This window comes from Mustela putorius, unplaced genomic scaffold (genome assembly GCF_011764305.1).
Source record: "Mustela putorius furo isolate JIRA1106 unplaced genomic scaffold, ASM1176430v1.1 tig00000095_pilon_pilon_pilon, whole genome shotgun sequence".
Taxonomy (NCBI): Eukaryota; Metazoa; Chordata; class Mammalia; order Carnivora; family Mustelidae; genus Mustela; species Mustela putorius.
This window is the reverse complement of record NW_025421280.1, coordinates 40067704-40134828: the sequence shown is the minus strand read 5'-3', so window position 1 is coordinate 40134828 and position 67125 is coordinate 40067704. Positions and strand designations below refer to the sequence as shown.

Here is a 67125-nt window from a genome sequence, read left to right as displayed (position 1 = left end):
GCCAGATCTCCCACTACCAGCTGACCTGCCCAACAATAACCTGGGGCGTCATGTACAAGAGCCCCCAGTTTTGGGAGGGGCCGGGGCTTTCAGGCATGTGTGCAGGTCCTGGGAGGGACACGGCCATGGGAGCACAAAGAGGACAGGTGATGGAGTAGGCAGGGAAAAGGGGGCAGTCGTGGGGGGAAGCCCAATGCTGGCAGGCCACACCGCTCAGGTCGCCTAGCCCAGGGTCTCGCCCAGAGTGGGCTCCATGCTGCAGAAAGTTCAGGCCTGTCCCGGGGTCAGCGGACAGCCTGTCCTCATGCCTGTCATTATGAAATCTAGTGACAGAAGGAACTTGCAAATGAGATTAAGGACCCCGAGGTCGGGATTCCTGGGGGCCCTGTGTCCTCCTGAGGTTCTCAGGGGAGGGAGGCGGTGGGTGGGCGTCCCAGAGATGGGCAGACCCACACTGCTGGTGGGGAGGATGGAGCCCAGCCCTGCCCACGCTAGGGTTTTATTTTTCCTGTATTTCTTTTTTAAGGTTTTATTTATTTATTTGACAGAGATCACAAGTAGGCAGGGGGAGGGGACGAGGGTCCCTGCGAGCAAAGAGCCCAATGCGGGGCTCCATCCCAGGACCCTGAGACCATGACTCGAGCCCCCGGGCGCCCCGCACGCCAGGGCTTTAGCCTGCGAGTCCTGCGTGGGATTCCCGACCTCGGCAAGGGTCACAGACTCGACTTCCGTCATCTGAAGGCCCCGAATCTGCTGATGCCCACAGCGGCCGCGGGGCTCTCCCAGGCACGGACGCCTCGCCGGCCACTCTGGGCCCAGCCGGGGGAGGCAGGTGCAGCCGGGCGCAGGGCCGCGGGCACCAAGTGCGGCAGCGGCCGCGGCGGGGGCCCCCGGACGCCGGAGCGGGGGCCCCTCCCCCAGGGCGGGATCAGGTCGCGCGGCCCAACGCTCCGGCGGACCCGCCGCCTCCGAGCGCCCCCGCCCTCGGCAGCCGCACGCCCGCGGCGCTCAGCCCGTTCCCACGCCGCCCCCGCGGCCCCTCCTCCTCGACCGCACGGCGGGGCCTCGCCCGGGGCTGGCGGGCGACGAGCGCGCCGGCGGAGGGCAGAGGGGACGCCGGGGTCCCGGCCCCGCGCCCTGGGGACTCGCGGCCGCCGCGCCTGCGCCCTGGACCCGGCGCCGGGCCCCGCGGCCCCCCGGCGAGAGCGGTTGCCGGGCAACGCATTTGCATCACCGAACCTGGCGCGGCGCCGGGCTCGCGAGCTGTGGACGAGGAGGCCCCGGAGCTGGGCCAATAGGATTGCAGGGACTGAGCGCGAGGGGCGTGGCGAGGCGCAGAGTCCAGCCAATGGGATTGTTGGCCTCAGGGCCAAGCAAGGAGGGCCGCGCCCCTTGTAAACCGACCGCGCTCCTCCCTCGGCGCCCGAGGTCAGGACCCGGGGCGCGGCCGGCCACCCCGGGGCTCCTTCGTGACGCGGCGCGCGAGGGGCGATCCGCAGCCCGCCGCTTCCCTGCAGGGGAACCCTGCATTTATGCGGCGCCACGGTGTGCACTGAGCCGTCAGACCGCGGGGGGGCAGGACCGCCCGGGCCTGGGCCCCGCGCCCGCCGCGCTCACCCCGGGCCGGGAGACGGCCTTTGCCAGGACTCCGCCACCTGCAGGTCAGGGAGGTCGTCCCTGGGCCTCGGGCCCCAGTGCTCGGGCCCCAGCGGGAAGCAGAGGGTCCCTGCGGGCTCTGACGGCCGGAGCCCGCGGCCACCGTGTTCCTCCACCCGCACTGCCCCCCGCCAACGGAAGCACAAACCAGGGGCAAGAAGGGGCGCTGGCCGACCAGGGGCGCAGGCAGCAGCAGAAGCGACCCCCAGCTCCTCACCGCGTCCCGCGATCTGAGCCTGCAGTGCAGCCCGCGGTGGCCCGCAAGGGCAAGGACGGGAGGGATCTGAGGCCAGCGCCCCTGCCCGGCTGCCCTAAAGAATAGGACTGGCGTCAGAGGGGTGGCAGGACCCAGAGATTTGGGGAGGAGGGGACACCGAGCAGGGCAGGGGCCCCTGGCCATGTCAGACTTTGGCCTGTGGACGCAGCTTCCCCCAGTGTCCTTCCTTCCTGTCCCTCCATCCCCCACCCCAGCCTCCTTGGACTGCGCTCCCTAGACTGTCCTGCGGTGGTCCTGTTCCCTGGCCTCCAGGACGCTGGCTTGAGGGGAAAATGGGTGGGGGCACCTGAAAACCCTCAGTTCAAGTTCTGCAACTCGTTCAAAATGACGTAAAATGGAAAGAAGCCCACCAGGGCGCCTGGGTGGCTCGGGGTGGGGGGGGTTCGGCTCAGGCTGTGGCCCTGGGGCCTTGGGGTCGAGCCCTGCATTGGGGTCCCTGTTGATCAGAATCGGCTTCTGCCTCGGCTGCTCCCCCTGGTCGTGCTCTCCCTCTGTGAAATACATGAAATCTCTTTAAAAATTACTAAATGGAAAGGCACACCACTATCAAGGTATTGAAGACCTATTTTTGTACTGGGGAGAGCGTGCAGGGGAGGGGCAGCAGCCGAGCGAGAGTGAGAATCTCAAGCGGACACTGCACTGTCATTGAAGCCCAATGTGGGGCTCTGTCTCGCCACCACGAGGTCACAACCTGAGCCCAAACAGAGTCAGCCGCCCATCCGGCCACGCCACCCAGACACCCCTGTTGTTAAGAATTTCTAAATATTGTTGTCCATACCCCTTGCTGACTGGTAAAAGATGACCCGGTCAGTGCAGCTGGACGTGTCCCTGAGGTTCCGTCCACCGGTTCTAGAAGCTGTCCCTGCTTCTGGGCCGGCTGTGGCTGGGGAGTGCTGTGGGGCACCTGGCCCACCAAGGCCCGCCTGCTCCGCTGGTCATGGTCTCCATGCTCCCCCAGGGTCCCCAGCCCGGGGGGAGCTCCTCCACCTGCCCAGGATTCTGAAGGGCCCGTGGAGGTGCCCCTACAGCGGGCTCGCTGTCCCCTGGGGTCCAGCCTGCATGCTGAGGATCGTGAAAGTGGAGGTAGGGGCAGGACCTCTGGGAGCTGGCCAAGCCCGGAAAATGATTCTTTGCTGGAGCGTCCAGAAACCAGAGGCCCTGCCTGCAGCTGGAGACCTGAGTGGGATTTCGAACCCCAGTACATGTGCAGCCCCAGCAAAACACGAGGCCCTCAGCCCAGGCTGACCCCGAGGGATGAGGTTTGCCCGGCCGTCCGCAGCCGCTGGGACACACCAGCACAACCCCCGGGCAGCCCGGCGCACAGAGTGGGCCGTGGGGTCCTCCAGGACCCCCGTCAGAATGCTTGTTCTTGCCTTGGCCTGGCTGCCGGCAGGTGGTCCCGGCTGATCCCGGAGCTGAGCTGGATCTGCTCCCGCGAGGGCAGGAAAAGGCCAGCGGGTCCCACAGAGTACAGGGACCCAGGGCTGGGGCTGCCCCTGGTGCCGCGAGAGACCGGGGCCTTGCTGGGGGCACCCAGCCATGCCATCCCTCACGGAGGCCGGGACTGGGGCCCGGGGCCTGGTGAGGGGGAGAACCAGCAGTGTGGTAAGTTGGCCCTGGGGGTCCATGGGCGGGGGGACAGGGACCTGACCTTCTCCGTGTCCCTGTAAAGTGCTAGAACAGGCCGCATATCACCAGTGTGAGATTCAGGCCAACCCAGCGGCTGCTGGGAGCTCGGACAGACCCGGGGCTGGCAGCAAATGCGGGGGGAGGGGGCCCGCCTCCCCCAGGGTCTGCTCAGGACAGAAAGAGCTGTTGCCCCGGGGGGCCTTCCTGGGAGCGGGATTCCCATGCAGGGACGGGGCCCTCAGCAGGGTCAGCATAGCCGAGCAGCTGCGTTTGTTTTTCACCCGCTGTCTTTGGTTTGGAAAGAAGTGCCCATGGCTCCAGAAATATCTAGGAACGCACCCCCACCCCCAACCGGGTGGTGACCGGCAGGGGCAGCAGAGGTCAGCAGACTGTAAACAGTGGCTTCAAAACAGCAGACCGCACAGAACTCTGCCCGTGGCTCCGGACGGCACAGGTGGCGGCAGCCCCGAACTCTGACAGTCACAGGCACATAGCGTGTCCCCCACGCACGGGAACGACCGCGGACCGGAGCGGGGCCCCCACATGCCGCTCCGGGAACAGACCCCGAGCCCACGAAGCCCAGGGAGGGAACCAGACACAGGAGGCCCCACGGGGTGTGAGTCCACGCGGGCCACACGTCCCGACCAGGCTCCTCCACAGACGGGAAGGGGGCTCGCGGGGGGCCGGGGGCCAGGAGGTGACAGCTGATGGGGACAGGGTTGCTTTTAGGATGGTGAGAATGTTCGGGAACTGGACAGATGATTGCACAATTTTGCCAGTGGACAGTTCCCTTTGGAGGGGGGCCGTGGGGCCACGCGGCCGTGTCTCAGCAATGATGTCGAGCAACCACGGAAGCCTGCGCGTTCGAGTTCGGCCGCTGCGCGGGACCCGCCACGGAAGCCCGCAGTGCTGCGGGTGCCGGGAGCCGCCGGCCTCGGAGGCGTGGAAGCAGGTGCCTCCGGGCCCAGCCCCTGCAGACCCCGGGTTAGGGCGGCTGAGCGGGGACGGCCAGGCCAGGCCGGACCCCGACCGCGCGGCCGCGGGGGGCGCGGGGCGCCGAGGGACGCGGCTCCGCACACCCGCCCCGCCCTGGACGGAGCAGCCCTGCCGCGGCCTGAAGACACTCGTGGGCAGCCGTCGAGTGGCCCGGCCGGCCCCGCGGCTCTTCTCCAAGCCCGGCGGCGGGTTCCCGCGCCACGGTCGCACGACATCTGGCCATTCGCTTCGGGTGTCACTGCTGCAGGCTGGCCCTGACCGTGGTTCTCTGGTTATTTCATTTATTTTCTTGAGAAAGAGCGAGCATGAGCAGGGGGAGGGGCAGAGGGCAAAGCAGGCCCCCCCGCCGAGCAGGGAGCCCGATGCGGGGCTCGACCCTGCGACCCCGGGACCATGACCCGAGCCGGAGGCAGACCCTCAAGGACGGAGCCCCCCCAGTGCTCCTGCTCTTGTGTTTTAAGGTCACCGACAAGGAGTGAGTCTGAGAAACCCTGGGTCCCCACTCTCGACCCCATTAGAAGCAGAACCCCAGGCCCCGTGGTGTGTCACCTCCGTGTGTGGCCGCAGCTGTGCCGTGGGATTCCCAGGTCCCGAGAGGAGGACGTGTTACAGACTTTCCCAGAGGTTATTGCTGAAGGCCGTTTTGTAATCCTAACAGGAACCGTAAGGACCGGTCTAGCGGCGACGCTGGTCACGGAGGCGTTGGAACCCGCATGTCAGCGAGCCTTGTGGCAGAGGCAACAGCACGTAGGCTTTTGGTATTGTTTCACGGCTTTTTTTGGAGTTTGATGTAATAAAATTAAAAAGCGCAAACCGACGTTCACAAACGCTTTTATGGTCATCTAGCAAAACAGACTGGCGGTTGTCCGCTACAAAGCCGAAAAATTTGCCAGTGAGTAAACTTTCGTAAATAACACGTATGTAAAATATTATTTTAATTATATTGAATTAGTACGTTAACTTATAAAGGAATTGCATGACGTCAGTTAATAAGTTAATTGTGCTTTTATAGTTTCTATCTTTATATATCAATATGCCAGGTTATTAGTCCTTTCTGTCGCCTGCAAGAAAATTAACTTCACGTGCTTCTCAAACCATTTTGTTACGTTTCCTTAGCTTTCTAATTCATTTACTGTACTTCAGTACATTAAGTTATTTCCTCTATGGATATTTGAATCAGAAAACCCGGGGGCGCCTGGGTGGCTCGGTGGGTTGAGCGTCTGCTTTTGGCTCTGGTCAGGGTCCCAGAGTCGGGGGATCGAGCCCCACATCGGGCTCCCTGCTCAGCAGAGAGTCTGCTTTCCCTGCCCCTCCTGTTTGTGTGCTCTATCAAATAAATAAATAAAATCTTTAAAAGAAAACCTGACCCAGAGAAGCACACCGTTGGCCTTGGAGCGGCACAGGCTCCCAACTGTGTGGGTCCGTTTATAAGCGGAGTTTTTAAGTACAGCACAGTTAATGTATTTTCTCTTCCTTGTGATGTTTATTATTTTTTAAAGATTTTATTTATTTGTTTGACAGACAGAGAGATCACAAGTAGGCAGAGACAGGCGGAGAGAGAGAGGAGGAAGCAGGCTCCCCACCAAGCAGAGAGCCCGATGCGGGGCTCGATCCCAGGACCCTGGGATCATGACCTGAGCCAAAGGCAGAGGCTTAACCCACTGAGCCACCCAGTGGCTCATAAAAATCATATGATTTTTATGATAAAATCATAAAAAAAATATACTCACCCTCAGGGTGCCTGGTTGGCTCCGTCAGCTGAGCGTCCGACTCTGGATTTCGGCTCAGGTCGTGATCTGGGTGGTGGGTTCGAGGCCTGTGTCTGGCTCCAGCACCGGGAGGGGAGTCTGCCTGAGCTTTTCCCGCTCCTTCTGCCCCTCCCCCCGCTTGCACATGTGCACGCGCAATCTCTAAATAAATGTTTCATAAAATAAAACATTCTGCTGTTTTCTGAATTTTCGATCTTTCGCCGATGCTGTTTTCCCTGTGTTTGTCTCTAGTTGATCTGCAAGCATTACGTTTCACTAGTGATTCACTGTGTGCGCGTACACATATATAAACGTACGCGCTCGCGTATATATATAGAACCATATCGAACTTAATTTTGCCAGTATGATCAGCTATGACATGGTATCTATAGATTCTGCCCTTAAAAAATGAATATGGGGGTGCCTGGGGGGCTCAGTGGGTTGAGCGTCTGCCTTCAGCTCAGGTCATGACCCCGGGTCCTGGGATCGAGCCCCGCGTTGGGCTCCCTGCTCTGTAGGGAGCCTGCGTCTCCCTCTCCCTCTGTCCCTGCCCCTGTCTGTGCTCTGTCTCTCTCTTTCTCTCTGAAATAAATGAGTAAAATCTTTTTAAAAAAGACTATATTCGGGGCATCTGACTGGTTCAGTTGGTGGAGTGTGTAACTCTTAATTTTGGGGTTGCAAGTTCAAGTTCCATGCTGAGTATGGAAATGACATAAAAATCAATCTTTAAAAAATTCCTTTTTTGAAAAGATTTTATGTATTTATTTCAGAGAGAGAAAGAGGGAGAGTGTGAGCGAGCACTAGCATGAGGGGGGAAGGTCGGAGGGGGAAGCGGACCCCGGCTGAGCAGGGAGCCTGACATGGGACTCGATCCCAGGATCCCGGGATCATGACCTGAGCGCCAGGCCAATGTTTAACCAACAGAGCCACCTAGGAGCCCCTTAAAAATTTTCTTAAAAACAATGAATACATTCCATTAACATCTTCGGCAAGTGTGAATCTCTGTCTAGAAAACACAAGATAATCCACTTAAAATTCAGAAAAGGGGCGCCTGGGTGGCTCAGTGGCTTAAGCTGCTGCCTTCGGCTCAGGTCATGATCTCAGGGTGCTGGGATCGAGTCCCACATCGGGCTCTCTGCTCAGCGGGGAGCCTGCTTCCCCCTCTCTCTCTGCCTGCCTCTCTGCCTACTTGTGATCTCTGTCTGTCAAATAAATAAATAAAATCTTTAAAAAAAAAAATTCAGAAAAGAAGCCAGTTACTAAACCAACTAGAAAATCAAGAGACTTCCGATTATCTCAGACACAATCATTTATAAAGTACAGTGGGAAAAAAAAAAGACATCTCGGAAGAACACCTCACGTGTAGTAATAACCCCAAATAACTAAGAATTAACTTAAAAGAAATGTGCAGATATGAAATATCCAGATTAAGACGAAAAGTGGGGGCACCTGGGTGGCTCAGTGGGTTAAAGCCTCTGCTTTCGGCTCAGGTCATGGTCTCAGGGTCCCGGATCGAGCCCCGCATCGGACTCTCTGCTCAGCGGGGAGCCTGCTTCCCCCTCTCTCTCTGCCTGCCTCTCTGCCTACTTGTGATCTCTGTCTGTCAAATAAATAAATAAATCTCAAAAAAAAAAAAAAAAAGACGAAAAGTGGATTTGTGGCTGCCAGGGGCTAGGGGTAGGATGGGGAGTCACAGCTAACGGAGGCGGGTCTCTTTTTTTAAGGCTGACGGAATGTTCTCGAATTTGATGGTGATGGCCAATTTTTACGGCATGTCACATATATCCATTTAATTTATTTTTTAAAGATTTCATTTATTTGACAGAGAGAGACACAGCAAGAGAGGGAACACAAGCAGGGGAGAGCCGGAGGGAGAAACAGGCTTCCTGCCGAGCAGAGCGCCCGACGTGGGACTCGATCCTAGGACCCTGGGGCCATGACCCGAGCCGGAGGCAGACACCCAAGGACTGACCGACTGACCGGCCGCCCCACCTATATCCATTTAAAAAAATCACAGGAAGACAAAAGAAAGGGAAACGCAGTGAGCAGAGCTGCCAGGTGCTGGGAATGACGAAGGGACGTTGTGGCCGGGGTAAAGGGAGAGGTGTGCGGGCCACAGGGACTGACTGACCTTCCAGAAGGAAACTGGACACCCACACTGTTTTGCAAATTTACTATTTTTACCAAAATCACAGAAGCAGTTTTTGGGGGAACTTTATGTAATTCTGGAGTCCATCTGGACTATGTGCGTAGAATGATCTAGAAAATACTAAAAAGCCAGCGTGGTGAGGAACCGGTACTGCCAGAAGCTGTAATTCCTCTAGTTTATACGTCGAACCCAGAGGCAGGGGAGCCGGAGCAGGAGGAGCGAACCGCTAGGAAATGCAGAAACAGCAGCACTTGTGAGCTGCGGGGAAGGGTCACACTGTGCTGGGTCAGGGGCTTCCTTGTTATTTAAAAAACATTTTAAAATATATAAATATTTAATATATAAATATATAAATATATATTTTAAAAAATATTTAAAATATGAACATTTCTGGGGCGCCTGAGGCGGTCCAGTTGGTGGAGTGTCCGACTCTTAGTTTCGGCTGGGGCATGGGGTCGTGGGGTCAAGCCCCACAGCGGGCCGAGCACTCAGTGTGCTCACGATCTCTCTTCCTTTCCTTCGGCCTCTCCTCTGCTCGTGCTCTGTTTCTCTCTCTGTGTCAGATAAATGGGTTGGGGTGCCTGGGTGGCTCCGTGGGTTAAGCCTCTGCCTTCAGCTCAGGTCATGGTCTCAAGGTCCTGGGATCGAGTCCCGCATCGGACTCTCTGCTCAGCGGGGAGCCTGCTTCCCCCTCCCTCTCTGCCTGCCTCTCTGCCTACTTGTGATCTCTCTGTCAAATAAATAAGTAGAATCTTTAAAAAAAAAAAAAAAAGATATACTAGAGCCCAGGAGAAATTGTGTAACATATGACAAATTATATATAAAGTTTTTTTTTTTTATAAATGACTATATTAAAAGTATGTAACGAGTTTTTTAGAAATCAGTAAGACAAGGACACTTCCCAGTGGAAACGCGGACAAAGGCCGTCAACCGGCAGCATGAATGGGACGCGCAGCGGAGCGGCTTTCCGGCCCGACGGGAAGGCAGGCACGCGTGGCTACCATCAGCGCTGGGAGGGGTGCAGGGAGCCGGGCCCACACACCGTGTGGACGGAAGCGGGGACCGGAGCCCCCTTCTGCAGGGACCGCCGCAGCTCACCGGAACGGCTCACGACCCGACGCCCTCTGACCCGGACACCGACGCCGGCGTTTACCTACATCCAGAGTCCGGGGTATGGGTAAAGATCTGACTAGAGGAGAAGTGACGGTCCCAATCATTACTGCCAACAGCCAGTACTGTGTCCCCCGCTGGGCTCCCATATGGGACGGGCCTGCGGGGAGACGCGTGGGGGGGGCTTGTCTGCGGGGCCCTCCCCACCCCGCCGTGTGTCCCCAGGCTCCCTCTCCGCTCGGCGCTCGAGACGGGAACAGCACCATCCGTTTTTATGAACCGGGGACGATCCCAACCATCCCCGCCTTGACCTTGCTTCCGACCAGGAGTGGCGACAAGGTCTAGGAACGCCGCTGACCGGGGCCCACGTGACTGAGAAGCTGAGCGGCTCTCACCGGCCTCGGCGGCTCGTGGCTGCCGTGCTGGCCAGCGTGGGTCTGGGGATAATGCAGCCCCAGGGTGGAAGTTTTCAGGCCGGGGGCGCCTGATCTCAGCCGGCCTCAGCAAGCAGCTGCTGAGCTACAAGGGGACAGGGCTGGCCCAGGCACCAGAGGCAGCCTGCTGGGTCCCATCCGCCGGCAGGACAGACATTCACGCCGCTGAGAGGACAGTCCCCTGTGTGTCGGCCAGGAGGCCGCTCAGCCAGCCGCCTGGTCCCAGCCACACTGCCACTTCCCAGTCCGGCCAGATTTCCCGACGCCAGCACTTGAACCCCATCACCTCTCTGGGTGGGACAAGTTCTGGGGCGGCTCTCTGGGCACGGCGGGAGGAGGCCCTTGGGAGCCGGCCTCTGATTCTGGCGTTCCCAGTAGCCCAGGGCAAGAGATACCGGCCATTCTGTGGGTAAAACTTTTCCTTCTAACAGGGGTCTGAGCCTGCCGAGGCCACGGGTGACAGGTCACCACCAACTTAGGGCTTAAAACCACATGGACTGATTCTCAGAGTTCTGGGCTCGGAAGTCCTAAAACCCTGGCGCAGGCAAGGTTGGTCTCCCCGGGGCCCAGGGAGACCCGGCTCCTGCCCTTTCCTGGCCACGGCCCCCTCCACCCTCCCCGCCGGCAGCGCGGGGTCTGCCCGTCTCCGGGACCCCCGCCCTCTGCCTCCCTCTCCTGAGGACCTGGTGAAGACGCAGGGTTCCCCGGGAACCTACCTCAGGGCCCTGACAAGATCCCCTCTGCTGCGGGAGGGGACACGTCCCAGCTCCCAGGGGCCCAGGAGGGGACGTGTTTGGGGGACATTACAAATAACAGCTCCCAAATTCTTAGCGGGTTCTGGAAATTGTTGTGGTGTTTTGCACACTCAGCAGTGTCTTGAGGTCTTTCCAAATAGCGTGTGATTGCGGAGATGGGGCGCCCCCTGGGGGTGAACAGCCAGCCCAGCCCCGGGGCTCCGGCCCCATCGGTGCCCATTTTGCCAAAGGCCCCAGGCCGGACCCCCACGAGGGCGCGATCGGACCCCGTTTCCCACATCGAAGAAAGGGCTCCCCGGCTCTGCTCTCCTGATCTCTTTGGCGCAAGGCTCCCCGAGGCCTGGCTCCCTCTTGCGCCCCGCGGAAAGGCAGAGCTAACACCATGTTTAAGGGCAATGAAATGGGCAAGGGAGCAGGAACCCGCCCCAGGGGCACCCCAGGGGACACTTTGGCGGGTGCGAGCCCTCAGCACGTGGGGACAAGGGCACCCCGGGGACAAAGGTGGTGGCAGGGCCCAAAACCAGGCCCTCGGGCCAGGGAAGAGGAAATGACAGGCAGCAGCCAAGGTATGAAGACGGCACAGTGTATTGTGGCTGGCGCAGGGACACCCGCCGCCCCGGGGGACACAGTGGTTTCGGTGCTGGCCGAGGCCTGGCGTCCAGAGGGAGCTCCATTCCAGGGAAAGGGCCTCCTCGAGCCGGACCCCGGGCTGAGGCCGCGTTAATTGCACTTGCTGGCGCTGGGGGATGGCCTTGCTCCTGCAAGCGCCCCAGGCGCCCAGAGGTACTCGGAGTCGGTGCGGTCTACGCTGGGAGTGCTGCCATGGAAAAGGCCACTGAGGCCGCCGCGCAGGGTCGGGGGTTGGAGGCACAGACAGGGTGGCGCTCCTGCGGTCACTTCGGCGTGGCCCAGACGGGGCCCCTGATGTCCACGGCAGCCGGAGCTGGGATTCGGGTCCCGGGGCCGCAGGGGGCCACGCAGAGGCAGGGTTTCCGCACAGCGCCGGTGCACACTGCAGAAGGGCTCGGCCCAGCCACACGTTTGGCAAAATTCAACAGGTTCCAGCCCGGGACACGGAAGATCCGTCCCGTGTTATTCGTAAGAGAGCGGGGCCGTCTCTCTAACAGGGAGAGGAGTCCCATCATTCACGATCCATGGAGGGGCCCGGCTGGGGAGCAGGGGTGGGGTTCCCGTCGTGCGAGTCGCGAAGCAGACACGGGGTCACGAGGGCAAGTGCTAGGGGTTCACCAGTGGGTTTTCCCTGGTGCTCAACACGCAGAGCCACGGAGTTCGAGTTTGATGCCTGCCAAGGAGATGGGCTCAGGTGGCCACATGGAGACCCACGGTGGCTGCCCACCAGGATGGCGGAGGACCCCACCCCCACAGTCAGTGCAGCCGCCCCAGGACCGAGCTCGCTCACTGGGTGCGCTTTCTACAAAGCACAAGTCCGTGGTCTGGAGACGTGGCCGTAAGTGCGAGGGTCCCCTGGCACCGCCTCGGTGACTGTAGGGCCCAGGGGTCAGTGGCACATCCGCGCGGTCATTTCTTTCTGTGAAGAACAAGCCGGACGTCAGGCACTGACGCGAGGGGGCGGGGGGCACGCGCAAACGGAGAAGCAGGGGAGCCGGCCTCCAGGGGGCACGGGCCTCACTTAACGGCAAACGCAACAGACGACAGCACGCTGTCAGCCGGGGTGGTGCGCTCTTCGTGAAGGGCGAGAGGCCATGTCCTGGCCCCTGTGGGGGACGCAGGCCCCTCAACACGGAAACGACTAGCTCCCTGTGTGCCAATAAAACCTTATTTCCAGGGGCGCCTGGGTGGCTCAGTGGGTTAAAGCCTCTACCTTCGGCTCAGGTCATGATCCCAGGGTCCTGGGATCGAGCCCCGCATTGGGCTTTCTGCTCAGCAGGGAGCCTGCTTCCTCCTCTCTCTCTCTGCCTACCTCTCTGCCTACTTGTGATTTCTGTCTGTCAAATAAATGAATAAAATCTTAAAAAAAAAAAACAAAACAAAAACCTTATTTCCAAAACCAGGCAGTCATCCTGGGCCATGGTGTACTGATCTGTGCCTTCTATAGGGGACTGAACGCTGCAGAGAAACTTCTGGAAAACAGCCAGGAAATAAAGACAAGTATTATGAGACAGCCTTTAGACCCGGTGAGGGCAGCCTCGAGGGTCGTCCCAACAGATGAAGGCCAAATGCAAAAAGACGAGGTATGAAGGCCATCCGCCACGTTCTACGACAGGCCCCGGGAGCCTCGGTGCACAGGGTGGCCGGGCAGATCACCACCTGCTTCCTTGCCACACAGCCTGGGGAAGTCCGAGCTTACACGTGTTATCCTCTGTCCGGCGCCACAAAGAACTCTAAGCACTGGGCGCCTGAGTGGTGGGTGAAGCATCTGGCTTCGCTCAGGTCACAATCTTGGGGTCCTGGGATCAGGTCCCGCACTAGGCTCAGCTGGGGGTCTGCTTCTCCCTCTTCCCTGGCCACTCCCCCACCCGCTGGTGCTCGTGTGCATGCGACTCTCTCTCAAATAAATCTTAAAAAACAGAAAATTCTCAGCATTGATGTGGGAGAAATGATGAGGGGACCAAGACGCACAGTTGAGAAAACCACCACCAAACAGATGACGGCACGGCAGGCTCCAGCTGCCGGCACTCTGAAATACGACATGGATGGAGGGGACTGTCACGTAAGGGCACCCATCGTGAGGTGAACAGTCAGCAGCATTCACGTCCACAACGGCGTGGACCCTTCCTCTACCCAGTTCCAGAACTTTCCATCAGCTCAGAGTAAACCCTCCCCCCCGTTAGGCAGAGCCCACAAGGACACAGAGGCACTGGGAACGGTCACGTGAGGAGGAGTTGAATAGTCGTTGAAAGCTGGACAAAAACAGTCCAGCTCAAAGAGGGGCGCCTGGGTGGCTCAGTGGGTTAAAGCCTCTGCCTTCGGCTCAGGTCATGATCTCAGGGTCCTGGGATCGAGTCCCGCATCGGGCTCTCTGCTCAGTGGGGAGCCTGCTTCCCCCCCTCTTTCTGCCTGCCTCTGCGTACTTGTGATCTCTCTGTCAAATGAATAAATAGAATCTTAAAACAAGCAAACAAACAAACCTAGTTCAAAGACCTGAATCCATGCAGAATTCAGTAAAAAAGAAAAGGAAAAAACAAAATGCCCACATGGGGGTCCTGGGGCCATGCAAGGGAAGCTGTGGGACCGAAGAGTATGATTTCAGTCCCGCAGCCGCTGCCCAGCAAGGCCAGGGCCCGCTAGCCCCTGGAACATTCTAGCTTCTCTGCACTTCAGGGGATGCCCCCACTCCCTGGAATGGCCCTTTGGGGCTCTGGCCACTGGCCTCACCGGGACCCCTTGCGAGCAGGGGTGGTGGTGGCTGGTGGGGCTCTGGAGAGCGGTCCTGCCACGCTCTGGCCTCCCGGTTCCTGCTAAAAGCCCCCCGGAATGTGGGAGAGCAGTGGGTGAGGGCCCATCCCCAGGCTGGGACCCACAGGTTTTGGGTCTGCAAAGCCCCAGTCGGAGGGCGGTTCGAGGGAGCTGTGGGCTGGGGAGTGCCGGCCAGCGGGGCTGGGGTTTCTTGGGACGGAATGCTCTGGAAACCAGCCGGTGACGGCGGAGCACCTTGGGAATGTGTCACACACGGCGGACAGCTTGCACGTGTGTGAAGTCTACCTCAATGAGGAATCAGTCACTACCGGCGTCTGGACAGGGGACACCGAGGGCCCCCGAAGCAGCCCCCCAGGCCGCTGTTGCCCGTGCTCTGGAGACCCCCCCCCCCACCCGGCGTCTCCCACAGGGAAAGGGCGGCAGCACGGGAGGGACCGGCCTCCTCCAGGCATCCCGCCCCCACGATGGCTCTGGGTTGCGCGACAGGAGTGACCTCGTTGGGGGGGGGGGGACCGAGTGTACCTGGGCAGCCGCATCCCCGCTTGCCCGCCAGTGGGGCAGGGACCAAAGAAAACCCCAAAGCACCCCAGCGGCTGGGTGTCGGGCGCCGGGGATCCAAGCGGCCCCCATGTGGAGAACCAAGCTGGGCGGGCTGTGCCGGCTGTCCCTGGCTTCCGGCCCCCCCCACCCCTACCCCCACCCCACACCCCCCACCCAAGCCTGGCTGGAACGCCCCGCCCCGCCCCCAGCGGCCCCGCCCTTCCGCCGCGGCCCCGCCCCCTCCCGCCGCGGCCCCGCCCGCCCGCGCCCACCAGCGGCTCCAGCTCCTTGGTGTCGATGAGGCCGAACTCGCGCACGAAGTAGTAGAAGTGCTTGTAGCACGTGTTGACGTGCGCCTCGGAGCCCAGCTGCGCGATGCGGTCGAAGTGGTGGATGTAGACGTGCACGAACACGCGGAACAGCCGCGACAGGATCTTCTTCACCGCCTGCAGGAAGTTCTTGGGAAACGGCGTCCCTGCGCGGGGCCGGGGGTCAGCCGGGCTGCCGGGAGCCCCCGCCGCGCCCCGCCGCGCCCCCGCCGCGCCCCTGGGCCACCCTCCCCCGGCCTCCCCTAGCGACGGCCGGAGCCCTCCGTCTGCGAGCCCTCCTCGCCCGGTCCTGGGCGTGATTCCGCTCCGTCCGTTTTACTGAATCAAATGGGACAGCGCGTCCACACGCTGCCGGACGCTGACGGCCGAGCCCCGAGGGTTCCCTCCCCACCTCCGCTCTGTCTACACGTGGACACAACCTGCCTGCCGCCGTGCCCCAGGCCCGAACTCGGACGACAGAGTTCAGTGCCTCTCGTCTCCCCTTTTCTCCATGGTGCTGCCGTGCCCCTGCTGGGGGGTCCCAGTCTGTGCACTGGGCGCCCCCGCGTGCTCCTTCTGCCCCCCACCCATTCCCGGGTCTGCAGTGGCACCGGCGGGCGGCGGCCCAGACCAGAGAGAACACATGGGCCCCCACCCTTGTCACAGGGACCCTGCTGGCTAACGGTGGGTGGGGGGCGGACCAGAGACGGCAGCGAGCTCATGCGGTGCCGGGCCAGGCCCCCACACAGCGGAGCCCACACAACTGCCCTCCAGCGGGGAGATGGGCGCAGAGCCGAGGGCAGGCAGGAAAGAAAAAGCTCTCCGGGAGCTGTGTGTGACAGGTCCAGCCTGACCCCGCGCTGGGACGGCTGGGGAGTGACCGCTCTAGGGAAAGGGATTCCTTGCAGGTGATGGAGGGTTCTGGAATTAGGCAGTAGTGACGGTTGCACAACTCGGCAAACATACTGACAACTGAGCGAATGGATCTGAGGACACGGGGCTCAGTGAGAGCGGCCAGACCCAGAAGGACGCGTCCCACAGGACCCCACTCCCAGGAGGGCCCCAGAGGAGTCCTGTCCATGCAGACAGTGAGGAGGGGGTGGGAGCCGGGGCTGGGGCAGGGGTGGGGATGACGGCTGATGGGTACCAGGCTGCTCTCGCAGTGGTGAAATGTTCTAGCACTAAACAGCACTGAACTGCACACTTTAAACGGGCAGACGTGTGAACGCAGACTCCCCCGGTCGGGGAGGGCACTGGGCCTGGCCCGCCCCCGCGCCCCGTGGCTCACCGACGTGGGTGGGGAAGAGCCCTTCGTCGTTGATCTGCACCTCGACCCAGTCCATGAGCAGGTCCATGTAGCGGGGGGCCGACAGCGCCGTGGGCTTGCGGAACTGGTGCTCGTCCTGCCAGCGGTACTCGTACTTGGGGCCGCCCGACATGACCGGGCACGACTGCTCCGTGCACCCATCGCCGATGGTGCCGTAGATGAGGTTGATGCGGTTGAAGAAGTCCACCACGTGCACGGCCACCCAGTCACTGAGCTCCTCGCCGGGGGGCAGCTGCACGGCCAGCTTCAGGTCCAGCCCCGCGTTCAGCGACGCTTGTGCCTTCTTGTGCAGCTCGAAGCGCTGGGTGCCCGGCTCGAACTTGCGCTTGGGACGGAAGGTCTTGTCCTTGTTGAACACTTGCTTCAGGAAGGGGTTGGACATGTCGGCCCCGGCCCGGTCGGCACACTCGCCGGTGACGCTTCCGCAGACGGGCCCAGGCGGGACGCTGGTGTCGGGCGGCCGCCGTGGGGACGGGAGATCCGCTGCACCCCGGGCCTTCCCTGAGACCTGCAACACGGGTGGGGGACAGTCAGCTGGTTCTGGAAATGCCGCTCTGGCGCTGGAAAGCATGATTTCTGCTTCTGCACTGCCTCCGACCCCTCGCTGCACTGGATGCCCTCCTTTCGCACCTGAGGACGTGTGCAAAGACCCCATTCCCAATGGTGGACGTGAATTCTGGGGGGACACTCTCCACCGCAGTGCCCATCTCAGAGGCCTGGACGAGCCTTGCTGGGTCCGGCCTGCCCAACACGGGACCGTGACGCATGCCCGCTGGTTCCCCAGGATGAGGCCCCGCCGAGAGAGCCCACCTCCCCTGGTGCCCCCTGCAGCCTTCTCTGGGCCCGGCGTCCTCCTCGGTTACATGTGGACAGCACGGACCCCCCTTCAGAGAGCACAAGGGCATGCGATCGAGCACATGAAGGCGGCGAGCAGGCTCGTACTGGGGGCGCAGTCACCAGGCTGTGCCCGGGGCCGTCCCCACCCTGCACCACCCAGCATGGTCCCGGGGCACGGCCAGGCTAAGACAGCGGGGGCTGGGGTGGGGAAGCCTGGCGCCCAGTGGAGCCAGCGGGGTGGAGGTCTCCGGAGTTCACCAGGCGGAAGGCGCAGAAGGGGAAGTCTGGGGAGAACCGGGAAGCGGAAGGACCGGCGGGTGGCCCCACCCCACCCCGCACACACCGCGCCCAAGTTGCCGACCCGTTCCAGTCCACGCCCCCCCGCCTTCTCTCTGCTTAAATCGTGGGGTTCAGTCCCCTGGCTCGGAACTGGCTGGTCGTCAAGCAGCCTGTCCCTCCAGACCTGGCATGTTGCTGTAGCAAATTACCACACACCTAGGGCTCCTAACAGCCCAACTCCAGAAAGTTCTGGAGGTCCCACATCTGGAATGGGATTCCTGGGAGCTCCTGCCTTTCCCGGCTTCTGGAGGAACCCCATACTCTCTGGCCTCTGTTTCCCTCAGACCTGCTTCTATGGAGATGCCCCTCAGCCCCCCAGGACCCAGGGCAGCCCCGGCAGAGTGCCGCAGTGTCACCAGTACCACAGACAGCGGAGCCAAAGAGAGGAGCACCGGCATCCCGGGCCCAGACTCCTGCGGGGCCCAGTGGGTGGACACAGTGTCCCCAGGACGACGATGTCGGGCTGACAGGGACGCCTGGCTACTAGCAAACATGCAGTTAGGGCTTCCCCGTGACTCCTGCAGGCGCGGCCCCCGAGAAGATCCCCGAGAGCCGGTGGCCCTCCCGTGGGGCCCGCGCCCCTCCACCTGCTCGCCCAGACCCTGCGACCAAAGGCCAGGCTCCTCGAGCCGGCGATGGATGTCAGACGCTGCGTGTCACGCGCCGACGGCCTAAACCAGCGCTGGGGCCGGGACACCTGTGTCCCCACGGCTGTCGGGTGGCCGGGACCGAGCCGACCTGCAGGCACCTGGAGCGGAGGGGCTGTGGTGCTCACGCGGAGCCTGGAGAGCTGGTCCTCCCGCGGTTAGCGAGGGGTGTGGGGGCCGAGTGGGAGGCGGCAGCAGAGGTGGAGCGACCCACCTCCACAGCTGTCCAACCCGGCCAGCGTGGCCTCATCCTTGGTGTGAACCCGGGACCCCACGCTCAGGGCTCAGGCGGCGCCTGATGTGCCCTGGTCAGGGGAGAGGATGTGGTAGGAGGAATAAAGGCCGCAGAGACATCCCCGTCCTGGCCCGAGACCTGTGGACGTGTTTCCTCCCGTGGCAGAGGGGCCCGTCAGGGCCCCGAGCTGGGGGCTGCATTCCAGGGGGGGGGGCCTGGCATCCCCACGAGGTCGTCACGAGAGGGAGGCAGAGGGCGGGGTCCCGGAGACGGGCAGACCCCACGCTGCCGGCGGGGAGGATGGGGGGGCCGCAGGCCAGGAAAGGGCAGGAGCCGGGTCTCCCTGAGCCCCGGGGGGACCAGCCCTGACTGCACCGTTCTGAACTCCTGACCTTCAGAACTGTGAGATGATAGATCCAGGTTTCTTTAGGCCACGAAATCTGTGGTCACTCGCTACAGCAGCCCTAGGCCACGCATGGCGTCCCCGAGTGCTGGCTGGGGTAACTGCTGACGACGCCGGCCAGGCCCTGGTCGCACAAGGGCTCAGGGCTCCCTTCCCTGCACTGACCCGCAAAGCCCGACCATCTTGTGGGCCCAGCTCTGCAGTGTGGGCGCCGGAAGGTCTGCTCGAGGCAGGATAAACCGTGCGGAACACCGGAGGGGAGCATCCGGGACGGAAGAGCTGGCCACGGACGACCGGGCTAGGGGGACGAGAGAAGCCCCAGTGGGAGGAGGAGGGGACCACTGCTCCCCAGGAGAACGGCCGTCACCACGAAGGACAATCATGGTGTCAGTGAGGACATGCAGAAACGGGACTCCTCATGCGTGGCCGCTGCTGTGGCAAGAGCCCGGCAGTCAGACGGAGCCTCTGCCAGGTCCACGCCCAAGACAAGGGACAATAAACATCCACATGGAAACGTCACGTGCAAACGTGTATTCGGGGCAGCACGATCTGGGATAATCACCAAAAGGGTGGAAACAACCCAAAGGTCCCTCAACAGGTGAACGCGTGATCAAGCTGTGTCCCTCACGTGGGAGCGCCCCAGGGCGTGGACAGGAGCGAGGCCCCACGTGCAGGCCCTGGGACGGACCCCGAGCCCACGATGCACAGGGAGGGACCCAGACACAGGAGGCCCCACGGGGTGTGAGTCCACGCAGATGACACACCAGACCAGGCCCCTCCACGGACGGGAAGGGGCTTGTGTCGGGTATCTGGAGGCCATGGAAGTGGCCAGTGGCGGTGGCTGTGCGTGGCCTCGATGAACTGAAAACACGAAGCCCCGTGCGGGCGTGCGGGGGGCTCGGCCCGCGGACCGTCTCTAACGGCTCTGACTCCCTGCTGGGGAAAGAGGCCCGAGGGGAGCCCAACCTGGCCCCCGACAGAACTGGTCAGCAGCCCCACGGCCACACTGCAGCCGCTCCGGAGTTGCTCACGGAGCAGAGGCGCAGGTGACGGTCCGTCCGAGGGAACGACCTCTGGCGGCAGCTCTGAAGCGGGAGGGAGTGGGCCATCGACCCAGCCCAAGGGCTTCCCCTCGCTCGCCGCCGGCTCTGGTTGTCCCCCCCCTTCTTGCGGCTGTGCTGACTCCTGGCTGGGCACATCCCGGTCACTGTCTGAGGACGGGGTGGCTACCCGAGCAAATGGGAAAATGGGCCCAAATTAGATCAGCACCCTGGGCCCTGCTAACATTGGGGTATCCCGGGCGCTGAGCAGCACCCCCAGGTATGAGGACCCCAGATGTCCCCAGACACCGCCCCGTGTCCCTTGGGGGGGGGGTCATCTGGCCGAGAGCCTGCCTTAGAGGACAGTGACTCCCTGCTACCTGGTTAACCAGTAGTCAGGATGCCTGGATAGGGAGGAACCAGAGCTCAAACCCCAGGCTGTGGGGGTGAAGCCACCATCTGTCCCGCCAGGCCACGTGCCTCCACGGCAAACCCCCTGTCATTATTCAGGCGTCCATCGGTCTCACCCCAGGCCAGGGCGCCCCCGGGACCAGGGCACCCCCAGGCCAGGGCGCCCCCGGGACCAGGGCACCCCCGGGACCAGGGCACCCCCCAGGCCAGGGCGCCCCGGGACCAGGGCGCCCCCGGGACCAGGGCACCCCCCAGGCCAGGGCGCCCCCAGGACCAGGGCGCCCCCCCGGGACCAGGGCACCCCCCCAGGGACCAGGGCACCCCCAGGCCAGGGCGCCCCCGGGACCAGGGCACCCCCGGGCCAGGGCGCCCCCGGGACCAGGGCACCCCCGGGACCAGGGCACCCCCAGGCCAGGGCCCCCCGGGACCAGGGCACCCCCGGGACCAGGGCACCCCCGGGACCAGGGCACCCCCGGGCCAGGGCGCCCCCGGGACCAGGGCACCCCCAGGCCAGGGCGCAGGGCAGGGCACCCCCGGCCAGGGCGCCCCCCCCCCAGGGCACCCCCAGGCCAGGGCGCCACCGGGACCAGGGCACCCCCAGGCCAGGGCGCCCCGGGACCAGGGCACCCCCAGGCCAGGGCCCCCGGGACCAGGGCACCCCCCGGGACCAGGGCACCCCCGGGACCAGGGCACCCCCGGGACCAGGGCACCCCCAGGCCAGGGCGCCCCGGGACCAGGGCGCCCCCGGGACCAGGGCGCCCCCAGGCCAGGGCACCCCCGGGACCAGGGCACCCCCGGGACCAGGGCACCCCCAGGCCAGGGCGCCCCGGGACCAGGGCACCCCCGGGACCAGGGCGCCCCGGGACCAGGGCACCCCCAGGCCAGGGCGCCCCCGGGACCAGGGCACCCCCAGGCCAGGGCGCCCCCGGGACCAGGGCACCCCCAGGCCAGGGCGCCCCGGGACCAGGGCACCCCCAGGCCAGGGCGCCCCGGGACCAGGGCTGTCCCCACCACAGCTCTGCTCACGACCCGTGTGCGCTTTCCATGCCCCAGGCCCGGGCAGCAGACCCTCCTGGTCTCGGGAGGCAGGCACAGTCCCGGGTGCCCAGGACCTGGATGGAGGGAGGTGGTGCCCCAGAGCGCGCAGCCCCACTCACCCACCTGTAGCCCAGGCCTCTCTACACTGTGGACGGGTGCACCGGACAGGCCGGCGGGGACCCCCGGGCCTCACCGGAGACTGCTGATGCCCAAGCGGCCTGCCTCCCTGTCCCGCTGGCTGATCGCACACCTGGCCACTCTCGGGCCACCCTGGGCACAGGTCACGGGGGAGCGATGCCCTGCAGGCCAACTGGAGGAGCGAATCACCCGCTCCCGCCGCCCAAGAGCAGAGTCACCCGCTCCCGCCACCCGAGAGCAGGGCCCCCTGCTTCCTCACTCACGGCCACGCTTCAACCTGCAAACTCCCTTCCGCTTGAGAACGCCGGCCGAACTGGGGCCACTGTCGCTCCTGCTGGGCCTAGCCTGGCTTCCGGGCCTCTCGTGCACCTCGCCAGCACCCCGTTGTTGCCTCTTTGGGGCCTCTGGGGGTGGCTCTGGGAGCTTAGCTTGTGACCATGTCACTGTGGACTTGTGACCGGCACAGATGGAAGCGGGTCGTGTGAGATGGCAGGGCCTCAGGGGCACGGCAGGGTCTGCCCACGGGCCTCCAGGCCTGGGGCCAGACGCGCGCCAGGCCGGTTCTGGAAGACGGGGCGGCGGGCAGCTCTCGGGGCTCCTGCCTGCTCTGTGTCTTCTCAGAATGGAGGAATTTTTTAAGCGGAACCAATGATTTTCTAAAAACCTTCCCTGAAGGGAAGAATTCCCCTCCGAAACAAAGGACTTTCCATGGGAAACACAGGCGCCCCGTGGCCGAGGGGTGGCCGGCCACCTCAATGTGCCTTTGCCTTGAGAAGTGCTGCAGGGGGCGACCCCCATTGCCACCCGCAGCCCAGGTGACCGGCTCTTCCCAGACACCCCCGAGGACAGCGCGGGGGAAGGTGGACAGGCTTCTCACGGGCGGCCCGGGATCTCGCCTCAAAGGAGACGCGGCAGTACTCAGCAGCCTCCAGGCTGAGGAAGGTGAGCCACAAAACTCCCCACCCCACCCCCTCCTCCCCTCTTTTCTTCTGAAAACCAAACAAAACACAGTTCCTCCAAGCAGCTGCCTTGCACGACCCTGCCGGGGAGAAGCCGCGGCCCCTGCCACTTCCTTCCGGTGCCTCTGTGTCCTGCTTGGGCGGCAGCCACGTCCCCACTGCAGGGACACTGCTGGAGCAGGGCAGGGCCTAGACCGACAGGCCACAACCGCCAAGGTCAGCCCTGTGTGTCCTCGATCAGCTGACCCTGGCTCCCGGCCGGGCACCCAAGAGTTTGGCTGGAAGATGCTCGAAGCCCGGGATCGGTCCTGTCCAAGAAGACCGCACCCCAGAGCTGTCTTCCACTGTCGAAATGTAGATTTTTAAAAAACCAGCACAGCTTCCCGGGTGGGGAGCCACCAGGCGGGGAGCCACCCACCTGCAGGACCCCCAGGATGGTGGCTCCAGCCCCTCCCCCCAACCTCACAGGGCGTGGCATTCTACCCGCATTTGGCCCTCCTGTCTTTGCTTCTGGGGTGAAGTTCCCCAATTTGTTTTGTAGGAAGGCAGGAAGTGGTTTGCGGAGACCACAGCAGGCCAGGTGCTACCACGGGGCTCTGCATACTCAGTCCCCCCGATAAGCCTTTTATAGTCCACTGTGATGTAATTCATGTACTACAGATAACTTTTAAAGTAGACAATCCAGTGGTTTGTAGTACAATCAGAGGGAGTGCAACATCACAATTCTAGAACATTCTCAGCACCTAAAAAAAAACCCTGTGCCCAGCCACAGTCACTCCCCATCGGTCCGTTATGGGTCGAATCCCTTCCCCCAAAACATACCCGGCACCTGTGAATGGGATCTTCTCTGGAAATAAGGTCTTTGCAGATATAAAGATGAGGTCACGCTGGGCAGGGGAGCCCCAAGCCCAATGACAAGGGTCTTTAGAAGAACACGGAAATCTGGACGCAGACACACGGAGAAGTGGGCCATGGGACCAGGGCGGCAGAGAGGGGGCACAGGTCTACAAGCCGAAGGACGCCTGAGATTGCCTGGAACCCCCAGAAGCCGGGAGAGGCAGGAAGGGCCTCAGAGTCAGAACAGTCGCAAATAGAAGGGGGGCCTGGATGCGAGCCCGGGTGTCCTGAGCCTCCCACATGGGCTGCCCCAGGCAGGAGGGGGCGCCGGGCACACATGGGGCTGCGAGGCCCCTGCCCCTCCCCCTCCCCCTGCGCCTTCCCCACCCGGAGACAAATGCTGAAATACTGTTTGGCCCCTGTCCCCTGGGGCAGAGAAAGCAGAGCGTGAAAGCCAGTCCGAGGCCTGCTGGTTGGCCTGGGTGCTGCCTCACCGCTCGCTGGATCTGCCCTTTCCGCCGAAACTATCTGAATCTCGAGATTCTAGGAAATCAGGAACGGGGCTCTCCTGCTGGGGCACGTCTGAAACTTCCCTGAGGAGAAGCCCAAGGTCTGAGCCAGCTGCTCGGGGAGTCTGGGTTCAAGCTCCATTTCGCCATGCGCTGGACAAGGCAGACCCACTCCTGGGACCAGGCTCGCCGCGGACTTGGCGCCGAGTGCCCCTGGCTGGGCAGCGCCTGTGCAGACGGACAAGCCCACAGAAGGTGGCTTAGGAAACAGCTCAGGAACTGAACGAGCATTTCCGAGGAACCCCCCCCCCCCCAGGAGGGCAAAGAACCGCCGCTGCTCCTGCTCAGAGAGGAGCGAGGCGCACCCGGAACTCCCTCCTGGGTTACCGGGGATGTCTGGCGCACAGACTCCGGCCCTCAGCCTCCGCGATGGAGACGGGGACGTGCCCTGCCTTCAGGGAGGTTCAGACAAGAACTCCGCAGCCCGGCAGAGAACAGAGGAAGCTCAGTGGTGTGTCCCTGAGCCAGAGCAGCCAGGCTGCGTGCGGCACCGACCGGGAGGCCCGGTGTCACCTCCCGCCTGTGTTCATCATGTCTCGGTGGTGTTCCGCCACCGGTCGCAAACATCGGGCTCTGGCGGGGAGGCTGGTCATGGGGGAGGCCGAGCAGTTATGGGGAGAGGGAGCCTGGGGAGCCCCACCTTCTACTCTGGCTCAGAACCTGAAACTGCTCTTAAAAATAAGCCCGATTTAGGGCGCCTGGGTGTCTCAGTGGGTTAAGCCTCTGCCTCCAGCTCAGATCATGATCCCGGGGTGCTGGGATCGAGCCCCACATCGGGCTCTCTGCTCCGCGGGGAGCCTGCTTCCCCCCGCACCTGCCTGCTGCTCTGCCTCCTTGTGATCTCTCTCTCTCTGTGTCAAATAAGTAAATAAATAAATAATCTTTAAAAAATAAGCCCGATTTAAACAAGATTATAACCAACACTAACTCACTTACCCACACCCAGCACCTGGTTACCAGCTTGTGCCGCTAGCCCCGTTCAAGGACTCAAGCCCGCCGTGGAGAGCAGTGAGGCCGGTGGAAGCAGGAGCCGGATGGGCGTTGGCGTTAGGACCGCGACATGAGCCAGGGCAGAATCTCGCACTGTCCGGGGGCCTTGCTGAAAAGTGGAAAAGTGGAGTCACTACTAAGACCGCACCCGTTTTACCCAGGAATGCCAGATTTGCACACCAGCAGGTGCGGCAAATCTCACGGTCACCTTATCTTTTATTTTTTTTTGTCAAACATGCTGTGTCTGGGACTCGGCGAGTATGGGGCACCCACCCCTCAGCTGAGACTCTGCAGGGGTGAGGGAGACCGGAAGCCACGTGCGCAGATGGCCCCGACCAGGGTGTTGCAGGGTGCGTGCCTGCAGGGGGGGGGGGGGGACGTCCACTTGCTCTGTTCTCATCCACAGGCAGGACACGGCTCAGTGGCTTCTGAGAACGGACCCAACAGGTGGCCACGGACACCCGGGGACACACTGGACGGAGGACTTCGGGGGAGGCCGCAGTGCGCGGCCCTAGCGTGGGCCGGGGGTGTGGCCCCTCCTGTCACTCCCGCCGAGCCTGTAACCCGGGCTAGTAAGAGCCCAGGCTGTCCGCGGTAGAGCAGGAGCGAAGCCGCGGGGCACCTGTCGCAGAACCGAGCGCAAGCCGGAGAGCAAAGCGTCGGGCCGCGCCCGCTCCGGCATCCTCCCCTCCGGAGGGATCCCCCGTCCCGCCGCCCGCGTTCGCCGCCTCCACCCGGCCTCCCCGCCGCCCGCGTTCGCCCCTCCGGAGGGATCGCCCCGTCCCGCCGCCCGCGTTCGCCGCCTCCACCCGGCCTCCCCGCCGCCCGCGTTCGCCCCTCGGGAGGGATCGCCCCCGTCCCGCCGCCCGCGTTCGCCGCCCCCATCCGGCCTCCCCGCCGCCCGCGCCCGTCCCTCAGGGGACCCACCTGCAGGCTCACGTCCAACCGGCCGCGGCTGTCCGGCGTCCAGCGACCGCCGCCCCGGAGCCACAGAGCGCAGCGCCCGCCCCGCCACCCCGCCCAGACAGATGTACTTCCGCTACCGGCCTGGGCCTCCCCGGAAGCGGAGCGGAAGTGGGGGCGCGGTCTAGAACAAGGGGGGGCGCTCCCCGCCGCCGCGCTCTGTTGCCTGGCAACCGGAAACGGGCCGGGACGGCATTGGCTGGTGCTGGGGCGTGGGCGGAGCTTGCGCAGCGCCGGGAGCGCGGAGCGGGTCTTCCAGCCCGGGAGGAGGAGCTTGTGCGTGTCCTGGGCGCATGCGTGGGGCGCGGCCGACCCCTCCCCTCGGAGGGGCGATCCGGGCGGAGCCCGGGGGCGGGGCCGGCAGTTGTCCGTTGCGGGGCGGGGCCGGCGTCGGGGGCGTGGCGCGGGAGGCGCCGTTGGTTGGCGGGCGGCGGGCGGGGGCGGGCCATGGCCCTGCTACTGTGCCTGGGCCTGACTGCGGCGCTGGCCCGCGGCTGCCTGCACTGCCACAGCAACTTCTCGGAGAAGTTCTCCTTCTACCGCCATCACGTGAACCTCAAGTCCTGGTGGGTGGGCGACATCCCCGTGTCGGGCTCGCTGCTCACCGACTGGGGCCAGGACACGATGAAGGAGCTGCACCTGGCCATCCCCGCGGAGATCAGTGAGTGCGCGCAGGGGAGGCGGGGCCCGCCTGGGGGCGCCCCCGACCCCGCCAGACCCCGGCCCCGCCTGACCCCCAGCGCTGCCGGACACCCGGCCTGGGCCGCTCACCTGCCGCCCCCTCCCGCCCGCAGCCCGGGAGAAGCTGAACCAGGTGGCGAACGCCGTGTACCAGAAGATGGATCAGCTGTACCAGGGGAAGATGTATTTCCCCGGTGAGCGGGCAGCCGCCACGCGCGGGAAACGGACACGGGCCCCTCCGCCCCCTGCCCGAGCCTCACCTCTCTTGCCCACCCCCATCAGGGTATTTTCCCAATGAGCTGCGAGCCATCTTCCGGGAGCAGGTGCACCTCATCCAGAATGCCATCATCGAAAGTGAGCAAATGGAGAGCCCGGGCGGGTGGGGGAGAGCCCCAGGAGCGGCTGGGAAGTCCCCTGAGGTCGGGCGAGGGGCTGGCAGGGTGCATTCCGCACAGAACACGAAGGGGACAGAAGGGCAGCTCCCCAAGGCAGGGCCCCTTCCAGCGACTGGGCCGTGGCCCTGGGTAACCCCCGCCCGCCCCTCCCTGCCACCTGCCCCCGCCGGTCCCTGGAGGCATGCTGCCCTCCACCAGCCCTTTGGGCCCCCAGGCTGAACGCCACCCTGGGGGAGCCTTGGGCGGGGCAGGAAGGGTGGGCAGGGCAGGGGACAGGCAGGTTGGTGCTCTTGTGCCCACACAGGCCGCATTGACTGTCAGCGTCACTGTGGTGAGTGAGGCCCGGTGCAGCCCGCGGGGCCCAGCGGGGAAGGCTCCCTGGGAGGCCGAGGCGGGGAGCCCGCGGCTGCCTCCTGTGTGTTGCAGGCATCTTCCAGTATCAGACCATCTCCTGCACCAACTGCACCGACTCGCACGTCATCTGCTTTGGCTACAACTGCGAGTAGGGCCCCACCACGGGGCAAGGGGAGGTCCTGGCCTGGGGAGGGCAGGGCTCCGGACGCGGGGCCTCCCCATCTCCACGCCTCCTGCGCCCGCAGGTCGTCGGTACAGTGGGAAACAGCCGTGCAGGGCCTCCTCCTATACATGTGAGTTGAGGCGGCTGGGCTCTGGGGGGGCAGCCCGACCTCAGCCCTGCCAACCCGAGTCCAACCTCGCTGTCGTTGTAGAAACAAGTGGCACAAGTACGTGAGTTTTATCAGAGGCAGGGAGTGTGCTTTAAGCCCTCGTGGGTGAGTATGAGCTGCGGCGGCCACAGAAGGCGGCACCTGGCCCCCGGGCTCCGGACCCCAGCCCTTCCTTCCGTGAGCACCTCTGGGCTCGGCTGGCGCCAGAGGCGCCAGACAGTGGTCAGAGCTGGGGAGGGCCCCCAAGGATGGATTTGCCCCAGTGCAGGGACCTGGGGGCCACCAGCCCTAAAGCTTGGAGCTAAGAGAGACTCTGTCGTGTCTTTCAGAGAGGACACGGACACAAGGTAAGCCACCCCTCACCCCCAATCCCCGCCCTGTGCTCTCCAAAGCCCTGGCCAGGCCTTCTGAAAGGGAGGTGGGGACAGACCAGGAGGGGTTGGACAGGGCAGACACAGCTGGCTGGGGTTCCTGGCACCTGGGACAAGCCAGATGTCACCTCTGCAACCACACCCAAGCGATCGCTTCATGAATAAACATCAGCTGTCCTCCTCCCGCGGACGCACAGAACCACTCCGGCCTTGTGAGTGGCTCAGAGGCAGGCTGTGAGGACCCGGGCCGGGCCGGGGTCTGGGGTGGGTGGGCTCCGTAAGCCAGAGATCGAAACCCAACAGCTAATTTGCCCGAGCCGCACCCCCGCGCGTTTTTTGCGGCCTGTTGTGGGAGTGCTGGGCGTGACACTGAGCTTTGAAGGTCTTGTCTGCGCCCTGTCACAGGCGCCAGCACCCCAGCAACGACCCTGGCAGGGGCCAGGAAGTGGAACAGGGACAGAGGGCTGAGGGCACTCCTGTCTCTCCAACAGTCTGATATCACCAAGCTTCACGTGTCTTGAGCCCCCACACCTGGCCAACCTGACTCTAGAAAATGCTTCCGAGTGCCTGACACAGCACTGATGGGCACCGGCTTCGCCAGACCGGCCCCAGCCTGGAGGCGGAGCCAGGACTTGGCTGGACTGTCCCAGCCTGACCCCCTGGAGCAGCTGCTGCCGCCTTCCTGCTCTCCTGTCCGAGCCTGGGGCCCCCGGGAGGGGAGTGTGGCTTTGCCGGGCAGGGTCCCTGAGCTATTAGATGCGATGATTAAACGTCCCTGACATTTCTCATCACGGAGCAGTCCTTCTCAGGGCAACAGGGGTCAACCCATCCTGGTCACACACACACGGGGACGGGACTGTGGGCAGAGGGACGTCCATGCCTGTTCTGGTGCAATCCGTCTGAACACCGCTGGGCTGGCTGGGATGCAGCAGGTGCACTGAGGACTCAGAGACCGCAGTTTGGTGAAAACTGGGGCCAGCTCGGGCGCCTCTCAGGGCTCACCCACGTTGAGCCAAACCTGAGCCACAGGAGCACAGAAGGGTCCTGCTGCGTCTCTTCCTTCTGCAAACCCTCCACAGAGCTTACGAGGGGCCCCAAGCACTTGATCTGAGCAGCAGGCAAGCAGGGGACCCAGGGGCCAGAGTCCCACCCGGAGGCGGCCTTGTGCCTGGAAGTGCTGCTGGCAGTGGCCCGTCCACATCAGGACCAGTACATGAGGCATGTGGGGCGCGACATGCTGGTGACTGTGGAGAATGGCAGTCTCACGGGTGAGCGCCCACCCAGGGGATGGGTGTGGGGAGCGCGGGCTGGTGGCCCGGCCAGAACCGCCCTCGCTGCGTCAACGTGGGGTCTGTCGCATCGGTGCTTCCTGGGCCGCAGGAAGGGAGGTGAGGGCCAGCAAGGGGTCTGGCGCGGCACAGGACGCGTGACTCTGTCCACTGAGAGAGTGAGAAGGCCTCGTGGCTGGTGCTTCTGGACGTATTATCAAGCGGGGACGCTGGTGGCCGGTGGGTCTGCCCATCTGTGCTCAGGCTCCGTGATCTCCCGCCAGCGATTTCAAGCTCGAGCTGATCTGGCTGCCCGTCCACTGACCCCTCCTTACTGGGCTTGAACGGACCCTGTCCGCGCGGTGTAAGGCCCGCAGGCGTGCGGAAGGTCAGGCCAACACAGGTGGGACCTGCCTCGCAGTAGCCGTCCTGCCACTCACCCACGCGCCGCTCGCTAGCGAGGTGCCCTGAAGCGCGGGCACATCCACGGGGCATCGCCGGCGCGGCTCCTGGAGCCCACGGGTCAGGCGGCTCCTTGCCACACCACCCAAGCTTGGGGTGTATGGCGATGACACGACCTCCATCACGAGGGGACGGGCGCATGGGTAGGACGGGCCACCGGCAGCTCAAGGACTGTCCAGAGCCCCCAGGGTGGGAGGGGCTCCCCTGGAGATCACCAGGCGCGCGGACACGGGCTCAGGACATCCACCAGGTAAGCGTCTGTTTCACAAGTTTATTGGATCATCTGGACACACAATCATTACAGCAGCGGGACAAGTCTCTCCTCTACCTGGGAATGTCGACAGCGAATCGATCCTCACATGACACGCCACACAGTGCTGACGTTCTAGCGCCACGGCACAGGATTCCGGAAGAGGTTACTCTACATGCTAAAGTGACCGTGGGCATCAGGAGGAAGGTACGTCAGCGAGGACCGTCCCCCACCCCCGCTGCCCTGAGGCAGTGCCTCACAGGCATGGAACGGGTCTCCGTGCCTCGCTCCGTGGGCTACGTTCTGGGGCCGGGCCACCCTAGGAGTATGTCTTCCTGGCAGCGGCGGGCACCCTGTGGAGCGTTCGGTGACGGGAAGGACCTGGAATCCCCAATGACCCACCACTCACCAAACACTGCCGACGGACACACAGCTCACTACAGGGGACACCGTGAACCAGCAGGGTCTGGGTCCTGCGCCATCGGGGCTTCTGACCGGACCCCCACCGCGGGTGGCGGCCCCCCAGTCCGACACACGAACACGTGGTGGGGCGCAAAGAACACGACAGACAGCAGCCTGCACGACCCTCTGGCCAGCAGGCGTCTTGACCCACGGCCGGGAGGGCGAGGAGTGTCTCTGCAGTGAGCAGGTGCCCGTGGGCAGGGCACCTGGAGGACTCGTGGGCCTCGGAGGGCCTCTCGGGAGCAGGATAAACCACGCGGCGCCGGCCACGGCGCACCCGCAGCCCGGACGGCGGTTCCATCTGCTACCCACGCGGCGTCGCTACCGCAGGCCCCGCCTGAGGAGGGCGGCCTCAGCGCTTCTCCCCAAAGAGTGCAAAGAGTCAAAGTAAAAACGCCGACAGGATACATCAATGCGACGCGTCACCTCGCCCGGCCAACAGAGGCGCCCCATCCCGGCGAGGGCGAGGCAGCGGCCGCTCAGCACTGGGCCAGCGTGGCCTTCATCTCTTCCAGCAAGCTGCCCAGCAGCGCCGCGTCGCTGCACTTCCCGTCGACGGACACGGACTTCTCCCCCTGCAAACGGGAACCACCACAGAATTTTGAAATATGACATGAAAAACACGACAGTATGTTCGTCCTTTTGCTTTTTCACAGCGCCTTGCTCAGTGTTCTAAGAACCCAAACGAGGCCGGGTCCCGGGGGGATGCAGAGTCTACCCTGGATGAGGGAGGAGCCCAGCTGAGGCGTGGGGCAGCCCGGGGTGGACTGAGGATCGAGACCGGCCCCGGATAACCCTGATCTGGTGCCGTGCGGGGCTGGGCAGCACAGGGCCACGAGCAAACCCCACACCCTTGCCGGGGGCCTTGGAGGAGCATCCAGAACCTCAAAGATCCCGAAAGGCTGGTGGGGAAAGCAACCATTAAAGCTGTTCACAAGGTGCCGGCCTGGTTCCCCAGCACGGACCATGCACGGACGTCGCCCTCCAGTGCGCACATCCCGCGGGTCCGCGGCTGGGCCACGCTGGCCAGCAGGCCGGGGGCGGGCAGACAGACATGCGCCGGAGCCAGAGCCCCGCCAGCTGCAGCCTGTGCTCACACCTGCCCGGCATGAGCATGGGCCCGAATCATGCCGCATCAGAAGATCCGGAACCCCAGCTCAGCCCAGTGGAAAACAGCGCAAGTGGCCAGGCTGGGGCGAGGCAGCCGTGGGACCGTCCACTGCAGGCCTATGAGCAGCCCCCAGTGTCAGAGACAAACAGGAAAACAGAACATCTCAGCAGCAAAAAGGCAAGATCTCAAGAACCTCCCGCCCCGCATGGAAATTCTAGATCTGAACACACCAGCCGCAACACGACACACGCGCAGGGCAGGCCCAATGGCACGACGGCTGTGAGAGAAGAGAATCGTGCAGGGCGGCAGACAGCCGCGCCGGGACAGACAGAGGGTGCGCGCGAGCAGGGATGGGAACACATGTCCCAGACGCCTGTCACCAGAACACCGCAGGGGCAGTACGAAGGCCCCAGTGCCAAGAAAGAATTTAAAAACAAAATGATTTCAGAGAGCGAGCGCACGCAGGCACGTGCGCATGAGTGCGAGAATCTTCACGGTGAATCAGTCACTCCCCCGCAAGAGCAGAGCCCGAGGTGGGGCTTGATCTCATGACCCCCAGACCATGACCTGGGCCCAAACCATGAGATAGAAGCTCAAATGACTGAGCCCCCTCGAGAAAAGACTTAGGTAATAGCTGAAAACTTCCCAGACTTTGCAAAACGTGTGAAAATGCAAACACAAAAAAGCGAGCAGACTCCCAGCAGCTAGAGGGCCGAGCAGTGGTCGCCGCTGACAGAGAAGCCCGCAGGGCAGCGCGACCCCACGTCCTCCCACTAGGACGGGGCAAGGGCCGGGGAGCTTGCAGGCAATACCTGGCTGCAAAAGCAAGTGGCGTGACTCTACACTTTTCTGGGGAAAGGTTTTATTTTTAAGTCATCTCTACTACGGCAGGGCTCCAACTCGTGAGCCTGAGATCAAGTGTCAGGTGCTCCCCCGACTCAGCCAGCCATGCGCCCTGGTGGCTGTGTGAACTCAAAGCACTGTGAGGTCAGCAACACTGGTCCTGGGGAAGGACCTGCAACCCATGGACGGCCAGGGCGTGCTGGGGGACCGCAGGGACCGCTGGGCCGGCCAGCGCTGAGCCAAGACACAGGATGGGGAGGGCGGAGCAGAACCGGGGGGGGGGGGGCAGACGGGGAAGAAGGCAGGAGACCCGAGCACGGTCTACGTGGCTGCCGTGGACAGCGCGTGCGAGCCCTCCTTCCAATAAGACAGACACACGTCGACACTGATCACAAGACAGCAAAAGGGGTTTTCTCTCTGACATCGAACAGAGCCCCGGGTGGCAGAGTAAATCCCGTGAGATGAAGACAGGCGTCTGTGGGTCAGGACGCCATGCCTCTCCATCGATGCACCGGCCGGCACACACAGAGCAAGTCCTGACGGCACGAGGCAAGAGAAGCCTGCGCCACTCACTCCGGCATCCACGGAGCCGGCGACACTGCCTGCAGGGGGCCTGGACCCGACGGGGTGGTGCACTTGGCGGGCACAGCACTCACCACCTCCACGCACCCATGGAATGCCACCCACCACAAACGACCACGCCCGCAGCCAGAACACAAACCTCAACACTTCCCAAGGCCCCAAACAGAAGCCGTGCGCCCTCCAACCAGAGCGGCCCCAGACTAGCAGTAGAAAACCACCCAAACACACCATGCTTCTCTGTAACCGCTGGGTTACAGGTGTGGGAACAGACATCAGAAAATGTTGGGAACTGTACCGAAATATGAAAATGGAACACATAAAGATTTGCGGGGATCAGCTGAAGAGCTGCTTCGAGGGAAAGATACAGGATCAAATCCTAATGAGAGAAGGAAAGTCTTTGCTTCTGCCTAAACCAATGTACGAGAGCAAAATACACCAAAAGTGGGCAGGAAGAAAAAGAACAGAACTCCACAAAATTTACTTAATGCTTAAAATACAGCAAAGTTTCTAAAAAAGATAGTTTTGTTTTACTTGAAAGTAGGTTCCACACCCAGCATGGAGCCCACGGTGGGGCTAGAACGTCCGACAGCAAGATTGAGACCCGAGCTGAGATCAAGAGACAAACTCTGAAATGACAGCCACCCAGGCACCCCGGAAAGGTCATTAAAAACAAAACAAAACAAAAAAACAACAGAACTGATAAGCCTCTCCCCCAGAATGGCCAAAAAAAGTGAGAAAGCACACACTGCCAAGGTCAGGAACGAGGAAGGCACCGCCCTGGACCCCTCGGACACAAAGGAGAGAACCGCCAGAGACTCCTTCCACGTCGGCCGGCAGCTCAGGTGAAGGACACCGCCCCCCCCCCCAGGGCTCACCTGAGAGGGAGCAGGTAAGTGGAGGCCCGGCACCAGTCGGAGCCCGAGAACCGCAGACAGAAGCCTGGTGCAGCCCCCGCCCAGCCGACTTTCCCGCTGAATCCCAGGGAAGGCTCCAGAAGCACGAGACCTCCGCACGGCCTCTCCCAAGACAGACGCAGGAGAGGGCGCCCCCCTCCCAGCTCCCACGAGGAGACGGGACAGAGCCCTGAACGCGGGCTCCTGGGCCCCCGGCAACACGCCCGGGCTCACCTTCTTCACCAGGAGGCAGACGTGGTGGCCCTGGATGGAGCGGCTGTACATGGAGGCGCAGGAGTCGACTCTCTCCACCACTGCAACAGGGGGGCGGGTGAGGCCGGAGCCGGCCTACCGGGAGCAGAGGCGCCGCCACCCCAGCCTCAGAAGCCACGTCCCAGCTCTTACCAGAAAAATGGTGATGAAAACAGATTTTTGCCAGAAGATTCTGGAAGGACATACTAATGCCATTGACTTTGATTGAGCTCATGCTCAGGTCCCCAGACTCCAACAACTTGGCAAAGGCATCACTGTGGGAAGGACACAAGACAGAGGCCGATGACAGGCAGGCTGCCCAGCCCCCTCCGGTGGTCCCTCCCTTTGTGGGGAGCGGCGCACCTGTAGCAGGCGTCGTGACCACGTGTGGAAGTGGGGAGGGGCGCACCTGTAGCGGGTGACGGGACACAGGTGGGGGTCGGGGAGGGGCGCACCTGTAGCAGGGCGTCGTGACCAAGTACGAGGTGCAGCTGAAATGCAGCTGGAAGTCCAGCTTCTCGTGGGTCGAGCCCTCGTCGTTCTGCGGGAGCGGGCGCACAGAATGAGCGGGGCGCGGGGCACCATCCCATGGGCTCCCGACGCCGCCTCGAGCCCTGCTACCTTGGCGATGAAGGACAAGGTCCCCTTGAGCTTCTGGGCCGTGACGATGCTCCGGATGGTGAACACAAACTGGGCCTCGTTGGAGACGCCTGGGGAGGGGAAGGTACCGGCCTGAGAACGGCGTGGGGCGGCGTCCGGCTGCCGTCCCGCACCCTGGCAGGTGGCAGGGACGTGACCCCACCCTGGTCAGAAAACTGGGCGCAGCCCCTGAGAGACAGCAGGTGACGAGGGTGGGGAGTCCCCAGGACGGAGCAGAGGAGTCGTGCCAGCAGGAGCCCCCGGCCTCCCCCCAGGCCCAGTGTCCTGCCGGCGGCCCGCACACCTGGGGGCAACTGGAAAGGCACGGGGACCCCGTCGTGGACGGAGGAGCCCTCGGGCCGGGCCAGTTTGGTGTTGAGCGAGTCCAGCACGCTGAGCTCCATGTTCTTCAGGAAGCTGTTGCTCTGATTCTCCAGGACGACGGACACAGTGACCTGGCTGTCCTTCTGCAGGCTTCCCTGGATGTCGTATGTCTGCGGGGCAAGGTCGGGGTCAGCCTGTGCCCCCCAGGCCCGCTACCGAGCCTGCACGAGGGGCCCGAGGAGGGCCAGCCACACTTGCTGGGCAAACGCAGATCACCTCCGAGAAGCAAAACTCCCCAAATCCCCAAACAAGAAACAGGCTCTGGCACAGCTGCGGTTCAAGCCGCTCTCCCGCATCCTCTGCCAGCCTCTGCCCATCACGCTGGCCCTCGGGCCCACCCACCGAAAGTACCCCGTGCACCGCCCCCACTGGAAAGGCTCCCGGGCAGGAGGCTCTAGAAGCAGGAGCCCTGGGACAGAGGCACTCGCGGCCCCCACTACCCCCAAGACCCCACTGCCGCCTCCACGCACCCGGAGAAAGGACCCCAGTCTGCTCCAGCCCCGTGCTCTGAGTTACCCACACTGCTCACCATCTTGATGTAGGAATTTTCAGCCAAGAGGCAGTAGCTGGACACGGGCTAGAAACAAAACAAAACACAGCTTTGGCCAGACAGAACTTGCAGGTGGCAGACGCCCACAGAATGGAGCCTGTCCTGCCCTGTGCCAAGGGCTCCGGATGGGAAACACTGGGACCGTGACAATGGGGCGGGGGCAAGGAGACCCCCAGCCCCGGGGCCTGGCCAACATGTGCCCGCACCTCAGGGACTCCTGCCACACGACAGCACTGCCTCTCTGACGCCAAAGCCCCCGGGGCTCACCCACCCGTGCCCACCAAGGCCCCGCTGCCCGCGGCTCCTAGCCTCGGCCCAGCTGCGGGGTGCCCCGGGCCCATGGGAGGCGAGCGCAGTACCCCTCACCGGGAGAGGGTCCTCATCGAGAGCGCCGTTCTCCACGGGCTCTGCCGCCCCGTCGCTGGCAGGTTTCTTCTTCTTGGGTTTCTTCTTGTCTTTTGATCTCTCCTCCTTCTCCTTCTTGTGCTTCTTCTTCTTATGCTTAGAAGGTTTCTGGAACAAAACACGATCAGGGTCAACTCCCAGACTTCTCTGGCCACTGGCGCCCACAGCGAGGAACGGCCCAGGCCGCGGGGGCTCAGGAGGCTGCAGACCCAGCCGACGGAGTGACCAGCCCGCGGCACAGCAGACAGAGTGGCAAGCCCCAGGCCCATGGGATGGAGGTGAGGACCTGAAAGCCCACCGCTCAGCGGGACAGTCACTGGCCACAGGCACAACCCATAGGGAGACCAGTAAAAACCCAGATGCCAGCTCCCCACTGCACCCGAGCTGAAGAGAACACACGTCCACGAAGAAACTTGCCCGCCCACATTCACAGGAGACGAACCGCAACAACCGAAAGGTAGAAACTTCAGTGGGAGAGTGAAGACACAAATCATGTCCACCACACGCACAAGTGTCCCTCGGCCGTGGACAGGAGCCAGGCGCCCTGACACACTGCCCCAGGGAGGGACCCTGAGCCCACAATGCTCTGGGAGGGAACCAGACACAGTCCACACGTGACACATCCAGACCAGGCTCCTCCATGGACGGGAATGGAGCTCGTGGGGCCGGGGAGGATGGGGGGTGATGGCTTATGGGGGCGGGGTTGCTTTTGGGTAACAAAACATTCTGGAACTAGAGAGAATGGCACAACCTTGTGGACGCACTGAATGCCACTGAACCACACACCTTAAAGAATCAACCTCTATCGCATATGAGTGACAGCAAAACTGTCGTGACAACCGAAGCCCAGAGCGTACCGACCGGAACCCGCCCTGGCCCCAGCAGCCCCCACCGCCCCACGGGATTCGGCAACCGGCCCGAGTCTGCAGCGCGGCCGTGCAGCCCGCTCCCTGACAGCCGGCACGGGCACCGCTCCCACCTTCTCGGGGTCGCGCTCGTCGTCGTCCTCCGCCTCGTCCGCCGGCTCCTCTCTCCTGGCCTCCTCACCCTCTTCCTGAGCGGCAGCGATGACGGCATTTGCTCCGGGCTCTTCCTACGGGGAGCCGGGTGGGGGGACTCAGGCGGGCGGCCGGGCCCGGGCGTCCTCCACCCCCACACCCCAACCCTGCCTCCCTGGTCAGCAGCAAGGCGTGTGGCCAGCGGGCAGTGAGCGCGGCTGGCGGAGGTCCGAAGCCGGCTGCAGGTCCCGTGAGCAGCCTAAGCCTGGCCCCCCGGCCCCATCCTTAAGAGGAAGCAACAGCTCGAGGCCACGTCCGGCACAGGAGCCCAGGCCGTGCTGAGGGCCGTTCCTCCGGCCACTGACTGGGCCAGACCACAGGCATGGGACCTGGCCGGTCTGTGCAAGGGCGCCCCAACATCCCACACCCCTGAACGCCTCGGAGAGGGAAACTGACTGAGGCTGGTGAACGCTCGTGCCCCCCGCCAACCCGGGGAGGACCGTGTGGGGCTCTTACTGGGGCCGGGGGCACAGCAGACAGCGGCGTGGTGGACAGCCAGAAGTCCAAGTCCTCGCCCTAAAACCACAAAAGAGGCTTTGGGCTTAAACAGCAGGACAGGCTACAGACGGCACCGGGGGGCGGGGGGAGTTCCCACCCCCAACCAGACGGCGGCCTCAGCTCTGGGACCCACGCGCGCGGCGAGCCAACCGCAACATCAGGGCCGGAGGCCGGGGCACTCCTAGCTCACTGTCCACTGGAACAGCAGCCTCCGATGTCCCAACAGCAGCACGAGAGAAAGCGGCCCGGCCCACAGGTCCGCGCTGCTTTACGAGCCCCAGCCCTCCCCCGGCGCCCACACAGGCGGGCGGACGGACGGGACGGCCAGCGCGGGGCTCCGCGGCCACGTACCGGTTTCTCCTCCTTCCCTTCCTTCTCCCGCTCCTTCTCCCTGGGCTGCTTCTCCTTCTCCCTGAGCTTCTTCTCCTTTTTCTTGGGCTTCTTGGGCTTCTTTTCCGTGACGGGGACGTGCTCCTTCTCAGGAGACTTAGAGGTGTCTGCGTTTCTGTGTTTCTGGACGGGCAGCTTCTCGCTGTCAGCTAGGGGCCTGGGCAGGCGGGTCACGGAGTGAGGGGACAGGGACACAGAGAACACCGACGGCCCGGGGGCAGTCCTGGCCCCGCCGCGCTTACCTGTCCAGGTCGATGTCCAGGGCCCTATAGGGGTCGTTGGGGTCTTTGTCGTCCTCGTCACTAGGCAGAGCGTTCTGAGGGAGAGACGAACGCTGTGTCTGAGCCCAACAGGTCCGTGGAACCCTTCAACCCCTTCTCAGAAAGGGACAACCTGGGCGCCTGGGTGGCTTAGCTGGTTAAGCGACTACCTTCGGCTCAGGTCATGACCCTGGAGTACCAGGATCGAGGCCCACGTCAGGATTCCCGCTGGGCCGGGAGTCTGCCTCTCTCCCTGCCCCTGCCCCCCTTATGTTCTCTCTCTCTCTCTCTCTCTCAGAAAATAAAATCGTAACCAGGCCCACGCCGGAGAGGAGAGCGCATCTGGGGCAGGACCCGCGGCTGGGATGTGGGCTCCCACTCACAGCTCAAGAGCCCTCTCCGGGCTCTGCGGGCAGAGAAAGCCCGTGACGAGGGAGCCTGCTTTCTGCCACAGGCGCGAGGGTGGGGGCGCCCCACGGGGCTGACCTCAGGCATCTCCTCAGTGACGATGTCCACCTGCTGTGCCGGGGCGACGTCCTCGTCGCTCTCCGAGAGCAGCGAGCCGCGGCGCCGCGCCCGGCCCTTCCGCTCCTTGTCCTTCTTCTTCTTCTTCTTCCTGTCCTTCTCCAGCCTCTGGCGCTGCCTCCGCTCCTCCTCCAGCTTCACGTACTGGTCCGACGCGGGCATCCCTGCGGGTGCGCACAGAACCCGGCGCTCAGCCGCCGCCCTGCCATCGGCTGGATCGCCTCCGGCCCCGAGCGCCGCGTGTGGGCAAGGGGGCCCCCAGGGGCTCAGTGGGGAGAGCCCACCGTGGTCTGTGTGAGAGGGAGGCGAGCCGGGCTTTCTGAATGCCAACGGGCAGGCCAGCGCAGTGGGGGCGGGTGGGGGGTTGGGGCCTAGGGAAGGAATGAGGGGCACCCTGGGCCCTGGGCCTCTGACCCCCGTTAACCCTCTCAGCCGGGACCTACCGCAGCCGAGGTGGCAGCACAGGTCCAGCCGAAAGCGTGCGTGACAGGAGGCATGGCCAGGCCTGATGCCACCTGGGAACTGGACCCGGCTGCCACCCCCTTGCCAACAGGGGCTCCCTGGGTGCCAGGGCCCATGCTGATACTTGCCTGGCACCTTCAGGGGCACCGACAGGTCTATCTGCACCACTGGAATGTGCTCCACGCCTGGCAGGTCCTGGTACCGCTGGAGAAGCACCGAGGTGTCACCACGCATAACAGATGACAGAAAGGGACGTGTGTGCAGCAGCTACGGCCCAGCACAGAACGCGTGGATGGCCTGGGACGTGTGGGATCCCACTGGGGGCCCTCACATGCCAAGGGGCGTCTGGGGGGGGGGACAGCGTGGCTCCCTACAGACTGCGGGACTGGTCTGTCACCGAGAATAAGTCCCCTCAGGGGGAAGCTTCCGCCCGCCTTTCCTGGCTGTGTCCCCGCTTCAGCTGAGAGGAGCGATGCAAACCCGAGCCCAGTGAGCACTTGGTGGCCCCCACGGCAGCCAGAGTCAGAGAGCCGGACGCCACGCGAGCCGGCGAGGGCGTGCGTGGCAGGTGGGGGCCGTCTGCAGGCCCTGAGAAGGCTGAGCAGAGTCACGGGGTGACCCGGCAATCCCAAAGAGGGAACCGAGCGCGCGTATGCAGCCCTGCCGCCCAGGGGAGCCCAGCGTGGGGAGGACATGGGTCAAGCTCTGGCACGGTGTGTGGCCTTCACTTGACATCGTGGGCAGGACCTGCCCGGCAGCGGGGCCACGTGGGCGACCGGGACAGTGAGGCGCTGCCCCACAGCTGGAACTGGATGTCCTCCCCAGGGTGGATGGGGCCCTGGGGGCTGTGGGGGACAACAGTCTCCAGAGGACGACCTGGAACCAGTCATACCTTCTGGGGGGATGGGGAACTCTTGATGTAGAACGGGTTGTTGGCCTGTTCCTGCTTCCGGGCTTCTCGACGCTGCAGGGACAGGATTCAAGTGCACGTCCATGAACGCACGTGGGACACACACCCTCCCTGCTAGACCACAGAACTTCACCGTCAGCCCTCAGCCAACAGGAAGACCACGGCGGGCGCAGGACTGAGGTCAGGAATGACTCCAGGACGTGGGGGCGACCATCTCCGGTTTCAAGGACAGGAACTCAGAGAGGCTGGGTGAGCCACAGGAGGCCTCTCAGCTCCAAAGAGCCGAGCTGGCAGGTCACATCGTCTGAAGGCTCGGCCTGTGCATGGGTGGGGGGAAGGGCTCTGGGGGGCACCGCTCATCCAGAAACAGGGGAGCCAGACACAGCGGGCCGGGGGGAGGGGAGGACACGGCGCGTCTGCTCTGCTGCAGGCTGACGGTGCGCGCTGAAGTCCCGCAGCCCGGCGGCGCAGAGCAGCAGCCCCGGACACCCGGGCAGGCCCCCTCGGCACGCCCTGCGCTCCAGAGAAGCCACTTCGTGTTTCAACAAAACCCAACCCAGACTCCAGAGGGTACTCGGTGCTCCCTGGAGAAGCACAGCCCCAAAGCCGGAACTGCTAGGCCCGCGCACAGCACCCGTGGGCTCTGGGCAAGGCCATCAGCCCCGGAGGCCCCGGGGGGGAAGACGCCCTGCCTCTGTACAGCTGGGGCTCACCCGGGCCAGCTCCTCCTCGTCAGCCTCGGGCTGCCGCTGCTTGACGTGGCGCTGCTCCTCCTCGTGGAAGATGGCCTTGGGCTTCTCGTCCTCGGACTCGCTGTCCGAGGGCGGCTCGTTGATCCAAGCATCCAGGTCCAGGCTAGAAGATATGGTGAGGTCACAGGGCAGCTCCGGCCCGTGTGCCCAGTGCTGGATGCTCACGGGTCACGCACAAAGCGGGAGCACCCCCGTCCTCTCGGAGACGATGACATGAAGGCTCAGCTGCTACTCGGGACCACAGCCACCCGGGACAGACACGCCGGGGAACGCCCCCCCGCACTTCTGCTCTCACTGTCCTGTCCGCCATCCTGGCCCATGTCCTCTGGCCCGCTGCGCAGCTCACCCTTCAGGAACTGGAACTTTCTTCTGTGCCTTGGGGGCCACCGGATTCAGCTCCCCTGCAAAAAGAGCGCTCACTTCTTCCGCCACCGGCACGTCCTTGGCCTGAAGCTTCTGGATGTGCTTGACCAGCTGCAAGATGCAGGAAGCCTGAGGGGACCACAGGGAAGTCACAAGGGGGTCACAGAGGCCTGGCTCCGAGGCCACCAGGCTCCACAGCTCACTGTTCACACCACGTGGATGCCCATCCCAAGGCGGGCGAGCGGGACGCGCTCTGCCCGAACTGCACGGAGAACATCCGGAGGCTCCCAGAAGCCAGGGGCTCCCCGGCAGGAACATCGGGCAAGGAAGAAACCAGCCCACGGCTAAGACATGGAGTCACAAGCAGAGGGAGCAAGGTCATCTGCGAGAACCACTCGGACAGGTCGGGGTGCCCCCGATGAGCCACAGCACCTGCCTCCGGGAGGCACACAGGCACCTCCGTGCTGCCGTCCTCTGCGGGCTCTGACTCAGGACTCTGTCCGAGTGTGGCTCCCAATGTGACGCTTGGTGGGGACCATGACCACCAGCTGAGCTGATGGCGTGTAGCTGCCCTCAACTGTGGAGCAACGGGGCCCACCGAGTGACCGCTGACACCCACGCGCAGTTAGCAGACGGAGAGCCTGTGCTGCCCCCGGAGCACCAGCAGTGGCCTGGCCGCGGGGCCCACAGCGCCAGCTCAAACGCCCGCCTGGCCCGCTGTCACGCCGCATGTGCCAACCAGCTCTCCCCACGAAAGAACCCAGGTCCTCACCTGCCCAGAAACCCGCTGTCCACTGGACGCTTCCCTGGAAGGCTGGTGACGGGCCCCCGCTCGTTTGCTGTCTCGTCCCCCCACCCCGCCCCACCTGCGGGCCAGCATCCAGAGCCTCCCCTACCACGGGGGCCCGGACGTGCCCATGTGCCCCGCTAGGGTGGAGCCCTGGAAAACCAGAATTCTCCAAGTTGCCCTCGGAGAAAGGCAAAGCTGGCCACTGCCCGGGACAGAGGCTCTTCCAGACCTGGGAGCCCCCGAGTGACACTGACCCGCTCCTGGACCTCCAGGTCCGCGCTCTGCACGAACTGTGGCAGCCGCTCCACCATGAGCTGGGTGACGTCCTGGGCTGCCTCCGGCTCCGCGGCCTGCTCCTTCTGCTGCAGGATGGCTGCGTACAGCTTCACCACATTCTGCACGTACACAGCCTGGATGTGGCCGGGCAGGGTGGTGACCTTGGGCCGCAGCATGGCCTCGAGGGTCTGCTGGGGCTCCTGCAGGTGCCTGTGGACAGGGAGGGCCTGATGAGCACGCTGGTCCGGTGCAGATGTCGCCCCACGACAGGGCTCCCACGTGCGCGCTCCCCCAGCCGCGGGAGAAGAGAAAGGACTCTTAAGAATGAACAGACGGTCACAGACGGGCCGCAGAGAAAAACAGGCGGAAGACGAGCAAAAAGCACAGCAAGGGGGCGCCTGGGTGACTCAGTGGATTAGGCCGCTGCCTTCAGCTCAGGTCGTGGTCTCGGGGTCCTGGGATCGAGCCCCACATCTGCCTCAACATCCATGCTGAGTGGAGAGCCTACTTCCCCCCCCTCTCTCTCTGCCTGTCTCTCTGCCTGCTTGTGATCGCTCTTTATTTATGTGACAGAGAGAGCAATCACAAGCAGGCAAAGAGACAGGCAGAGAGAGATGAGGAAGCAGACTCCCCGCCAAGCAGAGCCTGATGCCGAGCTTGATCCCAGGACCCTCAGATCATGACCTGAGCCGAGGACAGAGGCTTTAACCCACTGAGTCACCCAGGAACCCCTAAATAAAATCTTAAACAAAAACAAAAACAAAAACCACAGCGACAGCACCATCTGGGGGCGGAGGGTCTGTGACCACACGCGGCCCGGCTTCTCGCTTGCTCTCAGGGTGGCATGTGCACATGGAAAGGAACTCTTTCGGCAGAGGAAAACCCCGGGAAGGAGACTGGGGCAGCTGCCGGGGGCCCGGGGACACAGGGACACGGGCGTGCCGCCCCCCCCCCCTCCGGGCCGCACTCACTCGGAGAACTCGCCGCAGATCCAGGCGGCAGCGTACAGCACCTCGCAGATGCCGTTGCGCTGGGTGCTGCTGGCCACCAGGTGTGCGCGGTCGAGCAGCGCGGACATCTGCGACACCGCGAACTTGCGGATGGCCTTCACGCGGATAGCCACGTCCAGCATCTGTGCCGCGATGAGGTGGCCGTGGCGGGTGCCCTCAAGCCGGGTCAGCTCCACCAGGACGCTGATGTACCTGCAGGAGGGAGCCCTTGAGGCGCGCCCCTCGCGCGGGCACCCGCCCCTCCGGGCTGTGGGGCACGAACCACTGGAAGTTGGTGATGTGCTGGTAGTTGCACTGGCTGCAGATGTCGATGATCTTCGTCAGCAGCTCGTCCCGGTACGTCGTGCCCTCAGCCTTGTCCACGTGGCTCATCAGCTTCTTGACGATCTCCACCAGGTTCTTCTTGGACACCTAGTGGGGGAGAGCAGGTGAGAGTGGGGCGGGCAGGTGTGGGCAGGACGGGGCGGGGCAGGGCACACACCATTCCATAGAGGAGGTCGAGAGCCCGCAGACGGATGGACTCGTCCTTGTCGTCCAGACACTGCAGGACGAGGTCCTTGTGGGCCTGCACGGACTTGGGGTGTGTTCTCAGGATCTTGGACATGGCCAGCAGCCCCAGGTACTTCACTGCGGAGATGGCGAGAGGCAGTTAACCTGGACGCGCCCTCACGGGCTCCGGGGCCTGCACAGAAAGAGCGAGGCCAGGTCTGCAGCCCGAGCCCGACCACCTAGATACGGTCAGGAGCAGGCACGCGGGCCCCCAGAGGTCCTAAGCAGCACGCTGGGTGCTGGGAGAGAAGCCCTCGTGACCTCACACGTGCAACCCATACACACAATCCCCCTGAGCTGCGATGGAGGCCTGCAGGCCACGGGCCACGTCCGACATGAAGCCCCGACCCCGCAGAGCTGAGGAAAGCCCCTGCTGGCCTTTCGGTGCTCCAGACAAGGCTGCACACACGGCCGCACAGCGGAGCGCGAACATCTGGTTTCTCACGAGGCCGAGAACCCGGCGCTGCAGCGGTTTCGGGCGCAGACCGCAGGGCGCGCGGGGTGAGGAGGGACTCACGGTTCTGGTCAGAGTCTTCTATCAGGATCCTCAATTTCTGAACGCAAAGCTGCAAAGGAGAAGGCAACACGGTCATGCCTCCTGAGACCACAGTGAAGTCGGTGACCCCAGGCGTGCCACACAGCCCGATCCAGCCCAGAGGCCCGGGGACAGGGAGGGACGGAGGACACCGGGCCCCACTCGGGGCAGGCCCCTGCCTGCAGGCACCCACAGGGTCACGTCTGGGGAGCGTCCACTGACGCACACGCCAACACGCCAGCGCCTTCTGGGGGCACTAACAATTGTGTCCCGACCCCCCACCCCTCCGCCAGCTGTCAACAACTGCACAGATACAGGCAGGCCAGGACCCAGTGAATGACGACTGGCTGCACGGCCGGCCAGCCAGCACATCCCCACCCCTCGCCCCCTCCCCAGGCTGCCCCCGACGGCCGCACACCGCTCTGTCTGCACCCAGGGACATACCTGGATGCTGGCGCTGTGGTTGGGCATGCCAGAGGACAGCGAGATGAGCACTGGAACAGAAACCCTCACTTCAGGAACTCGCCAGGCCCCACCCACATGCAGAGGCCCACTGACACGCATCCACCGCAAGCACTGGGACCCCACACACCGACACCAGCATGCCGGGAGCCATGGGTCTGCTGCTCTCCTGTAAAGGCTGGCTCATGAGACAGCATCTGGCTGCTGGTCTCTATGGCCAGGAGCACAGACCACATCCTCACGGCGGGCACCCCCATCCAGGGCAGGTCCACAGAGCCCGGGCCAACCCCACCTGCCTGGCTCTGAGAACTAACCACCTGAGACCCACCGACCCTACCACATGCCAGGCATGCTCCGTCAACCTATGCCCCCAAGCCCCGTGCCCGACACCAAGGACAGCTCTGACCCTGCCACACCCCGTTTCCCCCACCGACCACTGTAGACACAGACTTGGCTCTCCAGTCCTGCATTTGCTGCCTCTGGGCACTAGCTGGTCCTGAACGGCACCCTCCCTCTCTGCCAGTGTCATGGGGGCTCAGGGCCCACACGGCTCTAATCAGAGTGTGAACCCTGGACCAGCTTCCTGGGAACGGCTGGATTTCAGGCTGCCCACAGGGCCTTGAGGAAGGACCGGAAGCTGGCTTCCCAGCAGCTTCGAGCACACAGGCAGGCCGTGAGGAGGTAACCCGTGGCCCGCGACTCTAGCTCCAATGAACAACATGGGAAGGGGCTCAGGTTGCTGAACGTGCGGAAACACATCAGCCAGCGCTCTGTGTGGCCCTGGCTGAGACGGACTGAAACAGACAGAGCTCAAAGGAGAGTCAGACCAGGAGTGCTTTCCGGTCCTGCATCACGAACCCTTTTAGCAGCAGGTCCCTGTGTTTAGCACTGCACAGGGGACAGCACCACGCCTGAGACTTGCTCTGAACTCCTCATGGAAGGGGCGCCTGGGCGGCTTAGTGGGTTGAGCCTCTGCCTTCAGCTCAGGTCATGATCTCAGGGTCCTGGGATCGAGCCCCGCATCGGGCTCTCTGCTCAGCAGGGAGCCTCCTTCCTCCCTCTCTCTGCCTGCCCCTCTGCCTATTTATAATCTGTTAAATAAACAAATAAAAACCTGAAACAAACAAACACACACAAAAAACTCCACCTTTCCCTAAAGGGAGAAAGTGTTGCTGGCAAATGTGCCGCAAGCTGTCCCCGCCTCTCAAGAGGCTCCAGAGGGGCTGGCAGCAACACGTGGCCAAGGAGCCTGGGCTACTCCCTGCACCATGGGGTCCACCTTGGCGCCCAGGGCGGGAGTGGGGAGGGCTTTCCACGCGCCGCGGCGGCTGAGCCTCACCTGCGATGACCGTGTTCACGCACTCGTAGAGAAGGGACATAGCAGACGTGCTGCGGGAGAAGAGCAGAGGCGTGAGGACCAGGCCGCCCGAGAGACACAGGGAAAGCGCCTGTCTGCTCCCTGGTCCCGGAGTCCGAAGCAGGCCTACGGCAGGAGCTGGCTGCCCCACACACTGCTGTCACCCAGGTCGGTGGCATTCCCCGAGGGACGCAGGTCTCCCTAACTGCTCGTGGGGCCTCTGACACTTCCGGCCACTGAGCGCGTTCCTGGAACCTGTCCACTGTGGGATGCCCGCGAAGGAGAACTGATCCCCCTCAACGCCTCTCCCAGCCGGGACCTCACCACCCGGATCCCCCGTGGGGGGACGCAGGGGACACTGAGGTGTGCCCGCACACAGGCGAGCAGAGCACAGAAGGCCATGGCTGCGGCGCCACCAGGGGTGTCTGGGGATGTGGCAGGCACGGCCTAGAGCCACCACCACGGGCGGGCACCAGGTAGGTCTAATCCATTCTGATCTTCTCATGCTTGACACTCGGGATCCCAAGTTCCCAAAAGCCAAGAGTGCGGCTGCCATGCGTCCAGAGCACAGGTCGTCAGCCTGTCTGCAGCCGCGATCGCCAGACTGACGGCCTCCTGTTAATCCCCTCTGGAAATCCCCTCTGGAAACCGTGGCGCTGGACCACACACTCAGGGACGGCGGGTGTCTAAAACTGAAGAGGTCCACAGCCCAAGCACCTGCTCTGCCCAATTATCTTCCCGTCTGATGTGCTCCTGAGCCTGGAGACGGAGGCCAGGGCCGCCTGCAGAGCATACGGCTCCAGGTCTGATGTGGCCTCGAGGCCCCAGTTCTTCCACGCTGCCCGTGGCTGTCTCTCCAGGGGACCTGGGGAGCAGGATCTCCTATGCCACCTGCCCCTTAGCCCCACAACTCGCGCACAGGCCCTGAGTGGTGTGGGGGCTCCGGCAACATTCCAGAACTGGCCAGGGACACAGCTGTCCAGAGCTCTTCCAGCAGACAGCCGAGGTCTCCTCGCGGGCTGCTCAATAACCAGGGGGGCTCCCTTTCCTCCACGTTTACTGTTGCTGTTCTCCCAAACAAATTCACAGGGAAAGGACGCACCAGCCCCCAGCCAGTGCCCCAGCGGCACAGTTCACTCTTGTGGGCAAAATCACAGGGCGTGTATTTGCTTTTCCACCCCGAGACTCTCTCCAGGGCCCTATGCCCAGTGGGAGGGCAGGCCTGCACGGGCCAGAGAGTGGGGTCATCCAGGGGCCTGGGGCTCACCTATGGATCAGGTTGGTGAGAGGCTCGATCAGCTTCTTGCCCAACCTTGGCTCCAAGGGGGTCAGAGCACCAAACTAGGGAAGAGAGAGGCCGGCGGGTCATTCGGGGCAGGGGTAGACCGCACAGACTCCGACCCCATCCACATGTCCACATGCCCGCGGCGCTCCCAGGACATGCCAGGGCCTTCTCACTCTGTGAGAAAAGGGGAGTTCGGGAGGGATACTTGCCAGTTTGATAATTTTGATGAGGACCCAGTTGTTGGTAGAGGAGGTCATCAGCTTGAAGAAGAGCGGGGCAAGGGACAGGTAGTTCTTGGGGTTGCGCCGGGCCAGCTCGCAGATGACGTTGACGGCCGCTGACTGCACCCCTTTGGAATGAAGTGGGGCCCGTTGTCAGTACAAGTGCCACCAATGTGGGGGTGAACCCTTACCCGGCAGGACTCTCCTCAGCAGGCCGGCCACTGACACCACCTGGGGAAGTGGTTTAAGCAACAACCACCGAGGGGACCGAGCTTCCTGGAGCCAAGCGTCACCGGAAGGGGGGGGGGCGGCCCCCAAAGGACCAGACTCCAGTGCAGGACACCCGCCACACCTGCCGCCTCGGTTCCTGCTTCCCCTACCAAACTTTCTACTCCCTGGCCCTTGCCCTGATCGGAGGCAGCTTCCCCCGAGACAAGCTGAACCTTGCCTCACGTTCAGAGAAGCTGTGTAATGGGTGCTCAGCCCCGGGAGTCCCCGATGAGGGAAGGACGGACAGAGAACAGGAGGAAAACTGGCACGAGTCCTGCGGCGTGGGACCAGACTCCAGGTGTCAGAATAGTCGTGAACACTAGCGTATGGACAGACGGCCAGCTGGCCGGGCACGTCCCCCGTGCACGGATGGCGGCTGTCTACTGAGTGGGTGGAAGAGGGGGCGCCCGGCGCCTGAAGCTCGGTGTCCGTGTCGCACCCCAGCCAACGGGACCAGCTCCTTTGGAGACGTGGCGGATCCCAGGGCCGGAGCGGGGAAAGGAAAGGCCAGCCCGGCATCTCACGGTGCCGCACAGTAAGGAATGCGGTCTGTGGGGGGACGAGGACGGGTTCCCAGCACCCAGCACCCCTTAACGGCTTCCTTGCAACACCCGCCATCCCCACACTGTCCCGTCGTAAATCAACCAACCAGGGTCAGGGTCCTCCAGCTTCTCCTTCAGGCGGGGGAACGCGGGGCGCAGCGACTCGGGGTACTTCAGGAACACCTTGTACATGATCAGCACAGCCTTCTTCCGGATGTACGGCTTGGTGTGCGACATCTGCAGGGCAGAGGGCCGGTCGGCCTCCCCTCCACACTGCGCCCGCTGCCCTCGTCTGCTGGCTCACTCCCCGCACCCGCCCTGCTCACTCTCCTCTGCCTCCCCGAGTCTCCCCTCCGCCATCCGGGGGGAGGACCTCTCTCCAGCCCGTCTGGTTTCTGGCCTTCGAACCTGCGCCACCATCCCAAATACAGGACGGGGTTCTGAGAACTGAAACCAGCTTCCCGATGTCCATGACGCTAGGCCTGCCCTCCGAGGCCGAGACCCTTCTCAGACTCACTGGAACCCAATGAATGACAGAGAGGGAGGGAGCTTGAGCTGGAAGACGAGCCCTCACCAGTGAACGCTGGCCTCCGACTCCCCTAGCAGCCAAGGCCCGTGCCCAGGGCAGGACGCCGAGGGGTGTCCAGCGCTCGAGGCTCGTCCTTCTGGAACTCACGCTCTCTCTCGTGCCAGGTCCTGCAGCTCTTGTCTTTTCGGAACTCTGCTCTGGCCAGAGAGGCCACTGGCCCTCAGGTGGGCACACTCACCACCCGTGCGGGCTCCGGGGAGCCCTGAGCCCCCGACTCACGAGCATCCTCCCACGCTCGCAGCCGCTTTCACCAGCACCACACCGGCAATCCTGGGCCAGAAGGGCAACATCCGGGATGCTGCGGGGGCAGCTTGAAAGCCACCAGGGACGCCACGTGAACCAAAGAGTGGGGCCAGGTGTGGGCAAAGCAACTTACAGCGGGTGGTCAGCTGCACGAGGCAGGGCTGTGGCGAACCAGCCTCTGATCTAGAAGCTGTGAGCGCGTGCGGTCTGAAACCACAAGCCTGGACCTATCCGTCGGCAGGATAAACAGGCCGACCGATACAGACAGAACTCTTCGGAGAGAAAAGCAGCCGCCCATCTGCTCGGCCCAGAAGAAACTGATGGGAACCAGCCTCCCAGTCAGTCGGAGATGTGGGTGAATGATGGGTGCCTCGGAGAACCAGGACTTGTAAGGACACCCGCATTCTGGAAAAGTGCTCTGGACACCTTGGAGGTCAGTGGCAGCTGGGCTTTTGCCCTTCAAGTGGACGGAAGCACAAGTCACTCCATGGCCACAGAGAGACGCACGGCGTCAGGACCGGAGTGGGAAGGACCACACTCGGCTGGCGCACTGCCTGCCGGGAACCAGTGAGCTGGGGGCCGGCGGGGCACGTGCTGGGCGGCAGGGGCACTGGGCCCCGGCGCCACCCGCCTCTGGCCCCAAGTGGGGCTCTTTGAAAGGAGGTCCGTGGCCCAAGGCTGGGTTCCACATGGGGTTGCTGGGGGGAGGGGGGCACAGCCACTCGGCTTCTCATCTCATCTGGGGAACGCGGCCTGTTTCTGTGCGCCCGAATGTTCTTGGTGTGAAGTTTAACCTCAGGTTTTCAGGCCCCTGGACGGACCAAATCGTGTCACAGAGCAAAGGCCGAGAGGCCTGGGCCACTCACAGACTCACCAGTGTCATGATGTCATTGGCCAAGTCTCTGGCAAGATCTGGGGTAACAAAACAGGACAGGCCGGTCAGCGCAACGCCAGTGTCGTACTGGCTGGGGCTGCTCAGGTCCTGCAAAGGGAGAGATGGGCGTCAGGAGGGACCAGCGTCAGGAGGGACCGGCGTCAGGAGGCAGGAGCCCACAGTGCGTCACCAGCTCCCGGCGTGGGGTCTGGGTTGGGCCTGTATGAGGAGTGACAAGCACCAGCCAGTTCCAGGGAGAACGGCCCTCAGTCCCGGCCCAGCCCAGTGTCCCAGCACTCGAGGGGGCCGCGGGCTTGAGGGGCCCGTGCGGAAGCCGGGAACCTCTGTCGCTCCCGGGGATTCTCTAGGACAGCCAAGATGGCTCCTCTGGGCCCCTCCCAAAGGCAGGCCGGCTCTGGGCCGACTCTCTTCTCTCAGGTGAGCAGGAGAACCAGCCACGAGAGCGGCACATGCCCACCCCAGAGCCCTGGTTCACTCCGGGCGGCTCCCACGGCACGGACCGCACCAACGGCCTCACCTTGACGCCAGCAAAACAACACTTGAATCACGTATTTCCTCTGCAGAGACTTTCCTTCCCTCTTTTTTTTTTTTTTTAAGGTCTTATTTATTTGACAGAAAGAGCACACAAGTGCACAAGCAGGGGGAGTGGCTGAGGGAGAAGCCGGCTCCCTGCTGAGCAGGCAGCTCGATGCGGGGCTCGATCCCAGGACCCTGGGATCATGACCTGAGCCGAAGGCAGACATTTCATTGACTGAGCCCCCCAGGCGCCCCGGGGAGACTTTCCTAAGGAGCCCCGCAAACTTCACACAGACCTGGTGAACATGCCAGATGCATTTTGAGAGGCCGCCTTCTAGACTGTGCTAATAACCTGACAACACGGACTGCTAGAGCCCGTCCTGGCCTGAGCCGACAAGACAGAGCTGCGTCAGACCCATGGACAGAACTCAGGCCCTACACGGCCACTCCTGGTTCAGCAGGACTTGCAAAGGCCCAGCAAAGAGCCACCGTGGGGTTTTTCAGAAACAGAGATTTGTGGAGGGCACTCAGGTCACCGTCGAGCAGGGAGAGCCCCACGAGAAGCGAATGGGGGGTGGGGGACAGGGCGGTCTACGTAAGTTGTTCCAGAGGTCATGGGTTAATTTAAAACGACTCACACGCAGACCACAGACACTGGAGACGAGAATGGAGGAGAATGTCCTCTAACACAGCAGCCGTGTCCCCTGCTCCTTTACAGGGACATCTTGGGCTCAGGTGGTCTCTCCAGCAGAGCATCTAGGTGACTTGCCTATGGCACGTTTCCGTGCAAAGCGGGGATCGCTAGGTCTACATGGAGGTCACTACGAAGGGGTAGGCAGGGGGCGTGCCTGTGCCCAAAAGGCCGGCGAGAAAGCCCAGCTTGGCCAGAGCCTTCCACCCTCTCCTTGCTGCCCCCGCCCCGTGACACAGCCCCACGGGCTGCCCCCAGCGGAGCTGGCCCCTCACAGCCCCGCAGCACCCACGATGCGCAGCGCTGCCGCCCGACCTGGCCCTCGGCGGCCTCCTCGGAACCACAGGCTCGGTGCTCGGCCCTGCAGCCCGCCCTGTGCCGGGAAGAACCGGGCCAGGGATGCGGTGAGTGCTGCCGGGTCTGCCCAGGAGCCCAGCCCCGGTCCCCAGGACCCGCTCCGGGGGCAGCCACGCTCAGGGGTCTGGCCTGTACATCCAATCGTCACCGAGCCTCTGATTCTGCTTCTGCCCCCACCCCCACTACTCCACAAAAGATGCTCAAAGCTCTCAGGCCGAGGAAGAAATGTGTTACTCGGGGATCTTCAAGACCATCTCCAGACACACAAATCACGCGTGACGACGACCCACATGCGACGTCACTCAGGAGTCCCCGCGGGCTGGGCGCTTGGGGGCAGTCAGTTAAGCATCTGACTCTTGGTTTTGGCTCAGGTCATGATCTCAGGGTGGGGAAACCGAGCCCCAAGTCGGGCCTGCACTCACCGCGGAGTCTGCCTGTCCCTTTCCCTCTGCTCCTCCCCACCCCTTCCCAAACCCACGTCCTCTCCCTGGGCACCAAAAACAAACCAACAAAAAAAACCCCACCCCAAAAACCAACCCAGGGGGGCAGAAAGGCCCCGGTGGGGAAGGGTGTGTGTGCGCCGCAGTAGCTGCCCCCGCTGCTCCGAGAGGGCGCGGGGAGCCCGCGGCCGGGAGCCAGGAGCCAGCCTTCTGAGGGCCGGAGGCCCCAGCGAGGGAAGAGGGAGGTCTGGCAGCACTGCGGCCTCGCCTACAGCCCACGAACAGACACAGACCTGCCACACCACCCGGGGTGTCTTCTGACCACAGAGTGGCTATGTCTCGAAGCCACTTGTGACCATGGGGTCACAAGAGCAAAAGCCGGGCGACCTTGGTGCTTTCTACGTGCCGCTCGCTCGGAGCACTGGAGAGGCCAGCGTGGAGAGCAGGGTGGGGCGGGGACCAGGAGGGCGCTAGGCGGGGGCTGGGAACAGCCAGGGTGCAGGAGGGCCGCCTACCTTGCGGATCTGATTGGTCGTCAGCATGATGACGTCGGTCCCCTCGTGGAAGCACTGGGAAGCAGCAAGGTAGCCGATCCGCTGCGAGTCAGACACGAGGGCATCAGACACGAGACAAGGGGCCACACACCCCCGGGGGAGGAAGTCCCCAGGCCAGGCAGGGACAGCCCACGGCTGGCCGCAGGGCCATGGCTAGGAGGTGCCAGGAAGTCACCCGAGGAGGAGGAGGGGAGGAACTGGCCCCAGAGTCCGGAGGATGCAGCCTCTGCCACACCAGTTCTCATGAGATCGGCCGCACCGTCTGGCCCTCCGCTGGCGAACGTTCTGACCGCCTACCCAGCAGCCCGGAGCGACCTCTGCGATGGGACACAGAAGCCAGCCGAGCGCGAGCGTTTCTCTGCACAGCTCTCCCCACCAGGCTGGCACAGACACCACCGTCACACTGGTGCGTGGGCGCAATGCCTCGCTGCCCAGGCAGAGCACCGCCTCTGCCGCTTCCCCGAGAGGGGCCCGCTGGCAGGACGACGGTGTCCCAATGGAGGGAGCCCGCCGAGGTCCTGGGCGGGGTCCCACAGTGGGCACTGGGGCCCATGGGCCTGGAAACAGTCTATCCGCCCGGCTGGCCTGCATGCCCGCCAGAGCCTGCCCAGCCCCGGGAGAACCACGCGATGCGCACCGGCAGGCCGCGGCTGCAGACACGCACTTCGCAGAAGCTCTACTAGGACGGGAGCTGTGCTGACGTCACGACAGCACACGAGGGGGCTGCGACCCGGGTCCCTAGCAGGCAGGGCCTCTGTGAGGCTGGGGGAAATGCTCAGAAACCACTGTGAGGCCCTGGGCTGGGGGCCTGGGGCAGCCTCCCAGTAAGATGCTCAAATATGTAACCAACCCTACGAGCCCATTTTGCAGACGTCCCTTAAAGCTGGAAGACAAACACCACGCAGGTAAGAGTTAAGAAAGAACACGACAATCGCTGAGGCGGCGGCGCGTGCGGGGCCAAGGCTGGTGTGCATGCTCCCTTTCTGCAGAGCGGGGTCCTCCCGCCAGGGCACACCCTCCACCCCGCCTCACCTTGAACGTGAACTTGGAGGCGCTCATCACTTCTATGATGTTGAAGGCAGCCCAGCTGATGTCATATCCCAACATCTGTAACTGTTGGAAAGACCGGCACCGTCATCTCTATGCACACGCCAAGGCTGGAACCCCAACACCGTGCCCACGCCCAGGGGCAGGCCTCCCGGAACCCACGCCCTGGCGCTAGCCCTCACATCTAGAACTACACGGTCAGGTTCACGAAGGTGGAGGGCAAGTGTCTGCGGCTCAAGCGCCAGCCTCCACGCATACTGGTTAAGTCTCCAGGTTGATGAGAACACATAGGCTCCTCCTGGAAGCTACAGGGCGCCGGGATGCCCCCTGCCAGCCTTCCCCAGGCCAGGTGGGGTCCACCACACCCCAGGCGTCAGGGTCCTCACAGCACACCCTCCCTCGACTGGGAGAAATCAGCCCTGTGTGCCAAGGCCCGCGCCTGGAGCCAGGGGCGCCGATGCCTGTTGGACAGGTGGGCAGCGGTGGGCAGGGAGCGGATAAATGGGCAGGCCGAGGAGGGCCGGAGGGACAGCTACGCCGCCTGACCTCAGCGGGGCTGGGGGGGGCAGCCCCGGGAAGCGACGTCGCCTGAGTCAACAGGCCCCGGTACCTACGTAGGTCAGCTTGCAGACTGCGTTTGCTTTCACTGCGATGTTGTCCTGCTTCAGCTCCTGCTTGATTTCATCGATGCACTGAGAGATATACTTTGCCTAAAAGAGAAAAAAAATGAAAAATTGCAAGGGCCTGACTAAACCAGTCAGGAATAATGACCGCAGGGGCGCTGGGCGGCTCCGTGGGTGAAGCGTCTGCCTTGGGCTCGGGTCATGGTGTCAGGGTCCCGGGATCCGGTCCCACATCCAGCTCCCTGCTCGGCGGGGAGCCTGCTTCTCCCTCTCCCTCTGCCCGCCGCTCCCCATCACATGCGCTCTCTCTGATAAACACAGAATAATCACCGCAGCAAGAAGCCGAACACAAGAGGCCACACCGTGTCATTCCTTTACGCGAAACACCCAGGGCAGGCCCCGAGCCGCAGGAAGCAGGCAAGTGGGGGCCGGGAGCTGGGCTTGCTGCCTGGGGTCACAGAATGTTCTCAAACAGAGCGTGGTGCGCGGCTGTGGACACACTTACTAGGAACCACTGAACGGAGCTTGGAACAGGGGCTGTAGGGCACGGGAACCTCTAACATAGCTGTTGTTTAACGAGGTGATTTCAGGGGCGCCTGCGTGGCACAGTTGGTCGAGTGTCCGATTCTTGACTTCGGCTTAGGTCCGGAGGTCGAGCCCCATGCTGGGCTGGGCGCTCAGCGGGATCTGCCTGAGCCCACGCAGCCCTGGCTCACGCACACGCTCTCTCGCTCTCTCTCTCTCAAACGAAGACGTCTTCACAGAAAAGCCATCTCGGTGCGGTCAGATGCCCCGGACCCCTCCCAGTTCTCCCGGAGAAAGGCGGCTGATGAGAGCGGGGGTCTCAAAGTCTGCTTTTTCCATTTTCCCCACTTATTTGTATAGTTCACAGGCTCCCCCCCCCTTTTTTAAAAGATTCTATTTTTAAGCAAGCTCTACGCTGAACAGGGCTCGCACTTCTAACCCCGAGACCGCCACCCGAGACCAGGCGCCCAAACCCAGCGCCGCACTCTCCTCGCACCGGCCGCGCAGCCCTAGCCGACGCCTCCTCCACAGAAAAGGTTTACGAGTTTAAAAGAGCAATTTCAACACAAAGTCAGGACACGGAAATCTTCCTGATTCTCTGGTTTCGCCTTTCAGCAACTGGCACGTGAGACTTGCACTTGCCGGGAAGCGAGCCCCAGGTCCTGCCGGCTGCTCAACACCGAGCCCCGCAGCCCCTCTGGGAAGCCGGCGCGGGGGTCTCGGCAGCACCGCATCAGGGCTCCCGCGCGCCGCACGGAGGGGTCCCGTGCCCACCGCACGCACACAGGCCACCTAGCGCCTATCCGGTCGCCGCTGGACGGGACCTGCGTGCTCCCCGCTTCCCCACTGCTGGGAGTCGAGCTGCAGCATCCGTGGGAACGCGTTTTCAGATTCCCCCGCGTGTCCTCGCGGATTCCGCGCATCTACCACTCACACAGGTCTGAGCCGAGGCCGGCTGACACGAGGACCAGCGCCACGGACGCGCCTTCTGGGAGCAGCGGGCCCCGAGGCTCCCACCTCCCCTGCCGCGGAGACACACAGCCCCAGAGAGAGACTTCGAGGCGAGTGGCCGCCGCAGAGCTCACAAGGAACCTGTCCAGCAGGTGCCCCAGCCCTGCACATGCCGGACACTTCCTGTCACCTGACCAGAGCGACAGCTGCCAGAATGTCCCCGGCCGTCCACCAGGGGGCAAGATTCCGCGGTGCGCCACCCCAGCGGGACCCGCATGGCCCACACAGACGGCAGACCCCTGCGCCGAGTGCCCTGGGCCCGGACCTCACCATGGGGCCCCTGCTCTCGGCCCCTCAGCCCACAGCCCGTCCCGGACTGAAATGCAGGCTCCTGGGGAAAGGAGCTACTCGAGCCCTCTCTCAGCCACAGATGCTCCATGAATCTTTTATGACCGGGACTCGGAGCCATGGGACAAGCGTCACTGTATCCTTCCAACAGGCTTCGGGTTACTGAATCCCACTCGGGAGCTGCAGTCCCCCACCCCGGCCTCCCCGGCCTGACTCAAGAGGGAGAGAACAGAAAGACGATCACAGGCGTTGGAGAAACCGGCCCTTGCCCCAGACCACAGGGCTGGAAGACGGGAGGGTGCCGTGGAGGAGCCCGGCAGCTCCTGAAAGGGTAAACAGAGTCCAGGGCACCTGGGTGGCTCAGTGGGTTAAGCCTCTACCTTCGGCTCAAGTCGTGATCTCAGGGTCCTGGGATCAAGCCCCGCATCGGGCAGCTTCAGAGCCAGAAAGCAGAAACTAGGGCACACACAGCAGCCGCCGAGTGAGGAAGGACATCCCAGAGGAGGGGGTGGGGGTGCCCACACTCTGGACACACACTCAGCCACAGTCCCACTGACCCCAGGACGAGGCACACACCACACACAGCCGAAGCTGCTGGTGCACTTCCCCTGCCCCCCGCCCGCGACGGAAGACCGAGCTGGAGTCTCGGCCCAAGTAACCGCTGCCCCGAACGGTACTTCTCAGGGAGCAGAACAGAATCTAGAGCCTCTGCAAACGACGGATCACCACATTCAGAATATGACCCGAAGTTCTTCAAAATAACGAGCAGGAAACACTACCCGGATGCCAGGAAAACCTGCCAGCGAAGGCGCACTGGCCCTGAGCCGTCCCCAAGGATGGACCTAACACCCCGAGATCTCAACTTCAGAACCATAACGATGCTCTTACGGACCAGAGAAAAATATGCCTGGGACGAACACAGAAAGGGGCCTCCTCAGCAGAGAAAGGCAACGGATGTAAGATAAGCAGATGGAAAGTCTAGAATCGAACACAGTTTCTGGAACAGGAGTCATCAAAGGCGCGGCACACGGGCGGCCGCCCGCCAGCAAGCCTGACGCGGACCGGACGCCCCCGTCAGGACAGTAACGTTCCGGCGAAGAGGAGCAGAACCTCAGGGTCTGCGGGACAAGCCCACAAGGTGTCACATGCGTAACTGGAGTCCCAGAAAGGAAGCGGCGGGACAGAGAATATATCTGAAAAACAAATGGCTAGAACTTCCCCAAATTTGGTGCAAGCCCTAATTCACAGGTTCAGGGAGCTCAGCACCCAGGAACAGAAAGTGAAAACCATCACCAGACAAGTCAAACTGGCAAAAATGGGAAAGGAGGAGAAAATCTTTTTTGTAAAGTTCATTTATTGACATAATCTCTACCCCCCGGGTGGGGCCGAATTCACAGCCCCCGGAACGACAGTCCCGCGCTCTTCCGACGGGGCCAGCTGGGGGCCCCGGACAAAGTCCTCAAAGGAGCCAGAGGGAAAGCACGTGCTACGTGGGAAGAAAGGGCTCCGAGCTGTTGTCAGAGACTACGGAGGCCTCTTGACGGTGGGGAAACTGCTGACCCCAAGACACCATCACTGGGGAACAGAGCCAGGCCCAGGGAGCCCGGTACGTCCGTCTCCGAACCTCGAAGCCCTCACCGGGGGGAGCGGCGCCCCACAGCAGAGCGGCAGCTCTCCGGGCGGCCCCGCCGGAACGTTACTTTGTCGCTGGACAAGCGAGCGCGGCTCCTGCAGACAGAAGCGGAGTCTGGGGACAGAGCAGAGCCCGTCTGCCGCTCACTGAGGACTCAAACACGCCCTTACTCGGAGTGCGGCCAGGTAAAGGGAGGAGCGCGCCACAGCGGCCTCACGCTCCTCCCTCCTCCCTGCGACACTGCCCACGAGAGAGGCGAGAATCTGTTCCGGCCCGTCTACAACCAGAAAACAAAACCGGTCAGGGCATGCGCACTGGACCGACATCCCAACAGTTATGATCAAAACGTGAACTAGAAAGACTGCGGAGCCTGAGGTATAAATGACCCCGCGGCGCTGACGATTGTCGGGCCTTCCGTCCGAAAGACTCCGCGCCCAACGTGGAGTCCAGTGTGGGGCCTGAACCCGTAACCCTGACGCGATCAAGACCTGAGCTCAAGCGTTGGACACGTAACAGATGAGCTGCCCGGGAGCCCCGACACTGAGAGAGAAGAAAAGAGAAGGAGAGGGAAGAGGAGGAAAAAGAAAAGAGAAAGAGAAAGGGGGACCCCTGGGGGCTGAGTCGTTCGGCGTCTGCCTTCCCCTCAGGTCGTGATCCCAGGGTTCTGGGATCAAGTCCGGCATCGGCTTCCCCGGCTTCTCCCTCTGCCTGCTACCCCTGCTCCTGCTCTTGCTCTCTGGTAAGTAAAATCTTAAAGAAGAGAGAAAGAGAGGACGGAAGGAGGAAGGAGAGGTAAAAGCATGACTCGATTGTTCAAAACCCTCAGTCTGTTCTGTGCAAATTCACGCTTCCGCACAGAGCAAGCAGCGGCCTGAAATGCGTGCCCTTTCCACATCGTCTTTAGAGAATGTAACCCAGAACAAAGGCCACGAACTTCCCTTACATGGGAACCCCTCAGGTCTAACATAAAACAGCCATCTTGACCCTGGCTACTTTGTAGAGTTCCCTGAAGCACTTCATTTCAATCTAACAATCAGGGGCGCCTGGGGGGCTCAGTGGGTAAAGCCTCTGCCTTCGCAGGGTCCTGGGATCAAGCCCCGCATCGGGCTCTCTGCTCAGCGGGGAGCCTGCTTCCTCCTCTCTCTCTCTGCCTGCCTCTCTGCCTACTTGTGATCTCTGTCAAATAAGTATCTTTTAAAAAAAATTTACCTATCTGAGAGAGAGAGACATGGATGACAAGAGGGAGCACAAGTAGGGGGAGTGGGAGAGGGAGCAGCAGGCTCCCTGCTGAGCAGGGATCCCACATGGGGCTCGATCCCAGGACCCCTGGATCATGACATGAGCTGAAGGCAGACACGACGACTGAGCTACCTGAGGCATCCCTCGTAAACAAAATTTTTAAAACCTTTTGCTGAACTTCAAGCTAAAGCGGATGAACACTAGGTATGTAAACCACACCCCAATAACACTGTGTAAAACACCCCCCCATCATCCAGAACCCCCACCTTAGTCCACGTGACCTGGACGGACCTGCTGCTTCCAACTCTGCACAGACACTCACGGGCTCCTGCTGGTCTGGGTCCTAGAGCGGCAGACCCCCCCTCTGCAGCAGCCGCCAACCACCCCCCACCCAGGGCCCGGCTGCTGGAGACCCCGCACGGCTGACGGAGCTGTCCAGTTAGGCAAAAGGTCCAAGTCCTTCTGCTGAGAGAACACCTGTCCTGTGGACCCCAAGCAGAGGCAGGAGAGGACACCACACACGAGGGTACCACCGGAGGGGACGAGGGTACCAGGACCCACCCGTGAGTCTCGATGCTGCCTAACAAGGACAGGGGCACAATACATGGCCCACTTTGGCCCATGTAAATAGCCCTGGGGAAGGCGAGACTGGGGAGGGACGTGAGGTGGGGAGGGGCTGCCAGGTCTCCGCCCTCCACTCCCCAGGGCAAAGCAGGGGAGGGGTGCATGGACAGGGGTGGGGCAGAAGCCCACAGCCAAGCCTCGGACTTCCTAACCAGCACCCCCACCCCAACCAGCACATCTCCTAGAGCAAAGGGGTGTGTTGGGGGGGTGACCGGGACCCGCAGGGGATATCAGGGGTGGCCATGACTGGGGGTGCTCCTGGCATCAGGTGAGTGCCCAGGACGGCTCCCACAGAACTGAGGCCAAGCGCTGGCCTCAAGCATACCCAGGTCCCCTTCCGCGCTCCTCCCACCGCCAGCCTGGGTCCTCTCGGCCGCCCCCCCACAGCCCGGTCACTGAGCACGCCTTCCATCTCCAGCGGGCCCTTCAAAGAGCCCCTCCAAACTGGCAGCCAGACAGAAGAAGCCACCAAAGGCCTTAGGCAACGGCACAAGGAACACAAACGGCGACACGCTGCAGAAAGCCCACCCAGCGCGCCCCGGGTCGGTCGGGGAAGTGAAAAGGCCCGCCTGTTCTGCGGGTTCCCCACGCGCTCCTGGCCGCTCACCCCGCCGCTGGGACCTGTGAGGGGAACCGCGCTCGGGCAGCCGGGCGACAATCCCACCCTGGAGGGTCGCTCATGAAAGGCCCCAGACCCGAAGCCGCCCAGATGTCCAGAAGGCAGAGCGCTGGGCGCTGTCAGCCACGGTGCCCACAAGCAGCGGGGCCCCCGACGGAGACGAACGTCAGGAGCCGGGCCGGGAGAGCTAGGCTGGGCTACAGTCTGTCAGACCGTTCAGGGACACAAATTTCAGGGAAAAAGGTATAAGCAAAGCGAAGAAATTACACTCAGAGAACTTCAGCTAATTATCTTAATTAAACGACAAGTAACAGGGACGTCTGGGGGGCTCAGTGGGTTTAAAGCCTCTGCCTTGGGCTCAGGTCATGACCAGGGGGTCCTGGGATCGAGTCAGCGCTCCCTGCTCAGCGGGGAGCCTATTTCCCCCTCTGCCGCTCCCCTGCTTGTGCGCCTGTGTGTGCACCCTCTCTCTGGCAGATAAATAAAATCTTTAAAAAAATAAAATAAACTACATAACGTCTGTGCACTACACCTTCACAACGAATAAGATTAGGAAAGAAGCCCATCTAGCAAACACCCGGCAAGTGCCCCTGGGACCAGTTTTCCTCGGCCCCCACGCCTGGGAGGGACACCGGCAAGCTCTGCGCTTGCCCCCCCCCCCCACTGTCCCCACCTCTGGCCCCAGCCCAGGTTGGCTGTCACCTGTGCTCTGACCGACCCGCTGTGAATGGGAGTTCACGTGACCCCCTGCTCTCAGGTTCGATTAATTTGCCAAGGCGGCTCGCGGACCTCAGGAAAGCACTTGTCCACCGCGAGCAGCTGAGCACGGAAGAAAGGCCATGGCCGACAAGACGATCAACAGCCAGATGAAGACGCACACAGGAGGCGTCCAGAACGGCCCCACCGCAGGCGCCCCTGTCCTGGCAGAGTCGCTCTGCGCCACGCCATCCGCCCAGGACACGATGCTTTCGCCAACCAAGACTCTCCAACCGCGGCTCAGAGATGTGCGTGACAGGTCATTCATTCAGTCCCTAGCCCGCTCCCCTGCCCGAAGCTGGGGGTGGGGCCGACAGCTCCAAGCTTCTAACGGTGGTCTCTCTGGTGATCTGCTCCCACCCAGCAGCCCACCAGGTCATCTCACTGGAACAAAGGGCACTTCTGTGCCCCAGGAAATGCCAACAGATCTAAAAGCTCAGGGTTCGGAACTGGGGGCAGAGAGCAAACACATAAACAAGGCTGCTCCTGTACCGTAGTTGCTTCGGAAATGACAAAAGCTTCCCAACTCTGTTACTGGAAATGACGGGCTTTAACAGCTCTGTGCCCAGAGCGAGGGACAAGGACCAAAAGATGTATTTCTTACATCACAATATCACACGTCTAACAACATGTTGACAAGGCAGGGGACACAGGGGACATGGATAAAGGGAAGAGCATGAGGGAATTTGGGGAGATTTTTCTTATCAGTGTGGGTCATCGATTCTCCTGGGCAATGTCTGGGGATGTCTGTGACTGCCACATGGCGCGCTCCTGGCATCGACTGGGCGGGGCCACTGAGCCCAGCGTCGGGCTCCCCACTGCTGCTCTGTTCCCACAGTGCGTGGGACGGGCCCCACCCCCAAATGACCCAGTCCTGAAGGCCAGCAATGCCAAGGGGGAGAGACCTTGATTTCGGATCATGACCCACGTCGGTAAAGGAAAAAAAAAGCTCAGTTCAAATCTGGTGTCTGATTCTCAAAAGTTGTTAAAATACAAGAACTTCTCACCAACAGCCACAAAGCCCCGAGTACCTGACCCAGGCCAGACATAACCTACTCTGCAGTGACTGTCCCCAGAGCAGACACCGGTCCTGCGCGCCGGACAGGCCCCAGCACCAGCCTCCTGGGTTCAGCCCCAGCACCGGCGTCTCTGAGATGGCGAACTATGGAGTCTCCGCAGCTCCGGGCAGTTCAGTCTGAGCCCAGCCACACCTCACTCCCAGCTACCACTGCACACCGACTGAATGAAGTTCTGAACCACCACCCCGGCGGGCCCAAGTGTTTACACCCCAGCAAAACCAAGCCGGCGCTCTTCGGACACTAGCAGAGCCACGCAGGGCCCGTGCCCACCCAAGGGAAGGACGGCACGCCCACACCGGGGAAGGGGGCGCCGGGACACGCCGGGACACACCAGGACGCACGCTACCCGCCCCGAGGGAGGTGTTCCCGTGCTGCGTCCCGGAGAGCAGTCAGCGCCACTACACTGACCAGCAGGAAGCAGAACGGAGTCTCTTCTAGTAAACCCGATGCCCACCGTGGGGCCCAAACTCATGACCCCGAGATCAAAAGTCGCAGGCCCCGCGGACTGAGCCGGCCGGGAGCCCCAGGACGCAGAACAGTCGTAACAGACAGTAAGAACTGCCCACGATTTCTATCCACAAAGAAAAACACTCAGAGCACACACTCCTACCTGATCCGGGGGGGGGGGGGGGATGGGGGGGCCCCTGTATGGTTAATGAACACTGAGAAGGGGCGCCCGGGGGGCTCAGTCAGTTAAGAGTCGGCCTCAGGCTCAGGTCGAGATCCGGGAGGCTGGGATGGAGCCCCGTGTCGGGCTCCCTGCTGAGCGGGCGTCTGCTTGTCCCTCCCCCTTCTCCGGGTCACTCTTTCTCCCTCTCAAATAAGTAAAACCGTAATTACAAAACACAAAACCCCGATCCCATTTTTTAAAGTATGGGTATGACTCTACAACTTAAAAAGACCAAAAAAACAGCTTTCTCTCAAATATGAAGAGTTACCAGAAGAATAAACTTAGGGAGATCCTGGGTGGCTCAGTGGGTTAAGCCTCTGCCTTCGGTTCAGGTCATGATCTCAGGGTCCTGGGATCGAGCCCCGCACTGGGCTCTCTGCTCAGCAGGGAGCCTGCTTCCCCCCTCTCTCTGCCTGCCTCTCTGCCTGCTTGTGATCTCTGTCAAATAAATAAAATCTTAAAAAAAAAAAAAAAAGGAATAAACTTAAAAGTCTTTGGCTCTTTTCCCCCAACGACCCCCAATCATATCCGAAGTTCAGTATGTGGGTCCCCTCCCTGCCAACACTGCGCTCCGTCTCCAGGATACCTCAACTCAAGCACCCAGAGATGCACGAACCGGACCAGAGTTTCAAACTCCTTGGACTCATTTACGAAACGTGTTTCCAGAGTGACCCAGCACGCACGCACACCCCAGCTGTCCTGGGCTGGAAGAAGTTTCCATAACCAAGTTACTCTCCGTGCAGAGGGTCTGGAATTTTCTAGTTGGGTTTTTGTTTTTTAACACACCCCACTGAACCGCACTCACCACCCACTAAGGGGTTGCGGGTCGAGTTTGGAACAGCCAAGCAGCCCCGTGGGGTCGTCTGCCGCTCACAGAAGCCACGGCACGTCACCCACCGCATCCGCAGGAGCCCGCAGTGAGGGGGAAGTGGCCGTCACCCCCGCTGGAGAGGGGAGGCTCCCCCAATCTCACCAGGTCAAACGGGCCCCTCAGCCTGGATGCGGTCTCCGGCACCACACAACGCGGCGGCACTACCAAGAATCGTGCCGCGTTTCCGTGCGGCTCCCAGGCCCTGCTGGGCCCTACTGCAGGACGCAGCGCGAAGTTTTAGCTAAAATCTGCCCCGAGGTTACCCTCCGAAGCAACTACGTGCTGCAGAAACGCGGGTCCTCGCCGGGCCGCTGCGCAGAGGGAAGGGCCTCGATGGGGGCCGGAGAGTGGGGACTACAGGAGCTGCCAGTCCTCTGCTGCGGGCTGGGTCGGAGGGGGGCCTCCGACCCAGCCCCCGATCACCACCATCCCTGGTCAGGGGACCATGGCACCAAGACGCCGCGTCCTCGAAGAACCGCCCACAGGCCAAGGGCAGGACCCACACGGAGCCCTGGCCTCGGTGACTTCGACAGCAGCCTCCTCCCCGACCCACGCACCCGCTGAAAGGGCCCGGAGGGTGCAGAGCTGCCTGCGACTCTCCAGGAACCAAGAACCCCCCCCCCCAAGGCCCGGGGACAGTGGGCATCCCCCAGACGCGAGCCGCCCTTCCTGGTGGGCCCCGGTCCTTCCGGAACCCCAGACAGGCTGCTCCCGCCCAGCCACTAACGCACTGAGAACAGGTCAGCCAGCGCACAGGGCACCTGCGGGTGTGGGCGGTCCCACAGCTGCGACGGAAGGTCCAGCCCAAGGCAAAGACCCCCGGTCCGGGCTGAGATACACAACGTAACCCAACGTGGCCCGCGCAGGTCACTCCAGGCAAACGCCGGGGGCAGCCGCGAAAGGAAAGCAGGGGGGGGGGGCGGCGCGAAAGTAACCCCACGACTGCCGCGGGGTACGGAAGGGAGGGGTCACGCCCATCGCGACAACGTGCTGCGGCCCGGCAGGAACGGAAGCCCGGCCGGCCGGCGCGGACCGACGGTCCAGCAAACGCCCCGCCGACTCCGCCGGGAAGAGGCGCCATTGCGAGGCCTGCGGCGGGGACCCGCGCCTCGCGGCCGCCGCCCGCTCCTGACCCCTGGCGAGAGCGCGGGCTCCAGGAAGCCAGCGGCCTGAGGGCCCCCAAGTGTCCCCACTCCTCCCAAATCTAGGTCACAGGGGCGGGGCGGAGGGAGGGAAGCGGTGCCCGCGTCCCACTCCGGGACCACCGGCCTCTCGCCCTCCTTCACGGCTTCCAGGCGAAGGCGGCTTCCCCGGCCGGACCCCGCAGCGGCTTCCGCGTCTGGACTCGGGGCTCCCGCTGTCCCCTCCCTAGGAGCGGCGGCCCCACCTTCCCGGGGACACGGGCCCAGGAGGCCAGGCCCGACTCGGACCCGCCGCAGACGGCCCGGACGCGCTAGCGGGGCGGCCCGCCGAGTGCAGGCCCACCACCAGGAGTCGGAGCCCCGGGGAGGGGCTGGGCCTGCCGAGGCCCCGCGGACACCCGCGGGCGGAGGGGGGCGGGCGTCCGAAGCCCAGCGGGGAAACGGAGGCCACGGGGGTCACCCGGCGGCGGCCCCTCGTGATCCGACACGCGCGGGAGGCGGAGGAGGGCTGGCCACGGCGGCTCGGGTCCCGCCACGGGCCGTCTGCGGCCCCCGGGGGGAAACTGAGGCTCGGAGGGAAAGCAGGCGTGGGGCGGCCCGGGTCGCAAGCAGGCAGGGCTCGAGTCGGGCGCGGGGGCTCGGGGACGAGCTGGAGGCCGGGGTCGGGGTCGGCACCGGGGCCGGGGCCGGGGTCCGGGGCCGGGGTCGGGGTCCGGGTCGGCACCGGGGCCGGGCTCAGGCCCAGCCAGACCGGCCCCGCGCGGCGCGCCGGGCTCACCTCGTCCTCCTTGTGGTTGCGGATGCCGCGCACGAGGTCCTGCAGGTTCTTGTCGAACATGCGGTCGATGCTGCCCTTGACCATCTTGAGGGCCATCGCGGCGGACGCCGCCGGGCTCGAGCCCCGGGAGGCCCGCGGCCGGGCACCGTGCGGGGGCCCCGGGGCCGCGCCTGCCGCCCGCGGAGCGCTGCGCTGCCGGCTGCCGCGGCGGGACGGGCTCCCTGGCCAGGTCGGCTGCTGTCCGCGGCGCGGCGGCGGCTGCGACCCGCTCCGCGGCCCGCGCTCGCACGGCCGTACCCCTCCGGCTGGGCGCCGCGCCGCTGGCAAATGGCGGACAAGATGGCGGCGGGTCAGCTGACGACGGGCGCCCGGCCCGCGGCCCGCCCCGGAAGCCCCGCCTCCCCGGAAAGCCCTGCCCCGCCACCTCCGGGTCTCCACGTCTCCCAGGCGACGCCGGCCGCCCAATGGAAACGCGGACAACGCCCTCGCCGCCCGCTCAGCCGCGCCCCCTCCGGCTCCGGGCTCTTCCCTCTCATTGGTCACGGCCTCTAGAACCCCACCCACTTCCTCAAGTCGGTTCTGGCCACGCCCCCCGGGGGGCCGCCTCCCCGCCCCGCCCCGCCACGAAGTGACAGCTGTGGGCGGGGCCTACTGTGGGCGGGGCTCCACGTGGAGCTTCTCGGGCCAGTTGCAAGGAAGGAAACCGGCTCCGCCTTTTCCGAGCCGCGAAGCCGGCGCTGCGGGGAGCGGGCGCTGCGTCTGCGGCGCGTCCCGCGGAGCCCGGGACTGTGGGCGGGACAGGATCGAGCACGCCCACTGGGAGACGGAGGCCGGGAGCGGGCACTGCCGCGCGGCGGCTCATTCGGCGGGCACCGAGGCCGCGCCCGGCCCGGGGGGAGAGGGGGAGGCCGCGGCGGGTGCGCGTCCGACCGAGGCCAGCCGCCCCCGCGCAGGCGGCGGAAGGCGACGCGCGCGTCCCAGACGACGTCCGGGCGGCCCGAAGGCGGAACCGGGAGCTCCTCGGCCCGCAGGGAAACGCAAGACGCCCGCGTGCCGCTGAGAGCGGCTGACGTCAGCAGGTGTGACAACGCTGTCCCCAGTGCGCGGGCGACGCGGGTGTGACAACGCTGTCCCCAGTGCGCAGCGGACTCGGGTGTGACAACGCTGTCCCCAGTGCGCGGGCGACGCGGGTGTGACAACGCTGTCACCAGTGCGCAGCGGACTCGGGTGTGACAACGCTGTCCCCAGTGCGCGGGCGACGCGGGTGTGACAACGCTGTCACCAGTGCGCAGCGGACTCGGGTGTGACAACGCTGTCCCCAGTGCGCGGGCGACGCGGGTGTGACAACGCTGTCACCAGTGCGCAGCGGACGCGGGTGTGACAACGCTGTCCCCAGTGCGCGGGCGACGCGGGTGTGTGACAACGCTGTCACCAGTGCCCAGGGCGACGCGG

At 63.4% G+C, this 67125-nt stretch overlaps 3 protein-coding genes across 15 annotated transcripts; 1 reads left to right on the top strand and 2 right to left on the bottom strand.

Moving 5' to 3' along the window:
• Positions 1-11323: 11323 nt before the first annotated feature.
• On the bottom strand, positions 11324-25843 carry MOB3A (MOB kinase activator 3A). 2 transcript variants are annotated; one of them, XM_013048767.2, is made up of 5 exons: positions 25699-25843; positions 24718-24880; positions 16290-16836; positions 14966-15168; positions 12138-12303 (listed from the first exon to the last, which is right to left on the bottom strand). In XM_013048767.2, exons 3-5 carry the CDS (start codon positions 16708-16710, stop codon positions 12274-12276), a joined length of 654 nt encoding a protein of 217 aa, XP_012904221.2. In that variant the 5' UTR covers positions 16711-16836; positions 24718-24880; positions 25699-25843; the 3' UTR covers positions 12138-12273. The 2 variants fall into 2 exon arrangements, with proteins under 2 accessions (XP_044943307.1, XP_012904221.2); XM_045087372.1 differs by lacking the exon at positions 14966-15168 and having other exon boundaries at positions 11324-12303.
• Positions 25844-26104: 261 nt separating this feature from the next.
• On the top strand, positions 26105-28655 carry IZUMO4 (IZUMO family member 4). 9 transcript variants are annotated; one of them, XM_045087335.1, is made up of 10 exons: positions 26105-26395; positions 26529-26609; positions 26698-26769; positions 27115-27141; positions 27237-27312; positions 27410-27457; positions 27539-27601; positions 27826-27843; positions 28015-28101; positions 28359-28655. In XM_045087335.1, exons 1-10 carry the CDS (start codon positions 26182-26184, stop codon positions 28447-28449), a joined length of 777 nt encoding a protein of 258 aa, XP_044943270.1. In that variant the 5' UTR covers positions 26105-26181; the 3' UTR covers positions 28450-28655. The 9 variants fall into 9 exon arrangements, with proteins under 9 accessions (XP_044943270.1, XP_012904183.1, XP_012904186.1 ...); XM_013048729.2 differs by having other exon boundaries at positions 26115-26395; positions 27539-27553; positions 28065-28079; XM_013048732.2 differs by having other exon boundaries at positions 26115-26395; positions 27539-27553; positions 28065-28101.
• Positions 28656-29854: 1199 nt separating this feature from the next.
• Positions 29855-66019, bottom strand: AP3D1 (adaptor related protein complex 3 subunit delta 1). Of its 4 annotated transcripts, none has more exons than XM_045087318.1 (32): positions 65674-66019; positions 54430-54525; positions 53801-53881; positions 52730-52810; positions 50190-50297; positions 48591-48720; positions 47660-47799; positions 47433-47506; positions 46148-46197; positions 44791-44840; positions 44329-44377; positions 43744-43889; positions 43525-43673; positions 43224-43454; positions 42231-42462; positions 41170-41315; positions 40785-40926; positions 40054-40125; positions 39290-39365; positions 38661-38863; positions 38157-38230; positions 37876-38071; positions 37483-37542; positions 36948-37061; positions 35930-36076; positions 35534-35590; positions 34934-35123; positions 34612-34700; positions 34446-34531; positions 34144-34265; positions 33973-34052; positions 29855-30884 (listed from the first exon to the last, which is right to left on the bottom strand). In XM_045087318.1, exons 1-32 carry the CDS (start codon positions 65767-65769, stop codon positions 30789-30791), a joined length of 3663 nt encoding a protein of 1220 aa, XP_044943253.1. In that variant the 5' UTR covers positions 65770-66019; the 3' UTR covers positions 29855-30788. The 4 variants fall into 4 exon arrangements, with proteins under 4 accessions (XP_044943253.1, XP_044943247.1, XP_044943259.1 ...); XM_045087312.1 differs by having other exon boundaries at positions 35543-35590; positions 65674-65913; XM_045087324.1 differs by lacking the exons at positions 29855-30884; positions 33973-34052; positions 34144-34265; positions 34446-34531; positions 34612-34700 and having other exon boundaries at positions 34986-35123; positions 35543-35590; positions 35923-36076; positions 65674-65913.
• Between the last annotated feature and the right edge of the window lie 1106 nt (positions 66020-67125).

Excerpts from the sequence above, each read along its gene's own strand:
- IZUMO4 (XM_045087335.1), top strand. The coding sequence starts at position 26,182 with ATGGCCCTGCTACTGTGCCTGGGCCTGACTGCGGCGCTGGCCCGCGGC. Across the intron at positions 26,396-26,528 it reads GGCCATCCCCGCGGAGATCA|CCCGGGAGAAGCTGAACCAG; the intron begins GTGAGTGCGCGC and ends TCCCGCCCGCAG. Across the intron at positions 26,610-26,697 it reads GGGGAAGATGTATTTCCCCG|GGTATTTTCCCAATGAGCTG; the intron begins GTGAGCGGGCAG and ends CACCCCCATCAG.
- MOB3A (XM_045087372.1), bottom strand. The coding sequence starts at position 16,710 with ATGTCCAACCCCTTCCTGAAGCAAGTGTTCAACAAGGACAAGACCTTC. Across the intron at positions 12,304-16,289 it reads GCTCTTCCCCACCCACGTCG|AAAGAAATGACCGCGCGGAT; the intron begins GTGAGCCACGGG and ends TGTTCTTCACAG.
- AP3D1 (XM_045087318.1), bottom strand. The coding sequence starts at position 65,769 with ATGGCCCTCAAGATGGTCAAGGGCAGCATCGACCGCATGTTCGACAAG. Across the intron at positions 44,841-46,147 it reads CGTGAACACGGTCATCGCAG|TGCTCATCTCGCTGTCCTCT; the intron begins GTGAGGCTCAGC and ends TTTCTGTTCCAG. Across the intron at positions 38,231-38,660 it reads TCACTGAGGAGATGCCTGAG|AACGCTCTGCCTAGTGACGA; the intron begins GTCAGCCCCGTG and ends TCTCTCCCTCAG.